The sequence below is a fragment of the Coloeus monedula genome (assembly GCF_965178545.1).
Source record: "Coloeus monedula genome assembly, chromosome: 3".
In the NCBI taxonomy this organism is placed as follows: Eukaryota; Metazoa; Chordata; class Aves; order Passeriformes; family Corvidae; genus Coloeus; species Coloeus monedula.
This window is the reverse complement of record NC_138783.1, coordinates 48,199,161-48,260,108: the sequence shown is the minus strand read 5'-3', so window position 1 is coordinate 48,260,108 and position 60,948 is coordinate 48,199,161. Positions and strand designations below refer to the sequence as shown.

At 45.2% G+C, this 60,948-nt stretch overlaps 2 protein-coding genes across 2 annotated transcripts; both read left to right on the top strand.

Moving 5' to 3' along the window:
- Nucleotides 1-288: 288 nt before the first annotated feature.
- FLT3 (fms related receptor tyrosine kinase 3) lies at nucleotides 289-40,852 on the top strand (the record flags this gene model as incomplete). The annotated part of the gene is made up of 24 exons (XM_082277877.1): nucleotides 289-343; nucleotides 11,857-11,981; nucleotides 13,506-13,708; nucleotides 14,481-14,596; nucleotides 16,824-16,941; nucleotides 19,476-19,612; nucleotides 20,209-20,348; nucleotides 20,425-20,578; nucleotides 24,058-24,223; nucleotides 28,147-28,253; nucleotides 29,173-29,284; nucleotides 30,878-31,056; nucleotides 32,319-32,431; nucleotides 32,531-32,663; nucleotides 32,753-32,857; nucleotides 34,471-34,581; nucleotides 35,801-35,954; nucleotides 36,300-36,430; nucleotides 36,813-36,937; nucleotides 37,307-37,429; nucleotides 38,070-38,181; nucleotides 38,264-38,363; nucleotides 39,706-39,811; nucleotides 40,718-40,852. 24 exons carry the CDS (start codon nucleotides 289-291, stop codon nucleotides 40,850-40,852), a joined length of 3,060 nt encoding a protein of 1,019 aa, XP_082134003.1.
- Nucleotides 40,853-51,012: 10,160 nt separating this feature from the next.
- On the top strand, nucleotides 51,013-54,198 carry CDX2 (caudal type homeobox 2; the record flags this gene model as incomplete). The annotated part of the gene is made up of 3 exons (XM_082278795.1): nucleotides 51,013-51,511; nucleotides 53,693-53,838; nucleotides 54,031-54,198. 3 exons carry the CDS (start codon nucleotides 51,013-51,015, stop codon nucleotides 54,196-54,198), a joined length of 813 nt encoding a protein of 270 aa, XP_082134921.1.
- Between the last annotated feature and the right edge of the window lie 6,750 nt (nucleotides 54,199-60,948).

Sequence of the window (60,948 nt, the reverse complement as noted above, 5' to 3'; positions counted from 1 at the left end):
GAGAAAATATATCTTTGTAAAAGCGTGAGCAACGGTCTCAAGACTGAGCAGCTGAAGCAGAGGCAGCTGCTCAGCTTGGTGGAGACATCCTCTGACAGAAGATGCTCCCCGACCCCCAGAGAGGCCCCTCTTCTCTGCGTCCCACAGCCGCTTCCTTGTGGCTCAGCTCTCGAACCCTCTCTTTTGAAGAAGTGGTTTCACTGTGGGCAGTGACATGCACCCTTAAGGCAACCACCTGCAGGCTCAGCTTCACTTGTGGGGCCAGGGGACTGCAGGGCACCACCAGCCATGACAGTGAGCTGGCCCCATGGCCGTCCCACTGGAATTCCATTTCAGCTAGCAGGTGAGGTCTTCTCATCACACTCCTCAGGCCCTTTCGTCTCCATTTCCCACTCTCTCACTGCATCCCTTCACATCTTTCCTTCCTTTCTCCTTTGATTTCTTTTTCTCTTGAATCTTTTATTTTCTCTCACCTTTTTTTCTCTCTTCTGGAGATGCTCTTCTTTCTCCCATCACCATCATTTCTCCCAGCCCAGCCTGGCCTTTGCTCTCACTGCATCTGACATGTTTCATGCTCAAGGCAAAAAGTATTTAAATTACTGATTTTTTTTTTCCTCTTTCTTCTGATGTAAATGTGTTTCCTGCTGTTAATGCTAACTTGACCTGAACACTTTAAATAATATATATGCAATTTCCCACATAAATAATCTATGCATCAGATACCTTGATAGAGTGAAATATAATGATGCATCTTTGTCTTACCAGGTTTTGTTGTTGTTGTTTAATGATCTAAATAGAAGAAGGCATAATATTAATATATAGAAAATACCTTTATTTACTGTTAGAGTGAAGAATTTTGGAATTTAAAGCTTGATTTCCTCTACTGAAAATCAACCCAACAATTAACTTTTATGAAAAAGGAAACAGCATTTGCTTCCATCTCAAATGCCTGAAACTGGTTTTCTCTAAAATTAATGACTTGTTCCTATAAAAAATAATCTTGCTGATTCAAAATCCAAGACTGAGTGCATGTTTTTCTCGTGATTGATATAGTTCTGATGCATACACGAGAAAGGTTTTTAACAACCTGTAGTCCACTTTCAGCTCCATATACAGAGATAATAACATTTACTTCAAAGAGCAATTGTAAGATATTATTCATTCATGGCTGAAAGTCTACGTGAGCTATTTGAAGAGGTGGAGTAAAAATGAAAATGAATATTTTATGATCTCCTACTTTGCATGACTGCTGATACTACCAAGCAAACCCTGTCAAAGAGGGATTTCTGTGTTTTCTTCTTGACTGAGCTTTGCTAGGCTGCACAACAAAATAAATAAAAATTATTAGCATCTGGAATGTGATGGTGCCCAAAGGCCCCTTCAGCACGGCTAGGAGACACAGTTCTGCAGAGAAAGCAAAAGGTGTGAGAGCCCCAAGATGTGGTTATCCTCTAGGAGTAGTGTTCTTTCTGTTAAGGTATTATTTAGTCAAGGCAAGGTGTACAGGGAGGCAGTGTTTCTTCTTGTAAGGCTGGCTATTATAGGGGAAAAAAATGCAAATGCTTTTGGACATACAAAACAGCTAGGATCTGAAGGATCAGAGACAGAGTTGTCCGCAAAAATCCTGAGAACTGTTAGTTCCATACATGTCTGTAGCAGATCACTCTGAAAAACTATTTTGATGTAAAAAATGTTAAGCATTTAATGAATGATATCTACTTTCTTAAAAATGCCTGTGTTTCCTCTAAGAATCTGTTGTCTAGAGATAAGACCAAGTAACAAATTGTGCTGACAACAGATGGTATCCCTATGATGAGCCAATGTCATCAGAAATGGCAACACTTAACCAGAAAAGGAAAGCTAAACTATAATAACACCTGGAGGAAAATCTCCGCAATATCTTTAGACTTAAGGCAGCGGGTCGGTCTTAAAATTACAGGCTCAGAACTGCAAAAGTTTCAAGAAAGAACAAACATCTTGCCTGTGTTATTGGCTGGAAATAAATGCTCCCCAGCAGCAAGAAAATCAATCCCAAGAACTCCAGAAAACAATATATACAATACAATATATATGTAAATACAGCTATATACATTAAAAGCACTGTTCCAGTTTCTCATTTTACATTCTTCTGGTCATCCCAAGCAAGAGTTGGTGGCTAAAGGGAATGTTATCTAGCATACAATTAGCCCTGCATTAGTGGATGAGGTGGGGACATGGATGGGGCCTGGGAACAGAGGCAGTAACAGTTTCATGTTTTACAAACTGGAAAATTTTTTTAAAAGAGACTTTCGATGACCTTTCATCAGAGGAAGTTTTCCATTGACAACCAGTCTTTCTCGCTTTTTTTTTATTGCACCCCTTCTTACTGAGAGATGTTCATGAAACCCAGTTTCAGGGCAGCTGAGAGAAATGAAGATGTGAGAAGCTGCCTAAGGTCTCCCTGTGGCTGGCAAATAAGAGGAAATTTTATATGAGCAAGGACTGCAAACTCAGATTCTGACCAGCTGCGGATTAGATTATGGTGTGTCTGACTGAACAAATATTATAGGGCAATACAGTTGAAAACTCCCTCACGGAACATAGAAGTGTCCATTACATTCCATGGCAGAGGAAAATGTGAGATGAGCCAGCACACTTCTTTTTAAGGACAACCCCAGAAATGTGTGGGACCCAGCCACCTGCACAATCTGTTTATCTCCCAGCAATACACTGATTTCTCTCCAACCAAACAGCTGACAAACATTCCAGAGCAAGTTCAGGCACTGAGCCCTGCCACTGGCAGGAAGGTGAAATCAATGGGCACCCCGGGGGGAATCAAGTTTGATCTTGTCTCTTTCCCAAAACATGCAAAAACTTGGGTGCAAGCTGGTTGTGAATGCTGGACAAGGCCAGTACATGGTCTGCTCACTCAGGGAAACTGTTGGGCCCAGCAGACCACATATTTATGGTAATCCATCACCATATATTTCATGGACCAGAAGATAAGGTATCATTCTGAAGATTCCTGAAGGTGAAAGGACTGTGCAGGAAAATGGTTATTTCCAATGGATGTAAATCTATGGGTGTTTTACTTCTTTTGAGGCTTGGAGCCATTTGCTTTTCCCCTTTTTTTCTTCAGAGAATTCCTCTGGTTACCCATATTACAAGCTGCTGAGAAGCAGGAAGATGCCTAAAGTACAGCCCGACTTCCAGGGCTGCCCCCACATCTCTGCCCAGTGGTGGGTGGGTGCTGCTGCTGTGGCTGCTCAGCAGAGGCAGGTTTGTCAGCAGAGCAGAGCTGTGGGCATCCTGTCCTGCTGCACCATCCGCTTCAGGAGCCCCTCCTACAATGACCCCCAAAGTAATGTAGCATGGAGCACCTCTTGTTCACAGGCTTCTGAAAATGTATCTTTCAAAATCCCTCTAATGTCATGAAACTCACATTTCAGCTGAGAAGCTGGTTTAGATCACTAGGTTGAGTTAGGTTTTCTGAAAATCTTCCTTTAAAATGGCTGAAAAAAATGAGCAGGGCAAACAGACAGAAAAGCTAGCTTATTGCCTGGATATTTAGCTCTGTTATTGTTGCAGAAGTAAGACAGTATTTACTCCTCTGTGGGTAGGTGAGATTTCTAATGTGTGAGATACGAGGGCTAGTGATTTATTGTTACAATATGCTCAATAAGGAATATATTGGATTTTACATTTGTGCAACTGTTTTGGGATTGCAATTATTTTTAACCCTAACCTCCTAATGACACAAATAAGAACAGCTAGTATTTATTTTGTTAATTTTTACTGTATTTAGTACCAAATAGCAACTATGATTTTTTTCAGATAGCTTAGATTTATTTTTGTCTTTTCTTATTTGCAGCAAAATTGTTCTATCCCACTCTCCCTCTTCCTGTCCATTCTTCCTCCATGTACAACTCCGGCCTTCTGTGTTCCCTCCTCATTCCCTCTTCCAGGAAAGTAAGGACAATATCATCTAGTCAGTTATAGAAACTTGTTTTCATTTAAAAGGGAAGTTTTACCATACGAGAATGACAAGAAGTATCAGTTCTTTATCTCCATCTTCTGTTTTAATTTCTGTTTCAGGCAGATCTTTTTCTTCTTCTTGATTATGTGTGAGGACTCTTATACCTTTACCTTTTATTTAACTTAAGTTAAAGTAGCCTTTGCCTGCAAGAAGTTAACGATTCCACTGATGTCAGTAGAAGTGCTAGAGTGTGTCAGACTGGAGTACTTTAACACAGAGCAGTTAAAAAAAAAATAAAAGAGTTAAAGAAAACTTACTTATGTCATTAGATGAGATGTATATTCTTACCTTACTTCAGGGTTGTCTATCCCCCTTCTTAGTAGCACAAGCATGTCATTCCCATGAGCAAACATCCTCTTGAGAACAGTCAAGAATAAGGACAGCCCAATGCCACTTTCTGATTCATGGGAGGCCTCTGTGGTGGCATCACATCAGTGCTTCTTTGCTCACAAAATTGTCCAGTTGTTCATTGAATCACAGCAGGGTTGAGGAACAGACCCCTGGAGGTCATTTGATCCAACCCCACTGCTCAAGCAGGGCCACCTAAAGCCAGCTGCTTAGGACCCTGTCCAGGTAGCATTTCAATACTTCTGAGGGTAGAGACCACCATTTCTCTGGGCAATGTGTGTCCATATTTTGTCACCCACATGGTGGAAAAGTCTGTGCCCATTGCCTCTGTGTCACTGGGCACAACCGAGAAGAGCCTGGATCCATCCTCTTTGCACCCTCCCTTCAGGTGTTTATATCTCTGAGCCTTCTCTTCCCTGGGTTGAACAGTCCCAGTTCTCTCAGCCTTTCCTCCTAAGAGAGATGTTCCTGTCCCATAATCATCTTTGTGGCCCTCCACTGCACTTTCTCCAGTATGTCCATGTCTCTCTTACACTGAGGAACCCACGGCTTGACAGAGGATTCCAGGTGTGTCCTTGACAGTGCTGAGCAGAGGCAAAAGGACCTCTGTCTGCTGGCAAAACACCTCCTAATGTAGCTCATTGTTCACCATACTAAGTGGAGTGGAAAGGTAATGTGGGAGCTGAGAAGAAGCTCCCTTGAGAGCACGGAAGATGTGGACAAGAAGCAGAAGAAGAACCAGCCACAATGTAGGCTCTTCCTCAGAGAGGTTGCCATGGTAGCTGAGGTTTACTGTGTTTTCAGCCACTTTTCAGCCACTTCCTAAAAAAGGTGTCCTCAGCAGTCCCAGTTATTCTTTGCAAACTGGATCACAAGTGACTGGAATGGCCCAAATATGGCTAAAGCAGCAGGGATTTCGGTGAGCTCCCTGTGAGCACCAGCCTGAGCAGTCAAACTCAAAGGTTGTTTAGCCACTGTGACAACAAGCTCTAGTTTAATATCTCTTCTGAAGAAACACTTTTGAGACCATTATAATAAGCAGGGGCACAACCTACATGAAGGTGTTCTTCTGAGAAAGAGGTTCTTATTGTATGAGTTATTCTTATGAAAAGAAAACCCAAACCTTTTTTCTATTTTTTTTTTCCAAAATCAGAGAATCAAGACCTCTAAGATCATCAAGTCCAAGCATTGATCCAGCACTGCCAAGTCCACCACTAAACCATGTCCCAAAGTGCCACATCTGCACATCTTTTGAATACCTCCAGGGATGATGACTCAACCACCTCCCTGGGCAGCCTGTTCCAATGAATGACCACTCTTTCCTGAAGAAATTTTTCCTGATATCCAATCTAAACTTCCTTTGATGGAATTTGAGTCCATTTCCTCTCATCCTCTGATTTGTTACCTGGGAGAAAGAGCTGATCCCCAAGCTCACCATACCTTCTTTAAGGTAGTTGTAGGCAGCAAGAAGGTCCACCATGAGCCTTCTTTCCTCCAGGCTAACCTCCTTTAACCATTCCTCATCAGACCTATGTTCCAGACCCTTCCCCAGCTTTTTAAAGTATTTTTAAGCTTTCTGTCTTTCAATAGAAAACCAGAAAATGTTTGCTGGAGGCGCCATGGGGAAAAAAAGTAAGAAAATAAAATCAGTAATCAGCGATTTAACTAATGCATGGAAAAATTTACAAGGAAATTTTGTGTCACGGTTCGTTCCCTAGGAGTATAAAAAAGCAGGGCATCTCCTCTGCAATCACGCCGGAGCCAGAACTGGGCGAGTTAGGGGTGGGCGCTGCGCCTGTATCCCGGTGGCAGTCCCGCAGGAGCACCGGGATGCGCGGGATGCGCGGGGCTGTGCGGGGCCGCAGCGCCCCCTGCCGCCCGCACGCCCCAGGGCCTCCCCGCCGCTGCTGCGTGTCCGAGGTCGCGGCTCCCGCACGGACACTGTCCCGGGACAAACAGCGCGGAGTGCCAGCGCCTAGGCGGGTGGCAGAAATTGGAGGGGAGCTGGGGGGGCGGGGGAAGGGGTGGTGCCAGATGCAGGTGGAAAAATAATCCGCGTGAAGGGCTGAAGGCCATGGCAAACGAGACTGGCAGGTGACAGTAACATTCCAGGAGGTTGTATAGTAGCAGTGTTGGCCCCCATTATTAGTTTTTGACTCGGTACACAGACCCGAAATGAGCACTTTCTGAAAGCACACGACCTCCCCTGCTCCACTCTTCTCGCTGCTGTCCTGCTCAGTGATTCAAGTCTAGAGATTCTTGTCCCCTCCCTCTAAACCTCCACATAGAGCTATCACACTCTATAGCTCTTCTTTCCGCCTCAAAACTCAATCATGCTTGAACAAGGCTGTGAATAATTAAATCAATTCCCATGACATTTATTGTAATTAGCTGGTAAGACCAGGTAAATGACTGCTCCTGACCCAGACATACCCCAGCCAGTGTCACAACAGCTGGTCACAATTAGCATGAGCTGCAGCAGTGGTATCTTGTCACCCACCTTGCTTGTTAAACCTTGTTCTAACATGGTTATTATTCCGAAACACGGAGCAACACCTCTGGCCACAGCACCATGTGAGAATGAACTCACAAGGTGCATATTTTTCTGAGCTGGGAGTTACTTAAGCTGAAAGGGTGAAGATGCTGAGGAAGGAAGCTGTGCAAAAAGATGGGGATGGACAAAAGTTTGATGGGAGAGAAATAAGATATGGTTAAAAGATAGGAATTAATTTAAGATCAGTTCTTTCTACCTGTCCTGCCTCCCTCTGATTATTACCATATTTATATTGAGTACAATTCTCACTTCACCACTTTGGAGGTGATTTGAGAAAAAGGCTGCCACATATAAAAGGAGGAGGTTTCAAGAGTTAATGAATGATTAATAAGCTAATCCATGCCACCACTTTGAAGATTTGTTTCTGACAATTCGTGACAGACATAACAACAGTTCTCCCCTCACCAGGAAGAAAATTTTGTAAAGTTGATCCAGAGTCACAGCCAGAGGAAATAGTCAGAAGCCAAATAAGACCCAAATCATGGTTTGCTTTATGTAAATCTTCTGAGCTGTAAAGTGGAGTGGGAGATTGTTCTATGTCTAGGAAAGGCCTGACTGCTATATAAAATATTAAGCACCCTGAGCTGAACACAAATACAAGATGCATCCCTTGGTATGAAGAGCAGGGTTTTCCTCTTCCACAGTTCTCCAGTTCCCAAACTATTGTCTTTCAGATTAACTCATACTTTCAGCATATTTTGGAGTGGTTTTCCCAGTTTTCCAAAGGCTATCTTTTGCACCCCTCATTTGAAAATAAAATTTTGGAAGCAGTTCCATTCATCTGATAGCTGAACTAGCTTAAACAGAGCTTCTTGGTTTGGTATCTCTCCAGCAGACTCAGGCCTTTCTTCTCAGCACCGTAACACGTAAGCTCCCTTTTTGCCTTTTACAGCCATTTCCCCAAGTATGTGCCTACACATCTTGATGAAAGCTTGGCTCTGTTTACGGCAACTAGACGTTTGTCTGGCTGCAGTGAGAACAAGACTTCTCCTACTGCCTTTATTTTTGTATAACCTATAAAAAGATAATGAAGATGGAAAGCAGGCATAAACAAACAGGCATAAATTGTTCAGAGGCAGTAATTTATTTTCATTGCAGCTTCACTCTAGTTCAGCAATAGGCAATATGATTATGCATGCTACATATTTGATATTCTTTACCCAGTGCTTTCAGTCTCTGCAGTTCTTAATTTGGGTTTTCAGGAGGATGACTGATGTGCAGACCATAACAGTCCCTGAACAGGCCAACTAGAAGCTTAAAGATCAAGACAGCGAATTAGAGAATTACCATTTTCCCAATATTTCTTTTCTTGATTTTACTTGTTCTGAAAGGCTCATTCATGCTCTGATTTTCTATTTTGTCCTACACAAGTCTTTTAAGACCTACACAAGTTTAGGCCACTCAATGTCATGTAAATACTTCTTACTATCGTGTTACTCATTTGTTTCTCACTGTAAAGCATCTGGAATTACGTCAGGTTCAAAATATCCTTCCTTACTGTAAAAACCTTTGTGGATTTCACAGGAATAAAGGTACACCACAGCAGTGGTAAGCTGTTGCAGTTTACAGGAAAATGAGTCACATTTCCTCTTACAAATGAGGGTGTCAGGGGGCTCACTACTTCCAGCATATAGTCCCTCATACCATCCTTTACAGATGCAGTTCCAGCACATCAGACACTTCGTTTGCATGTCTCACTCACAGTCTGGTTGCTACAGCTGTCTTTTAGCTGCAAATCTTCTCCCTGTTGGTATTTAAATACACCCTTCCCTTTTCTGCTGTGGCCTTAGGAATCCTTCTAACAAGGCAACATGAGCAAAAAAGTGGAGTAATGCCACATTGGGATACACTGACCTAGCTTGTACAATCAGAAGCTAAAATTATTCACAAATCAGAAATCTAAAGCAAGGGAATGCTCAGCAGGCCACATGAGTTGTGCTTTTGAGGTCATATTTTCAGGTGATTTCTGCTGGTGTATTATGTAGGTGAGTTTCCATCAGCTAAATCCCTAGCCGTGAGCCAGGTGAATGGTCTCTGCTTTGAAAAGGGTGAAAGCAAAATCAGTCAAGAAACCAACAGAAGTGGAGAAAGCTGAGCAGAGAAGGACTTAGTGAAAGGCTAGGGAGGGAGCTAGAATCCTGAGTTGCACTGATGGAAGGAATTCAGCATGCTTGGTGTAGATCCCTAACACATACCTGCCCTTCAGCTGCCTCTGGCACTCCATGTCTCAAGAAGTGCCATTATTACTATTTTTATTGTCAATGAATGGAGATACATGTCTCCACAAAGAAATCACATTCGCCTTTCTTAGGAATAACACTCAGGGTCTTACTCAGACATCTGCAAAAGCAGATCATTGCCTGTGCATGCTGTGGAGAGGTGGCAACCTAAATGAAGTGTATGTTGGGTGCCTGAATGAGAAAGACGCAGCCATAATCCACATTTGCCAAGGAGAAGAGGTTGTCAAAGTGTTGCCAGTTTAGAGCTCCGACAGCTCCAGAAGACACAAATGGCAAGGAGGAGATGGCAGCAACTCTTACTCATTTCTTCCTACTTCGAGTTTTGCTCCTTCATTGCCTGCAGAAAGAGACTCATCACTTTCATCCTTCAAGTACATTGTGATATATTTACCTTTTTTCCTTCTTTCAACTCTAGCTTTATGTACCACCATCTCAGAAGCTGAGCGGGTAAAAAAAGAAAACAAAGCAAAAAGCCAAGGTCTGAAGGCAGAAATATTTCAGGTTGCCAGGAGAAAGATGTTATTTTATGATTCACTGCTTATTTGTACTGTTGACAGCTGGCTTTAGGGTATTAGTGGAAATGAGACACATTTTACCCAGCCAGTTGTACGGTCTTACTTCTATTTGGTGTAGTGGTGGGTACATGGCTACTGTAGCTCCTTTAAGGCTAAAAGGTGACCTTTCAAGCTGTAGTCCCTGCAGAAAGGCTTATAGTAAGCATTCTGGAGAGATGATGCCTTTGAGGAATCAGAAGCTTTCCCACACAGCTCCTTATACATAAGGATAAAGGACTTCTGCTACTTGGGGCACCTGCAACTGTTCTGGGCAGTCTCATCCAATGCCTCACCACCCTCATAGTGAAGAATTTCTTCCTAATATTTAATGTAAACCTGCCCTCTTGCAGTTTAAACCATCCCCTCTTGTGCTATCACTACCTGCCTGCAAGATGCTAAAAGGCCTCCCTAGAGCCTTCTCTTTTCCCGGCTGCACAACCCAAACTCTCTCAGCCTGTGTCCATAGGAATGGTCCTTCTGACCTCTGATCATCTTTTTTGCCCTCCGCTGGACATGCTCCAATGACTCCATGTCCTTCTGTACCCCGGAGCTGAACACAGCACTCCAGGCGGGGTCTCACAAGAGCAGAGTAGAGAGTCAGAATCCCCTCCCTTGACCTGCTGCCCATGCTGCTTTTGATGCAGCCCAGATGAAGTTGGCTCTCTGTGCTGCAGGTGCACACTGCCAGCTCATGTTGAGCTTCTCATCCACCAACACTCCCGAGACCTTCTGCCCTGTGCTGCTTTCAATCCATGTTCCACTCAGCTTGGGTTTGTGCTTGGGATTGCCCTCACCTGGGTGCAGCACCCTGCACTTGGCCTTCTGAGCATCATGAGGTTCCCCCAGATTCACACCTCAGGCCAGCCCAGGTCCTTCTGGATGGCATCCCTTCTCTCCAGTGTGTTGACTGCAGCACACAGCTTGATGTCATCAGCAGACTTGCTGAGGGTGCACTTGATCCCACTGTCTGTGTCATTGATAAAGATGTTAAACCATATTGGTCCCAATTCTGACCCTTCAGAAATACCACTCATCACTGCTCTCCACTTGGACATTAGGCCATTGACTATCCAGCCAGTTCCTTATCCACCGATTGGTCTCTCTGTCAAATTCATGTCTCTCCAGTTTAGAGACAAGGATGTCGTGCAGGACAGTGTCCAGCTCTTTGTACGAGTCCAGGTAGATGATGTCAGTTGCTCTTCCCTCACACACCAATGCTGTAACCCCGTTGTAGAAGGCTGCCAGATTTGTCAGGTGCCATTTGCCCTTAGTGAAGTCATATTGTCTGTCACCAGTCACCTCCTTATTTTCCATGTGCCTTCTCATAGTTTCTGGGGGGATCTGCTCCATGATCTTGACAGGCACTGAGACTGCCTGGTCTGTAGTTCCTCAGGTCTTTTATTTTCCCCCTTTGAAAATGGGACTTATGTTTTCCCTTTTCCTATCGGTGGGAACTTCACAGGATTGACACAGCTTCTCCAACATGATGGAGGGGGCTTAGCCACTTCCTCTGCTAACTCTCTCAGGATTCCCAGATGCATCTCATCAGGTCCCATGGACTTGTTCACCTTCAGGTTCCTTAGAAGTTTTCAAACCTGATCTACAGCAGGCAGTTCTCCATTCTCTCATTCCTCGTCCTCGCCTTCTGTGGGAGGCATTGTGCATGACCATCCTCCACCTCACAGTGGGCAAACACTGACCTGTGCTGCAGGGTTTGGTGCTGCAGGGCCCTTTCCAACACAAGGATGCAGAAGGGAAGTGCAAAAGAGAGTCTGTGTTTGGTAATATGGTTTCTAAAGGAGACTCTAAAACACATAGAAGCTTTTGGTTTTAGACATTTTCTGCAGTATTATGAGACATACTTGTAAATCGTGATGTGCCTGTGATGCCTTAGGTTTTAACTTTAACTTTTAGGTGGCCTTTCAAGGCATCACCTATGCTTTTGAAAGGTTCTCCAAATAGAGCTTCCACTCAGTTTCAATACACAGAAGAGTTAGCAAATTTTTGTGGTGTATCTGCATATTTAGTGTGGAGGTTTTTTTAAGATGTAATCTTTCTACAGTTTTATTGTATTTTAACTAAAATTATTATCCCTGACTGGAGATCTAGACTTTATTGCATATGTTTTCTATTTCTGTTTTGCAGTTTTTGTTATGACAGCAGTTGCTTTCACTTCTACAATGACTCAAAATACATCTGAGATCACGTGTGGGTTTATCAGCCAGAAGGATGAAGGTTCAGAAGCACCAGAGACATCAGTATCTCCTAAGGTGATATAACAGAGAACAAGTTGCTTATAAAATGTTCCTGCCCATTCCAGAAATACCTTCCCAGGAACTTACAACGCCCTAAACCTTTAGAATGTGAGGACATAACAGTCAAAATAACCAGGGTTATGCCAAATATGGCTACAGAAGGTCAGAGGGATATATATCTCATAATTCATACTTTGAAACTGTGGATAGTTAAGTACCAGTTTTCTCTAAAACTGGCTTTTTAATTGACACCTTGATACTGTCTTTTATCAGCATGCCTGAATATTGCTGGATATTGCTGGCAATGTATCAGTGTAAAAATATATATGAAAGTACGTGCCCTTAAGAGGAGATTTCCAAGGCCATGGTGTGCGTGTGTGCCATAGCTGCTGGGACTGACAGGGAAGCTGCACCACCCTCTATTCCCACCACCAAAGCCCATAAACCTCTGCCAGGTCCAAACCTTGGCTTAGACACCAAAGCTGCACAATGAATTGCATACAATTTTATTTTCTTCTCTTCTGACTCAAAATGGCAGAAAGCCAGGTGGAGGTGACGTGTAACTGAATTATAAATCAGCTGAGACTTGTGGTTAAAATATTTCCGAAGGATTCTTCTTTCAAGGAAGTCTTATGAAATCTTTTTCATTCCTGAACAAATAAATCAGTAATTCAAATAACAAATGAAGGTGTAGCAGCCAAAGCTGTGCTGTCCTTGTATCTGACAAGGATATGTATCTGACAAGGCAAAATATGGCTGCTATTTCTAGGTACTTATCAGGTCAAGAGAAAGGAAAAAGGAGCAAGGCATGAGAAGAACCAACCAGCCAAGCAAAATGGGGATGCAATCAACTCTGTCCTTTCATAAATTTACACTGGATAAAATTCACCCAACAAAGCAATGGAGACATTTAGGGTTCCTCTTCAGAAGGAGCTACTTATGTGCCACCTTTTGCTGCAGCTAATCTTAGAGACCCATTAATCCATTGGTGGCTTTCAGAATGACTGTGGAAGATTCTGTTTGCAATTCTCCTTTAGCTGTACACAGGGGTGAGGAAATGAAAACTATGACGGCATCCAGCCTGAATGTTCTTTACCTAGTATAGCCCCCAAGGAGCTGAGGAGCAGTCTAGCCAGATGATGCAGTGACAAGCAGTGAGATGCTAAAATAAACCCAAGATTCTGACCCTGCCTTTGCATCCAAGTTGCAGACAGAAAGGTTTTATTATAGTTCTGTGTCTCCCTATGGTTCTAAGCAAAAGGAAACAAAATTAAGTGTAAAGAATAACCTGTATCACTAACTGAAGTTATCACGGCTCCGGCTATGATTGTTCTGTGGTGTCTGTCTAGAGAACAGAATTAACTAATTCAACAGGAACCCTATAGAGTTTCCTCATGCAGTAGAATTCAACATATTTATTAGTAAGTTCGATGGTAGAAATGAAAATAAGAGCATCCTTTAAAAATATTTGAATGCAAAAAACCACAAACAAAGCTAATTGCTAATAAATACCTAACAGTCTGTCCTACTGCATTGCAGGTTTCTAATATTTTGGAAGATCTTGGGTGTTACTTGAATTCTCAAGGAACAGAGAACATCTACCAAACAATTAAAAATGTGGAAGTCAACATATTTGAAGATATTGAATTAAGAATAACCATGAGCATTTCAAATATCATTTCATGTTTCTGGTTCTTTAAAAAGAGCGAAGCTTGTAAACTTTCTTTTGATGCAGAGAATAGGTAAGTTAAGGGATGTACTGGATCAAAGATCCTTTAAGAGATCTTTTCTTTTAGAATGCAAATTGAATGTTTTCTGTGACTGTGCCTGTGTTTGATTTCATGTTATGCATTATCTTTTTCAATCTCCTAATCCTTAACTCTTGTCACCCAGCAGCACCTTACTGATTGTCATTTAGATCAATGTACACATCTGAGTCTTAAAACCAAGAACATTTTAAAACAAGTTTGTTCTTTTAATTTGTATAGCATCATGCATGGGGGTCTCCAGGCGCTCTCTGACATTGATGAATTTGAACTTTGCCATGCTCACATGAGGAAAAATTGTGACTTTATAGTCAAAGAAACAGAGGCATAGAGAATTATGTGACTTTTAGGATCAAGAACAACAGCAACAGCATTCTAACTCTCACAGCCAAACCTGGACAGGAACCTGAGACTGGATAATTGCCTCCTCATGCAAAGCTTGTAGAATGAGACTGTAGGCAAAGCATTTGGCTGTGGAGCTCCTGAACTACCTCAAGCTCAGGAAGGCCATCCTTCCAACCCTCAGCATTAAGCATGTGGTACTGTGGCTGTAAGTCCCTATGTGCTGCTTGTGTAGGAAGACACATGATGAAAGCATTTCAGGCTGAAGAGCACTCTGTAAATCATGAATACCAGTGTCTTTGAAGGGATTTTGTAAGCACTAAAGAGCTAACATTTAATTGTGTGTGCTGCATATTACGTTCTTCATATTAGCATGAAAAATACTACTTTACTTTCTGTTTTATAGATATATTACATCTTTGGCTTTTTCCCAAATACAAGAAGGACAAGCTGGAAAATACACCCTCTTGGTGACAAGTAAAACTGGCAATTACACAGTAGTTGTGCCTGTTCTCATCCGAAGTAAGTATATCTACATGAAAGGGGTCATTCCATCATTAGGTTCAAGGGCAGAGGCTCAAGTTCAGCCAAAGCAATGAAGCTTTCATGTGCTGCACTTCAAGCATCTTCCTAGATTAGCATAGCACTTGGAGCTGTCTTTGGAGACTGAACCACAAACTGTGTGAGAGTCGGCTTTCTCTAGTCAATAAACCATGCAAATGAACAAATAAAGATGTAAATGTGCAGAAGCTCTCTTCTGCCCTGTGAGAATTTCCCCTCTGTGTCAAAAGGGACAGATTGAGGGTGGCTTTTTTTGTGCTTTCAAGGCTCATGGGCTAGATTTGTTTGCTTTCATTTTAACCTGGTTATTCTTCGTGTTGCTAGCTGGGTTGTAATCTGGACCAGACCAAGATGTCCCTTTTATATTCTGGTCACACTTTGACCCACTGCCACTTTTCCACCTATGCCTGCTTCTCTCGCTTCTCTCACAGCTTTTCCTTTTACGATTCTGTGGGTGGCAGGAGGCCCACTGAGGAAATGGGAAAGGAAAGGTCCTTCTTCTCAGTGCCAGCTTTTACTTGTTCATTGTCTTTTAAAGCAAAACCCATCAGTTCTGCAGCTGCTCAACACAAACGTGCCCAAGAAGCTGAGGTTTTAGCTGCTGTTAAATGCTCATGGCAGAGCACCTGCAAGGTGCAACTTTTTGAAAGGCTCCCAGTGGGAGCGGATTTGATAGAGTTTTCTCAAGGTTCACACAAGAGACATCTCTGATGCAAAGGCAAGAGCTGCAACAAAGTGCAAGCTTCTGTTTCTAACTAGGGGTGTCCAAAACCATCTCAAGAAACCCCAAAAAGACACATAGTGACATGATTTTTTAACAGAATAGAAAGACTATATTATTTTGTCTGGAAAGGGACAAATCTAAAGATAAAATTTAAAACAGCAAAAAGAAATTTCAAAGAACAGAAGGCAAAACGTCAATCCAAACAGCTAAAAGACTAGCAAACCCTTCAAGATACAGGTCTAGCAAGCACTATTACTCGCCTTGATTTTAATAAACTGTGACTGATCAACATTTGTTTTTCCCTCTTTATTTGTTTTTAAAGTATTTATTCTGTTTAACTTCTTTTTCTCTCTCTGGTGGCAGAAAAGTCACCTCCAATCTCTCCTTGTTTTATTTGAAAGCTTACTGCATGCCTCAATTATAATTTTAACAGCTCCATTGAGGGGACAAGGTATTAAACCTTTCATTAAGAATTGTCATTTCTGTATCAATTAGCCTTTAGAGGTAAAAAGTGTTATTACATGTGCAAGCAAGAATAGTTTGAAACAATGTCGGTAAAGGTCTTTTCCATATCAATTGCTTGGATTGCTTTCTTTTTGCTCCTGTGAATCTAATGTCATAATTACATCTCTCATAAAACCCTTCAGGCTAGATGTGAATCCTTCAACAGGGATCTGAATCTCTGTAGGTAAAAACAACCTCTTAGGCCCATCTTGTAAGAGATAAATGAGGAAAGAAATTACAAAGCCATGAGTATTACTTTCACCTTAGCGCATCACCTTGCCCGCAATGGAAGTATGACTGAGGAAAATGTCACTTTTCCACATGGAAGCTGCACTTTTATTGAAAGATTACTTAAAACTGGACTCAGGGCTTTTCGAGTCAAATCTTTAACAGTTTTAATACATTAAATTTTTTGTTCCTAGCCCAGTTCTGTGCCTGACAGGTTCAGGGTGCTGGGAATTGTCTAGGAATCATTTCCCTCTGGGTCACAGATGCAGGGTAGAGAAGTTTGATGGTTATCGGAAGTCATTATCACCCCTCGTGTCTCTACCATGTATCTGATCTGACTGAGCAAACCCCGTTTGGTGCACAGACTTTGTAGTCTCAACAGATACTCCACCAAAGGATGGGCTTAGGATGTGATTTCAAAATCACAGGTGCTCCTGCCCAGTGAAATGAATAGCAACCACAGCAAATTACCTTTCAGTATCAGTCTCAGGATTATCCCCCAGCGTATAGAGGCAGGGCTTTGGTACAGGCAAGCTGTGCATTTAGCAATCAAGGCTGAAAAACTCATGAGACCAACCCACAACATGCCTAGGGCTGAATCATTTTCTGTTCCCTCAGTGTTGAAACTCCTGAAACAAATCACAGGTCTGTAACTTTATGTACTACGAAATGAGCAAAACACTGTTTCAAAATTATTTCAACTTTCTTAAACATTTGCATGATTTTTATCAGAAAAACCAGCCAAACCCTACTTCAGGAAAAGGGAAAAATCAGATTCTATTGAGTGCATATCTGAGAGCTACCCCCAGCCCTCTGTGGAATGGATATTCTGCAAAACACCTGAAAAGAGGTATGTGTGTGTTTATATACATGTTGAATCTCTAGACTGAAAATTTGCCATCTTCTGAAGAAAAAGTGACAGGGTGAGAAGAAATTACCTCAAGATGTGCTGGAGGAGGTTTAGATTGTATATTAGGAAAAATTTCTACACTGAAAGGGTTGCTAAGCCCTGGAACAGGCTGCCCAAGGAAGCAATTGAGTCACCATCCCTGGAAGTGTTCAAAAAGCGTGTAGCGTGGTACTTGGAGACCTGGTTTAGTGGTGAACATGGCAGAGTTAGGTTGATGGTTGCACTCCATAATCTTACAGGTCTTCTCCAAACTTAATGATTCTATGACTCTACACTGCATACTGTGCCTACTGAGCTGGGGAGATAACTGAAGAGATTTTGATTCAGAATTTTTGGAGATGGGCTCTGCTGCTTGGCACACATGCTGGTTGAAAACTTATGTCCATGTGATCCACTTTTTGGAGTGCTGCAACATATTTTTCTTAGAAATTTTGACTGTTGTGCTCTTTTGGAAACTGCCAGCTCTTGGCTTTAGAAATGTTATTCCCGATTCATATTTTGATGTCACAAGAGCAAATCAAAGGCATCTTGTTTCCCTCTAGTTTTCCCCACTGTTTTTAAATTTTAATCTTACAATCATAGAATACTTTGGATTGGAAAGGACCTTTAAAGCTCATCTTTGAAGTCCAAGTGCACTGCAATATGCAGGTACATCTTCAAGGAGATCAGGTTCCTCAGAGCCTTGACCAAAATGACCTTGAATGTTTCCAAGCATGGGGCATTTGCCACCTATCTAGCAACCTGTGTCAGTGCTTCACCATCCTCATAATAAAAAAACTATTCCTTGTGTCTAGTCTAGATCTCCCCTCTTTAAGTTAAAAACCATTACCTCTTGTCCTATTTTAGTAGGCCCTGCTAAAAAGTTTTCCTGATGTCGCTGATAAACCTTTAATTACTGGAAGGCAGCTGCAAGGTCTTCCCAGAGCCTTCACTTCTCCAGGCTGACCAATCCCAACTCTCTTAGACTGTCTCCGTAGGAGTGGTGCTCCAGCCCTCCAGACTTCTTTGTGGCCTTCTCTGGACTCTATGCAATGTGTCCACATCTTTCTTATGCTGAAGGCTGCAGAACTGGGTGCAATCCTCTAGGTGGGATCTCCTGAGAGTGGAGTAGGGGGGCAGAATCACCTCCCTTCACCTGCTGGCCACACTTCTGTTGATGCAGCTCACAACATGATTGTTTTTTTGGGCTGCAAGTGCACATGGCTGAATCATGTCCAACTTTTCATCCACCAGTTCTCCCAAGTCCTTTTCAGCAGGGCTGCCCAAGGTCTCTTCACCCCCAGCCTGAAGGGATACCAGGGATTGCACTGACCCAGGAGCAGCACCTTGTGCTTGGCTTTGTTGAACTTCATGATGTTCCCATGGGCCCACCTCTTGAGATTTTCCAGGTCTCCCTGGATGTTGTCCCCTCCCTCACATGTGTCAAATTTACCACACAGCTTGGTGTCATCTCTAAACTTGCTAAGAGTACACCTGATCCCACCGTCTATGTCATTGATGAAGATATTAGTACTGGTCCCAGTACAGAGCCCTGAGGGACACCTCTTGTCACTGAGGGCCCACCGGACACCAAGACGTTGACCGCTACTCTGGATGTGACCATCCAACCAAAGTCTCATTCACCAAGCAGTGCACCCATCAAATCTGCGTGTCCAATTTAGAGAGAAGGATATTGGGAGGGGAGCATGTCAAAGCTTTACAGAAATCCAGACAGATGGCATCTGACACCATTCCCTTGTCCAGTGATATGTCACTCTGTCATAGAAGACCACTAGGTTGATCAGGCAGGATTGCCCTTGGCAAAGCCATGCTGACTGTTTCAAATCACCTCCCTGTGCCTTAGCAGAACTTCTAGCAGGCCCTGTTCTGTGACCTTCCCAGGCACAGAGGTGAGGCTGACAGATTGGCAGTTCCCAAGGTCTTCCTTTCTACCCTTTTAAAAAATGATGCAATATTTCCCTTTTTCTGGTCACTGGGAGCTTCACCTGGGGTATTATTAGAGCTGAGAAGACAAGGGATCATGACTTTGTGACCTAAATAATTTTTCCTATTCTATTAATATATAAGGTTTATTCTATTAACAGGGGCTATAATACCTTTCTCTGCAGCATGGCCGTTCAGGGTCTGGATCTCACAATGGCCATTGGATTTGCAGCACCTCCCACTGCCAGGAAATTAGAGATGTGGTGTGAAAGCTCAGCCTCTATGATTTCCCTCTTGTCTGAATTTTAATCACGTCATTACCTGTCTAAGAACCAGTTTGAACATATTCAGGTCATTTCAGCCCACATTTCTACCTAGGCTGTGACATTTTTATTTTCTTATCTTTACCTTTCCTAGTTCCTTTTTATTCAATATGTAAGATCCAGTTTTCCCACTATTGTTTGCATATTCTCATGGCTTGGACGTTTATCAGATTTATTTGCTTGAGGTTAACCAAATGAGTCAATGAATAATTATGCTTGTAATTGCAGTTGCCCTTATAAAAGGCACGAAGAAACTGGAGAAATAGATGGCATACAGATGGTGCAACATGAATTATTTCAAACTTACATATGGTGCTGTGCAGTTAATGTCCTGGGCAGAGAATGCACCAACCTTTTCACAATAGGTAACTTCCCTCTAAGGTTTACTTGCATGTGAGCTCAATCCTGCAGCTGAAGTTAGTTGCACTAACCATCTGAGCATGATTTCTGGTCTAAGCTACTTGTTTGTAATCACTGGAATAAAGCTAACAGTGAATAAGACTGCTTTGTCACATTTAAAACCTAATTCCAGTAGCTCTCTCTCGTCTCTGTAAAAAGCTTCTTGCCTTTCCACATTTGCTATACATGTATCGACTTTTTGTTCATGCTTTTAGGACTGTGTGCATGGAAAAGCTCTTCAAAGTGTTCTCAAACATACATATCTATATATAATTATTAATTAATATATGCACTCCAGTTTGTTTGCCTGTTTTTTTAAGTAAACCCAACCTGAGCTAAGCTCTGTGATGCATTCTGCCCTAGAGGTGTATTGTGAATCATGACGAAATTTGTTTTGAGACATCTAAATCTCTGAAGGTTACTAATTTCACAATTATGGTAATTATCATTACAATGTAAAAGTGAATATCTATACCACATTAGCAGAAAAAATGTTGATCTAACTGGGCATTTTTCCAGGCAAAGTGACAGTTATTTCAGTGTCTGTGTTTTGGTTTTGTAGATTTAAATGAAAAACAAGCAGCACCTTTACCTGAACTACTACTTAAGGTCGGGGAACCGTTGCTGATTAGATGCAGAGCTGTCCACCATAATTACAAATTCAGAATACAACTGTCTTTTGAAAACAGAGAAGTTGAGCAGGTAAAAAGACAGGGCGTGTTTTAAAATAGGTTGGGCACTATCTACTGATTAAATGTGAATCTCTGTTGAAATCCAGGATCGCTACTTTGAAGGATTGGAATATCAAACAAACTTCTCAGCAATTCGCATCCAGTATGTGTTCGCTTCAGCAGCAGGAAGAAATGACAGTGGACGTTATACCTGTTCTTCTACTGCTCATCCAGATCAAACTGCTTTGATCACAGTTTTAGGTAATTCTAACCCCTGGTGTTAATTTTGTCTCTCAGTTGTTTTGCTTTGTTTTCCATGTGTCAGTTCTTTACTTGCAGATATGCAGTGTATGTTTATAGTTCCCTTTCTAAAGAAAAAGTCTGTTTGCACTTACAGGCAGTCCAGGAGAGCCAAGAGATTAATCTGAACTGAGTCATTCTGGTACCTGAATACAATCAACCTTTTCTTTATATTGCTTTTCGAATAATTCCCTTTAAAAGACAGTGCTTTTAGAAGTTTAGAGATGTAGTCTATATGATTGTTTCAACGGAATCTCCTAGAAATACAGGCTGGGATTCATCTCAAATCACTGTTGGTGACTCTCAGCCAGTGTGCCACAGAGCCATAATTTTAAAAAGGAAATCTCATTCTACTTAAGCAGCACGGTGATTTAAAAGCCAGTGGTGTTGAATTTAGTTGAGAGCAGCTTCAACTGCAAACTTTGTGTCTCAGATGAAAATAATGTATAAACAGGCCAAAGTCTGGAAATAAGGCATAAAAAGGAAAGCTGTAGCTAGTACCACTCTGCTGGAGTAGGTACTGGGTGTAATTTAATGACTGGTGTGCCTGGAGTTGGAGCCTCTAGCCCTGACAACAAGGCTCTCTGAAGCAGTCACCACATGTTTTACATCAGATTTAGTTGCTCTCAGAGTTACAATATCTAGGCTAGGAATGGTAGGAAGTGAGAATACTTACCCCAGTCTCTTCAGAAATTACTTTCCCAGTGTGATATCCTCTTTTCAGCTTCTGCCTACCACTGAGCAGGAAGTTCTCTCATCATTTACAATAACTGAGTATGATACCTGCACATTTTTTCTGCACACATCTTCTTAGCAAACAGGAACACAGGGGTGAGAGTGTGCTGCAGAAGTAAGGCAAGATCCTCTTTTTTATCAGTAGAGGTGCATAGGTCAGAAATAGTGGCTTCTTGGATCTATAAAGTATCAGGTGCGAGCATGGGTGACAACCAGAGAGAATATTTGAGTCACTGTCCCTGGAAGGCTGTGTTTCTGAGCAGGGTATTTTTTTCACTGCAATACACCAACCTGTAATAATTGTTTGTGCCCTCCTTAATACCCCTGATCCAACAAAACTTCTAAGTGTTCATTGTCTCTGCTGATGAAAAAATCTGTTTACTTACATGGTGGATTAAAGTGGGTGATGTTGTCATACCAAGCTAACAGCTGTGCTTCTCTCTCAAAGATTCTACAAGAATATCCTGTGCTTCTGATCCATCCCAGCCTTTAGCCTAATGTGTTAATGACAATCACTGTGGGTGTGAATCTATGCTAACAATGCAGGTTCCATTTCAGCAGTGATACAGATACAGATTTCACTCAGTTGCCCATGTCTTAGGGTAGCAGCTTATGAACCAATCAGTGTGCCACCTTTAAACCACAGCTGTGTATGAGTCAATACCTATAGCTTCACTGGAATCATCATGGTGTAACTTAACCAAGATAAAACTGTCTCGGTTGGCACACACAGCATTGCTTCAGGAGCCTGGCTAGCATAGCTACATGGATGGGAGCTCTTTGAATCTCTAAAAATGTTTTGCAGCTAGGCAGCTTTGGTTTGCTCTTTGCTAATTGATACTTCATAAATTTATCCCATTTTTTGTGACTGTTCACGTCAGGAGGAGTGGTTGGGCCATTTCAAAGCACAGGAGAGATCATGCCAACAACTGCAGCTGCAAGGCTCCTTGTTTTAGCAGGTCTTATGTTCAGTTTCTACCAGGGTGAAATAAAGAATTTTTAGCACTACACAATCATACTTAAGGAATATGTAAGTTATTTTGCAGCACATTATATTTAAAGCAACAAATAAAGAAATATGAGAAACACAGAGGGTCATTCGGTCTTGAGAATTTCATCTCACCTCTGTGTCATTGCTAAGTGTAAATAGTCAAAAATACACTTAAGTCTGCCAAAAATTTATAAAGCAAGCAATAACGTGCCATCTTCTTTCTTCTCCAATAATGAAACTACTATTTTTTCTGAGATGTTTTCCAGAGAAATGGCATACACTGCTCCAGGGTCCTTATCCTTTTCCTGGAGAAAGCCTTTACTCTTAGTTGGTTGTGTTGTTAACAATAAACTCAGAGATGATATTCTGCCTGGAAGGATGAGGACCAAAAAAATGAAGGCTCCATGTATAAAATCAATAAGCCTTTAATATCAAAAAAATAGGAGAGCAGTCATGAAAGCAATGGTTTCTTGTTTTAAATACTGAAATGTTTGTGGTTTTTTTGGGAGTTTCCAGGTAGTAAGTAGGCTAAGACAGAGATAAAATATGCCAAGCAGAATATAGGGTTACAATCATAAGAAAAACACTCGAAAGGAAAAAACAGGTCCAGCAATATTTTTATGGTGCAGTTTTTCACCATGTGGCTGATTAAACACCACCACAAGTTTTCCAGAGGTTGTACAGTCCTTGGAGATACCCAAACCAAACTGGACATGACTCTGAGCAACCTCATCTAGCTGGACCTGCTCTGGGCAGGAGTTTGACTACGTATCTCTTCCAATGTATATGGTTCTGTGATCTTTACAGAGTTGATCCTAGAACTACTGGTATCTTTAGGTCAACCTCCCCCCACACGTTTGCTGTCCAGTCTCTTTGGGTAGGATTCATTCCAAGTCATGAGACGTCTAGCCCCAGCAATGACTTTGGTTCTTTCATCAGTCAGTGCCAACAAACAGTAGTTGCAGAAGCAGTTCAGTACATCGTTGTTATCTTCTGCTTTAGGATGGGATACACCTCAATATGCCTGCTTCATTCCACTGAGTTTATCAGAGATCCAAACAAGTAGCTCAGGTGGATCACAGAACTTTGGACATCTCCACTTGGTGAAACAAATCCCACCCTAGGAGGGCAAATACCAGCAACACACGGTTCATGGACCTCTTCAAGACATTTTTCTATGTTGCTGTCATCTTGCATGAAATACTTTTAAATTTAAATGGAGAAATAAAGAAGCAGCTGCAGGAATCATTGCAAAATCTTCAGCTTGTTTCAGGGAAGGAGAAAGAACTACTGTCACTATCTGATTATGATGGTTGTGCCACCTGGTTTTGTTCCTATAGAAGGAAAGCCAGGAATTGCAGCTGTTATCACCTGGAATACCCACCCAAACCAAACCAAATAAATAATGACATTATTGGCCCTGTGACTCTGTAGAGCAGATTGAAGAGAAATGTCAGGCCATTTTGGAAGTGCTCTGCTCTGACCAAATATGCAACTTCTTCAGGCTCAATTAATTTGTCTGCAACTGAGCACAGTGACAATATTTCAATATTATTTTGAAGCATTATCTTACTCTGATTAACAGGATATCTTTTCTGATATAACTTGTTTTTTGCTTGTGATAACCAAAATGAAAAACATACAGATGTCAAAATGCTTTCATTAAGCAGTCCAGCCTTTCTAATATGTCTTTTCTTTTATTTTTTTCCTCCAGAAAAGGGATTTATAAATATAACTGACTCTAAAGAGAATTTTGAAATTGGTGAGGAAGAGTTTTGCTTTGAAGTTAACTTTACAGCGTATCCTCCAGTTAGATGCATGTGGCTATTTTCCCAAAAAACATTTCCATGCAAACAAAGCTACAGTGCCGATGGACACAGGTATTTGAATATTTTGTAATATTTTAATATAATAATGTTTCCTCTTTATATCTCATTTGGAGGGTTTACTCTCCATGTTTTGTACTCTCTTTTTGTTTTGAAAATATGGATGGGCCACATGGTGAGACTGGGTTAACAAAGGGCTCTCAAAAATAATTTTAGCTTTCAACAACAGTTCACACAGATAACTTGTGGAATCACTTTATTATAGTTATGCATCTAGCAACCTTTAGTTTATATGCATTTTGCCATTCCCTTTCTCTCTAACATAATTTCTGAGTCACAGATCTGTTGCAGTTTTCACACTGGATCACAAGTTCTGCATGTTCCCATTTTGTCATCCTGTTGTTGATGATGTTCCCAGTGTCTTTCAAACAGCTCAAACCAGGTCCAGGGCCCTGTGGTTCCCAGGCCTCTGCTAGGTCTGCTGGGCTGTGCCTGTGTCACAGAAACATGCCGTTCTGCTCGTTACCCAGGTCATGGATTCTTCCGCTGCTGCAGCAAAACATGTTTTCAATAAACCTGTTAGTTATCTACCTTTTCTGTTATTTCCTACAATGGACTTCTGGCATGAATCCTGTTTAAGGCTAATGTTTTCTCCATTCCCTAGGCTTTCTAATTTCTTGATAACATTATCTAATTTCCTTCAGGGTTTCTTTCAGGGTAGTCCCATGGCTTTGAAGGTAACAGCTCTTACTCACCTCAGTGGAAGTAAAGCCAAGCTGCCCTTTTCGAGTTTTTACATTATAAGTGAGCAGAGCGTAGGCAGGAGCTAATGCAGCTGCTCTGATTTCTTCTCATATTCTTAAAACCTCTGTTATCACCTGCATAAAGCTGTGTCAAAGCTTTGATTACACTTCTTTATGCTTTCTTTCCATTGGTACCTTTGATTTTATCCATGAGCTTGTCAAGTTATCTTTGCAGTAGACTGGCCTTTTCATCTGCATCAGATGGTGTATTGGAGTCAGACCTCAGTGAAGTTCAGAGACAGCTCAGTTCAGGTTAGCAAATTGTCATCTCCTGGCAATGGCCACAGGAACTCTGTCCCTGCTGATAAAGTGAGGGCTCTCAGCAAACTTTGATAGCACTGGCTGGGTGTTGGTGACTAATCTGCAATGCCTAACATGGGCTTGGCAGAACTGTGCTTTGTGACAAGACTGATTTTGGAAATAAGGTCTCAGGGGACAGCCATGATGCTGTGCTCATCCTTGTCCAAGAGATACCTCCCTACAGCTGATAACACAGAGCTGAGTTGCTTTGCTTGTAGCAGCACTACTCAGTTTTGCTTGGATGATTGACAGTTGGTGTAAATTCAATCCAGATAAGAATTAGGTGCTGCAGACTGTGCCAACAATAATATTGAGAACTCTTGAAACAGATTAGGCAGCTGTCATTAGTAAGGTGCAAGGGCTGGCCTGGGATTTATGAGTCACTTCAGAGCCGTCACAGCGCAGAAGCAGCAGTTGCTGAGTGCTGATCACCACCTGCCGGATGGGGGAAAGGCTGGCTTGTGTCCCTGGAGCCGTGTGTCCGGGCTGGCTCGCCCATGGCCATGGCTACAGCCACCAAGCGTTGCTGGGGCGTGGCCCGGCGGCGGCTTCAAGCTGGTGACTCGGCCATTAGTCTGACTGTGCTGTTGGATAAATAGGATTTTTCTAATGTTTATTTTGGGTAGTTACTCTTTGCATTTATTTGTCATCCTATTTATTTTCATCCTCTTTATTTTCTGGAAAAATAAAATAGAGGGGAAAACCCTTATATTTGCTGATTATTTCATCTGACAAGTACATTCCTTTGTACAAACATCCCCCACAACTATCCAATTTCGGTTGAATACAAGCATGGGATAGACATGTCTCACCTGAGGAAAAAGAGTAGGGGTACATATTTCATTCAGTTTGAAGTGCCTAGAAGCAGCAAGGGGTAGGAAGGTCAGGAGATTCTGCCTGCAAGATGTAGCACTGCAGATTTCAAGGTGATTTTAAAGCAGAAAGGTTCTCAAAGCAACACAAAAGAGGTCATCACATATCTAAACATATTGCGAGTCTCACTTTGCATGTTCTAGTAAAATTCTCTGTAATCCTGACTCCCAGCACTTCTACTTTGTTCCTTTCATATCCTTTTTCATTTCCTGATTTTATTTTTTTTAATTTCTACCAGTTGCTTGTAAAATTATTCCTTCAGATTAAAGATCATGCTAAATTTTATTAATTAACTCTGTCCTTTTCTTTAGCTTTTCACTTCAAAACCCAGCAATTAATCTCTCCTGTCACTACACTTACGGTATATTTTCAGACATTCCTTCAGAATTTCCATTTTCTATTTGCTTTTGTGGGCTCTCTGTTAAAGCACACTGTTGATTTTCACTTCCGTCCTAAGAGCTAATGAGTTTTCATACGCACAATGTCCTCTGTTAAATTTATAATAGCTCACATCCCCTTATATTTTCAGATATTGAAGATACTGTTTTAAATTTTTTTTCTGATTATTTCATTAGGATATAATCCTTCCAACCTGGGATTTCAAAAGCAACTAATTATTTTTTGTTTGGCCCTTTTTTTTCTCCTGTCTTCAGTATCTATTTTGAGGCAGCTTAAAAGGGTTCTGACTTTAAAAAATACATGAGTTCGGAGACATCATTAAGAACATTTCAGATGAAGACATTCAAAAGTCAATAACGATATGAAAGTGTGGCTGTAGTCAAAAGGCAAAATTGCCAGTGGCTTCAAGGGGAGTTTTCCTGATTCAGAATTTTGAGGTGATACTTAGTTCCTTTGTATCTTGCTTAAGGAGAAATATCCTGATTTTAGTTCTCTAGACTGATCTCATTACTGCTTTCTCCTACTTTGCTTATTACTGATATGGGCTGTCTGGTTTTTGGTTTTTTCCTTCTCTTTTTAAACTTTCTGATGTTGCTGCTTGCCTTTATCACTAAAACAGATTTGGGCACCTACAACATGGTTACCATTGAGTTGTCAGCAAAAACATCTATTCCCAAAATGTCAGCAATTAAACCTAAGAGAGATTTTCTTGAGTTACTCTTCCAATGTTGGTGAACTGCATGATCTGCTATTCAAAGCTGACAACTGTCCTGACAACAATAACCTAGTTGAAAGCACAGAAATAGGATACCATCACTGTAAGATGATGTATTCCCTTCTCCTTGCCTCATCCCATGTCCCATAAACCAGAGACTCAACAGGACAGTTTTAAGATTCATGAGTGAATCTTTAAGTCTCTGCAGCTCTCTCTTGTTAGTTTCTGCCCAGAGATTTGTTAGCGACCCTCCTCACCATCTCCATTGTCACAAGCTGTCTCCCGCGTGGTTTGGGTCTTGGTTTTCTGCCATCAGCTCAAAGGCCATAGGCATTAGCAGAAGGCTGGTCTTCCTTCTGCAGAACTACCTTGATGGTTGGTGTTTGATCTCACTGACAATGAATGATGGTGATCTCATTCCTGAGTTTATGTGAGTTATTTCCATGTGGAGATGTTTGTCTTTTATGTTCCTCCCTGTCATTGTTGTTTTCTAACACAATTTATCTCATCAGCTAGAAACTCCCCTCAAAGTTCCTTAGAGAGTAGAAAGTTTGATCTTTGCTGGTCTTAGCATCTGTGCCTGGATGTGTTATATGCCTTGTCTTCCAGTGGATTGGTAACAAAATCACAGCTTGACAGCCTGCATACACTCCAGGAACTGCGAGAGAAAATATGCAGAATGGAATCAATACTGAAGAAAAAAATATCCTCTCACCAGGACAGTTAGATTCTGGGATTTATATTCTCTAAGCAAAAATAATTTCCTTTGTGTTCTTCATTAGAAGATGCAGAATTGTTTCAAATCTATATATGAGTCTTGACTGCATTTGAAATATTTTTCAAGTCAATATTTTGTCCTTTTCCCTTTTTTTGACTTTGTTCCACAGCATTTCATCGAAGTTCTGCAACCATCAGCACCAGTCCGGGATATATGTATTTTATGCTGAAAATGATGATACAGCTGTAACAAAAAAATTCACTCTGTATGTGAGAAGTAAGTGAGAAAAATATCACTGTGAAGATTTGGCAAAGTCTGGGATTTTGTCACTGGTATAAATGGAGCTATTATGTTTGGGTTTTTTTCATTGGTATTCCCTATTTCATTTACATAGATTTATTGTTAAAAATGGAGGATCACAAGGCACATGAGATATAGAGTGTGAGGAAACCCTTATCCCCATTAGGAATTAGCTTTCCATGACATATTCAACATAAAATCTTTTTCCTAGCAGTGTTTTTGAGTTAATGTAGTTAGTGTGGAGACCCTCTGGTGTGTAACTTGTTGTCTGCAGTGCCCCGTACACTCCTGCCTACAATTCACACACGTGCACAGTCTTGACCAATGCTCTCAGATATCTCAGTTCTGCCACATGACTGCAGCATCTCTCCCTTGGTCCAGGTCTGGGGGCTTAATTTGTGATATATTAATTTATATAGTGATCTGTGTGCATTTCATATAGGTTGGACACCCAGAACCGCAGCACCAGGGCAGACCTAGGGCCAGCTGCTTAGTCCAAGTCAGAAAAGCAGAAGTCAAGACTTCTAATTCTGGCTCTGCCATTGTTTTGGTCTGGCTGTGCCCATACAGAGAAGTGGCTGCTCCCCTTGCCTTGCCACACTGCCATCCACAAAACCGAGGAAGGAGGAGGACTTTGAGCTGCAGCCAGCTCTTACAGTGACATGTGGTTTTTTATTTTGAAAACAAAAGCAGACCATGCTCTCAGCAGATGTAGCATTGCCACATAGGTGTACAGGGTTCTGTTGCTTCGAGTGCTGACAGAAATTGTCTTGCAGAGTCATGGAACTGATTAGGTTGAAAAAGATCTTTAAGATCATAGAGCCCAAGCATTAACCCAGCACTCCCAAGTATACCACTAAGCCATGTCCTCAAACCTTGTGTTGTCTCATTGCAGGGAAGCCTGAGATAAGGATGGAGCTGTTGTTCAAGCAGATCTCCTGCATTGCTGAAAGTTACCCTGCCTCATCCTGGGTTTGGAGGAACTGTCATGAACTGAACTCGTCCAAGTAAATAACTTTCCTTCTTCTTACTCATTGCAAAGACTATCTGAGCTGTCCTTGATTAAATGAAGACAAGCCTGTAACAAACTAAATGTAAAATGCACAGTCAACTGTTTGTCCTACTCCAGGGGAACCAGATCACCAGAATTAGGGAAAGTTTTCCTTTTTTTTTTTTATTGACATCAAATGAAGTCTATAAAAATGTGTGTCTCAGTCTCTTTACACCAAAATAGACCCCACTGGGTTTATATCAACAGTTGGGTGGTTACAAAGTCCAATCTAAGTTTTTCTCTTAGCCTATCAAAGTTACAGGGATTCAGGGAATGCATTGGTTAATACAGGCTTGATTAATTGGTTAAGCTTTGGTTAAAAGACCTGCTATGGTGACCTGTTACCAAAGCCACTAAAGTCAGTGAGAGTGTGTTTCCAGTAAAGTTAGTGAGAGTGTTTCCAGTAAAGTTAGTAAGAGTGTCTCCATTTCCTCTATTTATTTAGGGCAATGAGTCAGGTTCTAAAATTTCAAAAAATGCTGAAACAGCTTTGACCTGATTTGTAAACTCTGCAGTTTTTATTTAGGGATGCCAAAAAACTAATAACCCCATGGTGCAGAAGAATACTAGGTCAAATTTTTCTTTGTAAGACTGTGGATAAACTCTTGAGTATTTTAGCTGGACATAAAAAAAAAAAAAAAAAAAAAAAAAAAAAAAAAAAAAAAAAAAAAAAAACCTAGACAATTTTCTTATCCATTCCTATGAAAAGGTTTCTGTACATCAATCTGTTTGTGCAGAAATGGAAGAGCAAATAAACCATCCAGCTCCTGTGTTTAAAATACTCCTTAAATCTGGAATAGAAAATGCTGTGACATGTCTGTTCTTAGGAATTTCCAAATGTAGAAGTTAGTGCTATGAGTAGAGATGAATAAATTTTATGTATTTTTTATGTGGAGAGTAAATTAGGCAGTAAGTTAACGAATGATAGAAAAGCTAAAAGTCAAAATTATCTATTTTGTGGACCTCCCTTCCCTTTAGTATAAAGTTCCCTCTTTCTGTATATCAGGTCTTAAACTAGTCATTAATACTCTCCATCTGGGCAGATGGAGGATCTCTGTCTTGAGTGAGAGCAACTTCATGGCTGAAATGACATACCTTCAGGGAAAGGAGTTAGAACTTTGGCTGTGGGTTCATATTGCACTTACAGTTTTAGCAGTGGCTCATTTGGAGCTGCTCAGTGGTTTGAATGTTTGAGGCAAATATGAAACCAGTGGGAATAGAAGAGGTACGGGGGCGGGTTGTGTCAGCTGTGAAATTGGTGGAGGTTCCAGAGTTCAGGGAGTGCAAATACCCTGCCAAGGCAGTGGTGGAGAGTGGGAGTGAGCCCAGTGTGGGAGGTAGCTTAGTCCCTGCTGACCCTGCCATGTCCATCACCAAAAAGGAGACTGGTGAGTGACCTGAAGTCTTACTCTATTGCTGACAAAACTCAAACCCCTTCCCTTCTTCTCTTCCAACACAGACATAAGACATGTTTTGAAACTTCCCACCTTCTCCCCTGGAAAATGTCACTGTGAGCTAAAAATCAAAACTGGTCTGCTTCCTTTTTCAGCTGCACAGAAGAAATCACAGAGGGGATTCAGAACTTCTTGCCAGAGAGGAGATCCCTGGGGTCATGGATTTCAAGCAGTACTTTAGATGTAAAGGAGACAACAACAACCTTCTCAGTGGAGTGCTGTGCAAACAATTCCGCTGGTTCAGCCTGTGAAAAGAGTTTCATTAACCTGTCAGGTACCACAAGCCGGTGTTTTAGCACAGGTTTTCACAGTTAAAGCTGGCATGGTAGAACCTACAATACTTTTAAATCTGGCTAAATGGCTAACCTTGCAGTGGTGCTGCAGTTAAAACACGAGCTCTGTATGTACACAGTATCAGAAATGGTGGTGAGTGGGAGACACAATTCTCTTCTCTAGGCCCAAAGCAGAGGCCTCCCTCATTAAGATAAGCAGAAACTTAAATAAATAGGAAGTGCATGATGGGGCTGTGGCAGTGTTGGGGGCTCATTTTTTGTTTTTCCTTAGTCATCCCTGCATGAATTCTGGAAGGACCATATTTGGGAAGAGCTAAAGGCGCTTTGGTAGCTGGTGGCATGTGCTCTCTCTTGCTACTTTCTGGTAGGACCCTGTGGTGCTTCCAGAAATGCCCATGGGGTCTCTCCTCACCCCATGGAGGTCATTGCGCACCCAAGCAAGATCATGGCTGAGCCAACAGACCCACTGAAGGGTCAATCCCTGTCTGGAAAGCAGGAGTACTGGGAAAAAGACCATCTTAAACTGCTGTAGGCAGGTGACAGAAGGTTAAGTCCTGGTTAGGAAGTCTCTCTTCTTGTCAAGGGTATGACAGATTATTTCCTTCTTGAACCAGAAAGTCAATATGATTATTTGCACTTTGTACTTGTAACACTGTATGTATTCCATAGAGCAAAATATTTCACTTAGAGGGAACATGCTGTGGCAGCAGGAATCATTTTCAAGCACCCAGGTATTTGCAGTACAGGGATTTCCTTTGTCATGCATGAACAAGCAGTTCGGTGCTTTTGACTACAGCTGACAGAAGCTGTGACCACTGTCAGGGTTTGAGGATTCATGTTGAAATTGCAATAGAAAGTAATCATAATACTTATGCTTTTAGAAACAACCAAAATATGAGGGTAGATCTCATGTTTGCACCCTCACCTACCAACCAATACCTTATTCCTGTTTATGCTCACAATGTTCAATCCAAGGATCACACCAAGACCCCCATGCACTTAGATTTATTAATGTAGCTCTTTTTTTTTTTTTTTTTGAAATGAAAACAGATGTCAGAATTACCCAGAACTGAATGCCTCCTGCCCATCGTGCTTTGCATATGGCTGCATCTCACTGCCCATGCAGAGGAGGCTCGGGTGTGAGAGGGCTGCAAACTGCCAGAACTGGCTGTGGGTTCTCCTTGCATTTTCAGCTGTACACACAAGCTCTGTTTCAGTGGGTAGTAATATGTGTCTTTTAAAGTTGCAGGAGCTGTTTCTTCCCCCCTGGACAATGCTGCGTTCTATGTCTCTGTTGGATTTTTTCTCCTCTTGATCCCTTTCGTGTTTGTATTCATTTTTCTTAAATACAAAAAGGTAAAAGCAAACATAAATACCTGACCATCCTTCTTCTGTTCCTTTCAGGTTGTTTCTCCTCTAACACTTATTTATTGTGTGTTTTTTTTTCTTCCAAAGCAATTCAAATATGAAAGCCAGTGGCGAATGATACAGATGATAGGGCCATCAGATAATGAATACATCTACATTGACTTCAGAGAATTCGAGTATGATGTAAAATGGGAATTTCCCAGGGAAAATCTGGAATTTGGTGAGCAATCCATAAGGTAAATCCCAATACTGGAGCAGTAGTCTGTGCTGTACCAGCAGCAAATAATATTGGAATTTTCTGTCTTGTAGGACAGGTCCTTGGTTCTGGGGCCTTCGGGAAAGTGGTGAATGCAACAGCTTATGGAATTAACAATGCAGGAGATTCAGTCCAGGTCGCAGTCAAAATGCTAAAAGGTATGATAAACTCTGGTGACTTCCACAAGAAGTGATGTATTCTAGTACCTCCAAAGCAGAAGAGGCATTGGAAATTCCCCTTATATACAAACTTCCTGCAGTTACCCCTCACAAATGCTTGGCTTCAAAGTCATTTCAGAGTGCTTTCAAAACCCTGTTTCAGTTTGGAAAGGTATTGCTGAAGTGCCTTCATCCCACAGCACTTTGTATTTTGTCCTACACACTACAGAAGGTCTGCATGGTGTGGGGAAGCATGGAGCCTCTAAAGAGGAGAAATGCAAATCCCCAGTGCAGGTTAGCCTACTGGATGTATTGGTGACTATGACCTTTGGTGTAAGGTCCTTTTTTCTTGTAAAGCTGTCCAGCTGTGGCATGCCCTTTGCCTGCTGTGTCTGAGCTAGCTTGTTTCCAAAACTTCCAGCAAAATTTCCTGTGGTCTTTTTTCTTGATGATGACACAAAACAATTTCTTTCCATCCGTCCTTATGAATAAGGCTACTAAACCTTGAACACTCCTTTCTGCTATGGTCTGGCCTGTGTCCAAGATGTCTTGATTCCTCATATAAGCAGTGTCCAGGAGCAAGCCTCACTGGCAGCAAGGAGAGGAGGGCTGCCTCACTGTGTCCCAGCTAACCACAGCCCTGTCCACAGAGTGTTGGAGTAGTTTACACTGAAAAAGACCTCTAGGGTCACTGAGTCCAGCTGTGAACCATCACTGTCACGTCCACCACTAAACCATGTCTTTCAGTGACACATCTACGTGTCTTTTAAATACATTTGGGGATGGTGACTCAGCCACTTCCCTGGGCAGCCTGTTCCAGTGCTTGACAACCCTTTCAGTGAAGACATTTTTCTGGATATCCAACTTAATCCTCCCCTGGCACAAACTGAAGTTGTTTCCTCTCATCCTTTGACTTGTTACTTGGGAAAAGAGATCTGTATCCACCTCACCTGCCTTTCGATACATATCAGAACGAGCTTCACACTGATACCAGCACCCTGCCCACCTGTGTGCCCACACAGCCCCTTCCTGCCAGCACTGCTGTTCAGGTTTTCACCCCTCACTTGCACATATGCATCAGTTTTATGCTTCCTTGGTCCACTCCTTTGTGGTAGCTCAACTTGATCGTTTTGGTTCACGTGCCCAATTCACTGAAACCATGAGCACTAAATGCTTGCTGAAAAACAAGACTAAAGCTATTACTGAAACACAGGGTGGCCATCTCAGCTATTGGGTTGCAACTGGTTGTATGCCATATGGCTGCCATTTTTTTCTCTTAACACTTCTCTGCAACAGGCTTAACTGCCATTTTTTCTGTGCTTGGGAACACTTTAATATATTGCTGTCATCCCTTGCCAGCCCAAGAATGAAAAATGTTGACATTTAATGACTGCTTTCCCAGGCTTTCAAATGATCCACACTCACTCAAAAAATTCGTTTCCACCTTTGACTGAATCATTTTATACTTTGGAAAGGTTTTTTTAGGATGTTCCCAAATGTACTGTCAGGCCAATGAATTTGAAATGAAGATTTGCATGTGACAAAGCATCACAACCATTTAAATTTTCATTTCTTTGCTGGAGATTTCCAAATCTATGTTACTGCTTTTACAGAAAAACCTGATGCTTCAGAAAAAGATGCTCTAATGTCTGAGCTGAAAATGATGACTCACATTGGAAGCCATGAAAATATTGTGAACCTACTAGGAGCTTGTACTGTGTCAGGTAACTTGAAATTGTGGAAAGGTACCAATTAAAACCTCCAGAATAATGAGGACCAATTTCACTGTTCTGTGTTGGCCCAAAATAAGATGAAGATGAACTGAAAGCAAATTTAAGGGCATGCATGTGTACAGAAAAGGGTCCTTTCTGACTGTACTGGCAGGAAGCGATACAACAGTCCTTCTATAGAAGAGGATTTCCTGTTACAGGGGTGATGGCACTGATATGAGCCGGTTTATTAAGTGAAAAGGAAAAACTTATCTGGTGTCAGGGACTTTTGTATATGCATGATTATGTTCACTTAGGAAAATGTAATTTTATTTTTTTTATTCATGTGGCTCACCGAACAGTGAAGTTGTAGAATGAATGGATAAAAATAGCTAAAATTTAGACAGGAAACAAAAGAAACTGAAAACTCACAGGGGCAGGAGGGACACAGAAAAAAAGAAATGAGACAAGTAAAGAGTAGAATATTTACAAAATACAGCTTTTTCCAGCCTGCCCTACCTTGCTTGACAGTGAGCTTCTGACAGAAATGTCCACAGATTCATAGTTGGCCTTTCTGGGCCAGAAGTGGTGGTGCCAGCGTGAGGCTTTGCAGGGTGATGTGTGACCACTCTGAGCTCCTGCTGGCTGGTCATGGCTCTTATCCAAGCCTGCCTGAGTCAGGAATTGGATGTATTTTCCCTTTCTTGAGAAAGTGGCCTGACCAGTGCTCTACTCAGATACCTCCCCTTGCAAGGTGTATATCCCTCATATAGGTCCTCTCAGCAATTACTCTTGGGTTTTAGGTGGTCTTCTTGGGGAGAAAAAAAAAGGATATTTCCAGAGCATAAAGGAAGCACAGATAAACAGAAGGATGTAGGTCAAAGGATACAAATTCACACCATCCAGATAATTAACAGGGGCATCTTTATAGCCTATGCTGTCCTCCCCATTGCCGTTGGAATGGGGAAGGATTCCTCTGTTTCTATAGGGATTTTCAGTGCAGTTTGAGAGATGCACCACAAGGAAGAAGCTATACAGACTTTCCAAGGGACATTATAGTCAGTAAAAAAATTCTCATTACCTGCCCATGGGTACAGCTTATTTACCTGGGAATGGAAGATGCTTGGGATGTCTTAATACAGATTAATCCTGAGGGAAAATGAAGCAGAATTAGGGCTTTAACGGAGACAGTGCTATAAATAGCAGCAAGCATTTACATTTCCAACTATTTCAGGACCAATCTACTTGATATTTGAATACTGTTGCTATGGTGACCTTCTGAACTACTTAAGGAGCAAGAGAGAAAAGTTTCACTGGACACTGACAGATATTTTTAAACAACAAAACTTCAGCTTTTACTACAATATCCATCAGGACCAAAACTCTAGGTAAAGCATTTAGTAACAGTTTGATACTTTTAAAAACTGCTGCTGCTTTTAAAGCTGCATTCTCATCTGTGCTGCACACTGGTGAAATTATTGAATTCTTGAGAATATGCCTTCACATACTTTAATAAGCAATGCCTTGGGAGGAACTGAGATTTGATTCTCCTTATGGAGACTGCAGCAGACAAACAATCTCTTGTTTCTCTTTCCAATTTTGAGAAGAATCATGTCTGTGTTCAGATTTTTAGTAGTAGTAGCTGTTCATGTTTTTCACTGCAAAAGAGTCTATGTGTAGAAGATTATGTGATACACTGTGTGAAACCTTTGAAAATGTGTTGCCTGCTCCAGGGTTGGGACTCACCTGAAGTATGGTGTGAACACAACTCTAAGCACAGAGGATGAATTTGAAATCATGCAAAGAAGTCAAAATGTAAATGTGACACCTGGAGCAAATGGAACTGTGGTGTTTTCTGAGGAAGGTAAGAGATTGATTGATTATATCTTCAATAATTCTGTTATTATTGTATTTATTGTATTATTGATCTAACTAGACTAGATTCTGTGACAAAAGAGGCCTCTTTCTATCATATGTCTCTCTTCAATCCTGGTAGGAATTTTTCTTAAGAAGGATTTAACTACACTTAAGGCCAGAGGCTTATGTTTCTGCTGGTGCTATACATAGTATATGAATATGAAAACACTCTCCTTTATTTTGTGTCTGAGTGAAGGATAAAATAGATGGATGCTCTTTGTGATGTTGCTCTTGGTGGGAGCATGTCAAAATTCTTACAACACTCAGTGGAGTTAATCAGAGAGTGAGGAAGTCCATGGAAAACTCATACATTTGATTATTTTTTACAGATAAAATTAAAGATGCAAGAACACAGGTGGATGAAGAAGAGGATTTTAATGTGCTCACTTTTGAAGACCTTCTGTGCTTCTCTTATCAAGTTGCCAAAGGAATGGAATTTCTTGAGTCCAAATCGGTATGGTGAAGGGTAGCAAATTTTTCAGATAGAAAAGATGCTAAAAATAGGTCGGTTTATAAAAAGCAGGTTGAAGAACAGAGCCACTCGCTGGCAAGCTTGAACTATACCTCCAGGCTTGCACTACCTACCTGGCTTAACAGCAAAGACTGAGTTGCAGTTTTAGGCAACACCCTGAGTAAGAAGCAACTGCACAGCACACTTGTGCCTGCTCTGGCCCTGTCTCCTTGCCACCAGCAACCAGGGAGTGTCCAGCTTGGCCATTCACCAAATTATTTAAGTGGAAGGAGATGCCAGCTTGGAGAGCAGGGAATTGTCCACCTCTGATACCAAATGCTGCAGAGTGTTAACCCTTCCTTTCCTTCTAAGTGCATTCACAGAGACCTCGCTGCCCGAAACATACTGGTGACCCATGGAAGAGTGGTGAAAATATGTGACTTTGGCCTTGCCAGAGATGTAATGAATGACTCCGACTACATTGTCAGGGGCAATGTAAGTTCATGAGTGCTCTCTGGTTTTCATACCATTGTAAGAATTACAAGGAACTAAGAAAAAAAAGTTTTAAATTTTTTAATTCCTTGTTAGCTTTGTGCGTATCTGTACAGGCAATGCAGAAATATCACTTTTTTCTGCCCTTGGCAAATGCAAATTCTTAGCTTGTAATTAAACTAATCAAGCTGGCAGTGTAAATGAGGTGGTACCCATGCTCTTTCTAAAGCACACTGAAATCCATAGATGGAAGCACTGGGAGTTGTTTGCTGTTGTGGGCAGTAACAGTGTAGGACAACAGCATATGTGTGGGGGTGTGCCAGATTCTCTGGCTTTGTGAAGAAGTACAGTGTGGACATCTCCATCTGGGCCTCTCTATGCTGGAAGCCAGAGGAAGGAAGATGGCTCTTCCAGGACTGAGCTCATCTCTCCCTTCAATAGTGATCTGAAATGGATGAGACAAATTGGTTCTTTAGAAGTGTCTATTTCTCCCTGTAATGGGAATGTCCAAGGACTGGTGACAGAGACACAGCTTTTCACACAGCAAACATGAATCGGTCATGCTGGCAGTGAGAAGCACAGTGAGTCACCTAGAAAGCCTTTGTCACAGCATGACCTGGCCTCCTTCCCTCTGTCTGCACAGGCTCGATTGCCAGTCAAGTGGATGGCTCCCGAAAGCATATTCGAGAGGACATACACCATGAAGAGTGATGTCTGGTCTTATGGAATACTGCTATGGGAAATATTCTCTTTGGGTATGTTTGCAATGGGACAAAAGAGCGGTGTTTCATTTTGGCAGCTTCTGAATTAACATATATTCTCCAACAATTTCCACAGGTGTAAATCCTTACCCTGGTATTCAGGTTGACACAAATTTCTACAAATTAATACAAAGTGGATTTAAAATGGACCAACCATATTATGCTACAAAAGATGTGTAAGTGTATTTCCAAGTGATGCACAGCATGAGAATTTATACTTACTAGATCACTGTTTGAATGAGCTTTTATTTATTGTACACTGTATCTTACCCAAAATTAGTTGCAAAACGTGAGATCTTCATCTAAATCAAACAAATACTGCCTGATCCTGCATGTTTTGTTGTAAAATAGAAGTGATTAACACAAAAGTTTATGTGTGTATGTATATTTTTTTAATTGTGCCTTCTTTCCCTAGGAAACTTCTTGTTCTCAGACCACAGATTTTTTTTGCCCTTTTTTTTCTTTTGCTTTTTCTCTTTTTCCTTTTCTTTATGTTTGTTTGTTTGGTTTTTTTTCCTAAAAGCTATGTTTTCCATATTGACTAAATTTTTGGTGGTTTTTTCCAAAACTTTATTTCTTAATTGAGCTTTACCAGGTTTGTTTCAGTTCCAGGCGGCTAGGGTTCCTCTTAGATAAAAACCCTTCTAAGGAAGAGTTGGGGGGAAGCTAATTCTGTGCTCTCAGCATGTTATTTTCAGCCTGTGCCTCTGTGCCTGGGGGGACTCTGGGTAGAGATAGGCCCCAGGGAACAAGAGAAGAGAAGGTGACAGACAACTGTGAGATCTGGAACACGGAGGAAAGGGAAGGACTTTGGGCTGGCTGAGCTCTTCTGGCAGGCATTTCATAGACGTTCTAAGGACACAGCACCTTGCTATGACACTGCACTGCTCTTATAATCTCCACACGAGGACTGTAATGGCATTAAAGGTACAGGTAAATCTGACAGATTGACTCGTGAAAGATTGATGGGAGGGTTTTAAATACCAGGGAGCCTATTGTCCCAGTAACTTTGCAAGGGACTTTAGCAGTCAGACACTGCACTGGGGCCTGATGAAGCTGCAATATCTCTAAGGTGGTGTTTAAATTCCAGAAAGATTTTTGTGATGTTAAATTACATAAAAAGACTTGCTGTGAAAAGTGTACTTAGGACTACATAGTCCACAAGGAGCAGGTTTAGCCTCAAAGACAGACAGGATTGTCTTCCTAACATTTTCTGTGTGGAAGCTGGAAAACAAACTCATCATGCCATTACGTGGCAGCCAAGGTGAAATCCTGCCCCTGATACTATGAGGAGGATTTTAGTAAGGACTCTCTGATAAAGCCACTGTAAAGATAATTTCACCCTTTATCCTTACCTTTCTGCTTCTTTTCCTTTGCTGCAACACTGTTATTCTGGCCTCTTTCTATAAAATCATTCTGATCCCCATGATTCCCATCCAAGTCCTTCAACTCCTTGTAGTCACTTACAGAGAATCCAAGAGCTAACATGTTTTCTGTGCCATGTCTTTGCTTCTTCAGCTATTGCATGATGCAGTCCTGTTGGGCTCTTGACTCCAGAAAAAGACCCTCTTTTTCCAACCTGGTTTCCTCTCTGGCCTGTCAGCTGGCTGAGGCAGAAGGAGCAGTAAGTAAATACAGTAAGATGAACATGTGAACAATGTTTGTGTTTGGGTTTTTGTGGGGTTTATATGTAGTTCCACAGATCATGATGAGCTGAGGAATAGCCTTCTGCTTTCTACTGAAGTACACAACTGTGTTATGGATGCATTGCCCATGGATCCATGTAAGAGCTTGGGGCATGTTTTTCTGCCATCAGGAAGAATCCTGACCTTCCTGATGAGGTTTTTCTTCCTCCCAATGCCTGCATAGGGACTCTGGAAAGCTGAAGTCTCTCAGCCTGCACTGTGGGAGTGGGCTTCCCTTGTACAGCAGCCAGTGCAGTCAGGTTTGGTGATGCTGATAGCTGCCATGGGAGGGGAGCTGAGCATGGACCAGGGGCCAGGGGGTCTCATGAGGGATCACCATGCCATGTCCTCACAGACATGCTGTATGTCATTCTCAAAGGCCAAAATAATAAAGATGATCTGAGGAAGTCCTGTTCTGTCCATATCAGGTATTTATCTCCTCTCCAGGGAGGATAAACAATTCCATTCCAAACTACCAATTCCTACCTGGGTATCCACTCTGGACTAGACACACTATTTCCCAGTGCAGTGTCCTTGAGAATATCTTGGGATCTAAGGAGCTATGAATGGCTCTTGCCTTTGCAGCATTGTGCCTCTCTGAAGGCTGTTGGCCGGGCAGAAGCTGTGAAGTGTAGAGGCAAACTAATAAGCAGCTTCATAGCACTGTACCTAGGGAAAAACCCTTCCTTTAGAGTCCAGTGCTGTTCCTCAAACCAGCTCTTTTTAACATGGATAAGGAGGTGGTCTGTACCCGACAAGTGCCTGCTTCATGGGGAGAAGAGCAGTTTTCCAAGCACAATAAATAATAACAGAAGATATCTTTTATTTCCACTTCCCAATTCTAGGTTTACCATAATATGAAGAAAAATGTTGCTACACACCATTCCAGCATCAAAACTAAATCACGTGTAAGCAGGGATGAGGAATCTTTGCTGCCCACAATTGTGCTCCAGCATGAAGACTCTCAGGTTGAAAAATAATCTGGTTGTGGATTTGGTCTCAGTATTGTCATAAACCCTGTGTAGGATAAGTGTTCTATATCAGCTCTAAGAAGAGAAATTGTTACCAACTGCTGCACTGTTTGCATTTCTTGTGGGCCAGTCCGTATTAATGTGACTTTGAGAAGAAGGTGTCATTCATTTGTTTGAATTCAGCAGATCTATAGCAAGACAAATTTTATGGCTGCCTCTCTACGACTGAATATCTCTTCTCCTGGTGCTGTGTAAATAGTGCCTGATCAGCTTATTGAATTCATACTGTTCTTGCCACATTGCAACCAAACATGAGAAAATACTTCTTTTTGTTTTATCAATGTTTACAAGCATTGACTATGCAGCTAAGGAGAGCTGGTGTGATTTCCACAAGTGCTATTCACATCTTCATCTCCAGGTGTCAATGAGCACTAGGAAAAAAGACCCATTGGGGTCACCAGTTTTAGATGTCCAAGTGTTAAAGTTCTATCAGTCTTGTTTTACAAGGAGCTCTTAATTTGATTGTGTGTAACTGTCTTACCCTGGACATCTCGATGGCTGTGGAGTAGCTGTTGGATGTCCAGTTCAAGTGAGTTCATTTTATCAAGATTTAGTTACTCAGGTGGCCTCTACTCAGCCAGGCTACATTCTGCAACTTCTGATGAGACATAGGCACTCACAGTGAGTGATTCCTTTCTACCTAAAATAAGCATCTAGAACAACCAGGAGGAGTGATATTTGCAGATAACCTTCTACCTCCCTGGTCTGGAAAATCCGGCTGGCAGTCTCCAGCTGGAAGTCTCAGTTCAGCTGAGTTACGGCTAATTCCATTCATGGAGCTTTGTGTGTTACAATAGCAAATTAAAAAAAAAAAAAAAGAAAAAAGAAAATATTAATTTTGAAGAAATTATCTTCTGTAGCAATTTAGGTGTGTATTATCATCACTCCAAATCCACAGAATTTGGCCTGGGTGTATGAACTCTGCTGCACTAAAATTAAAGTATGTCTCTTTAACTTTCTCATAGACACCCAGGACAATACCCAGAGGCTTGATGTGTTTTCAGTATAGTTAAAAAGACAGCTATTTTCATTATGAGGTTTAGGAATTTCTAAATGCAACTTTCATCATGACTAATAGGATATATTTGTCTGCATCACAGTGGATGAAGACGAGAATATATTGGTTAATAGGGTTTTTTTTCTCTTTTTCATTTTACAAGGTGCTAACTTCAGTTAGGATTTTTCAGAGGCATGTGTTATAAATTAATAACTGTTTGGATAGAATGTGCTATCACAGAAATTGAGCTGCTCTTAACTAACACTGTCTGAAAATAATGTTGTAATACAATAATTATGATTTGTATATTTTTGTTAATGTTGTTAATAATTACTGATGAATCCTTAATATTTTAATCAGATTCAAACTGCTGAAGAGCAATTTGGAGTTATTTAGACAAAAATAAATTTCAACATTGCATTCTCTGGAAAATGCATATTATTTTTACATACCCATAACAGTTTGAAAATGTTCATATGCCAGATGTCACTGTTCAGCACTGTTAGCACACAGCCTGCAGTGGCTGGACAGTGGGAATTGAGTGTCTTGTGCAGACAGGAGTTTTCAGCCTTCAGAGTTAGAGGAACCTAATGCTGAACTGGTCACTTCCAAGCCTGGCTGGCCTTAGAAACTAAGCAGACGTGAACTTGGCTCAAAGAGGAGCAGCTGGGAATCCCATGTACTTAAAAACATGCCAGGGAGTTGTGTCACATGTTTTTCCACAAGATTTAAAAAAAACTGGACATAGATCAACCGGCCCCATCATCACTGCTGAGCTGAGACTTGGGAATACGAAGGCAAATAGAGAATCTTGGAGTAAGTACAGTTTCTCATGATTCACACATGAAAAGCAGCTCAGGCAACACAGCACTCTGTGACAAAGAGCAACCAGGAGAAAAACCCCCGTGTAAGGGCTGAACATAGAAGAGAGAGATGGAACAAAGCTACAGGAGGTATTGAGTGAAACATAATTTCTTTTAGGACATTTCCTTTCCTGGATGCTTCCAACACAGCTTAGCAAAGTGGTGGTCCATTCCTGAGGCTTACGCAGAGCCAGACAGTGCTGTTTAGGGAGCAGTTTCATGGTTCTTGAAGGGAGATGCCCACATTTCTCTCATTAGGATCCAGACCCCTAATCTGTGCCTACAGAAGCACGTTGTCAGGAGAAAGTGATGCTTTCCCCCTATAGTGAATGGAGAGAGTTAAGCTTGTTTGAAGACGTCCAGCAGAGATGCCTTTAGTCTAAGGTGGATGCCTTAAGTCAGGCACAGACTGACAAAGATTCAGCAATCATTAATCCCGGAAGAAGAGCAATAGAAGGGATTGAGGTCAATTAAAAGCGCTGAAGGGCAAAGGACACCGAGCTCTCCCTCGTAACAGTAACAGAAATAAGAAGAAACATAATTTGACAACCCAAGCTGAAAGACAGGATGGCGCTGCGGAATCTGCCCGAATTTTCTTTCCCCCCTATCTGCAAGAGCACACCTCGGAGCCGGCGGCCGTGTCCCGAGGGGCTCCGCCCGCGGGATGCCCGGGCACGGGCGGCCCCGTTCCGCCGCCGCAGCCGGCGCTAGGTGGAGCTCCGCGACCGCGGCTGCCGGGCGGGCACGGCCGAGCGGCGCTGGGCAGGGCACAAGGAGCAGGGCTGGCGCTCCGCAGGGGGATTTGGGCCAGCAGCAGTGTCTGAGCCACAGGAGAGCAGGACTGGGGACGTGAGTGTCGGTCAAAAGGATTGCACAGCCAAAACCTCGTAGCACTGATGGGACAAGCCCAGTACCAGCACAAACCACTCAGCCCCCTCAGAGCGTTTTCCCAAACAACCATGTCCATGTGTGACAGGCAGCAGGGACCAAAACTATAAGACACCCTTCTCTGTCCCGATCAAGAGAAACTGGAAGTGCTTCTCCAACACGTCATGCTTTTGGGTTTGGGATACCTGGGATGGGCTCTGTGGGGTCCCTCTGAGAGAAGCTGGGACTAACCATGTGTTAAACCAGAAGAGAAGCACAGAAGTGACCCTGTCATGCATGCTAGCAGTGGCTTTCAGTCCACATGTTCATGGAGGGAACTGTGAAAGGCAATGAAGAAATCTAAGGTAAAAGTTGCTCCAGAGCTATTTGCAGATGGTTATTTTTTAAGAGGCAAAACTTCTGCTGGAAATTATTTCAGAGGCAAAAAATCAAAGCAGACTGAAGATAAGTGGATCCCATGGAGCTGGATACACCATATCTCAGCCCCTTCTCTCAGACACTGAATTAGATCGAGTGGCTCAGGGCTCAGGCTTCCCACTCTGCCGCCTTCATCAGTGGCTAATTAATTAGACCATGCAAAGGAAAACAGCTTTTAAAAAAGGACACAAAAAGACCCACCGAGAAGGTCTCAAATGGCTTCAGAAAGAGCTGGAAGGCTTCAGAAAGAGCTGGAACCCGAGCCCAGCTCCTTCTCACCCTCAGCGAGCACCCCAGCATTATGGAATGGCCTGGAAGGAGTCCCTTCCAGGCAAGTTGTCTGACACCTGGATTCATGCTTCCTGAAATGCTTCATAATGATGAGATAAATAGTGCAGCTGCTCAGGGCAGAGATCCTGCCTTATAGGTGGCTGACAGATTGAAAATTGGGTGTTTAATTATGTGCTGGAAAACTGATAGAGTTACACTCCTAGAAAAAGTGTAGGTGCCCTGGGGCACAATTTGGTTCAGATCTCAGCTAAGAAGGAATTTTGAAGACTTGTTTGTGGAGAGAGGTAGGAAATTGGTGATACTTCTGTGGTCACCTCCACAGAGGCACATAAAGTCTGGGGTGAGATCCAGTTCATTTAAACACTGCTTAGCTGGGATGAAAACAGACAGGAGATCCTGACAGTGACCCACTCTTGCTGCCATGTAGTGCCTACACCTGTTCATGATCCTTTGCACCACAGCCAGGCTTTGACACTTAGTTTTGGCTGCCCAGAGAAGCCTCCTTCCAGCAGCACTAGGGTTTCTCTCCCTTCGTGCTGTATGCTGTGTGTAAGTCACCATCTTCCAGCTGAAGAAAACCCAGAAGTTACTTCTAATGACAGTCCTCCAGTCCCACCAGTGCCATGACAGCCCTGTCTTCAGAGGAGGGTTGGAGGTTTCAGATCCTAAAAAGAAAGAGATGCCTAGCTCTAGTTTCCCACATATTTCTCTTGGAGAAGCAATTACGTGATGTGTACTGGGTTCTCCTTTTGAAAGCCTCCTGTGTATAGGGTTGCCCTGGGTGAGGAGGGCTGTGAAGCTAAACTGACACAGGGCTGGGCTGGTCCCTGGGAGCTGAGTCACAGAGGAGACCCCAGGGGAGGAGAGTGTGGGCCACATCTGGGAAGCTGGCTCTGGGTCTGCCTGGCCCTACCTTCTGCTCCTTTTGGGGCTTCTTTTCAGACCAGAAACAAAGTGTGGTGAGACTCCTTTTAGCTCTCAAGTACTAGAATAAAACAGCTGGGAGCAAATGTGGGATGATGGAGAGCAGTCAGGTACCAATTCCTCCTTGGAGCCAGAAGGACGAAGGGTTTGGGTTGGAGAGTACAGGTTTGTCTGTGGAGAAAGATGAGTCTTCTTCTGCCTTCCTACAGCCCCATCATAAAGCAAGATCCCATGTGGGAGCCTTGGCCTGCTCCCTGCCAGGCCAAAGAACCGCTTGGCACTTGCCTGCTTTGGACTCCTGTATTTCCTAGCATGAAATATGATCCACAAAGCACCATGGCCCTGTAGGGATGCGTACAGTTATGATCTGGCAAACAAGAAACCATCTACATGGGTCAGCAACACCCTGTGCCTCCTCTCACTGAAGGGGTTTGTAGGATTGGGCTTGCCACAGAACTCAGTGCTGAAGGAGATAGTGGTATGGGGCAGCCACCCCAAAGCAAGTTGCCAAGGAAGGGCCTGGAGCAGAGAGAATGAGGGGGAAAAATCGGCAAGACTTGCAGGTTGTCGAGCTGGGGACAATGCACCCAAGGGGCGTGCATCACCTCCCTGCTAAGGTTTCAAAGCTGGGAGATGTAGAAAACTAATCAGTGAGGAAAGCAGTGAGGGCATCAGCTCAAATTCGGTGTTTTGCTTGGCACGGGAGCCGGCACTGGTGTTAGTGGCTCCATCCCACCAGCTGGGCCAGGGCTTGCGGTTTCCCGGGGAGTGGCGTGGCTCTGAAGGAGGGCTGGGAGACCGCGGAGCAACCTGTGCCTCGGTGTCCCGGGCCGGCCGTGCCTCGCCGCGAAGCCGAGAGCGTAAGGCTGGGCAGCACCGCGCTCCCGCTGCATCCCGAGCCGAGCGCTGCCGGGTCCGGGGAAGATAACAGCGGCCCTGCGTGCTGCGGGGAGCGTCCGTGGGTGGGAGGGGAGTGTCCTTGGGGGGCAGGGGCGATAACAGCCGTGCCCTGGACTCCCCTTCCGTGACAGGGACGGCCCTCGCCCGGCCCGCGCTGTCGGGGCCGTCCTGCGGATGCGCGCTGCCGGGTGACTCACGGCTCCCGTGATCAGGCCCCGGCCGTCCCAGGCGGGACGTGCCAGCAGGGGCCGGGCACAAGCGCTCTGCAGGCAGCCTGGGCGCCCTGGTGCGGCAATCTTTCTCTGCGGCATTTAAGAAAGATAATAAAGTAAGGTAAAATCAAGTAAAGAAAAGTAATAAACTAAACTAAAATAGAATCCAACCAAGGCTCTTTCCTTGACCATCAGAGGTGTGCCAGCCACTGGACCTGAGAGACTAGGGACACCCTCACAAGCCTCTGGCTGCAGAAGCCTCTGGTGTATCATACGACTTCTTTTCTTCTTCTCTGTTTACGTTCCTGTTTCCTGAAGGGGAACAGGGCCGTGTGAACTCAGGCCTGGCAGCACCTGTGCAAAGGGGCAGGGCCGGCTGGGGTCGCAGGGCCGGCCCGTGGCGGTGCTGGTGCGGGCGACTGCGCCCCGGCCGGGCACAAGGTGCCCCCTTCCCTCCCAGTCTGCTTTCTTCCCAGCAACGCGAATCCGCTCGGGAGCGAGCGTTCAGCATCTAACCCCCTCCTAGAGGCATGTGCTTAAACAAGACGAGTATCAACCCCAGGATAAAAGTATTGGGTTATTCTGCAAGGTAATCTACATCAAAGCCTCGGGGGCTGCCGGCTTGAAAAGATCCAAGATGTTTTCTAAGTCCTTATCATGTCTGTGCTTAGGGGGAGTCATAAATTCCACAGGTCGGACTAACTAACACACGATTCCTCCTTCCCTTCTCTCTCCATGGCCGTCAAAGGGCTTTCAAGCGGGCTTTTTTTTTTCTTTACCTTGCAAACAACGCTCCCGGTTCCGTGTCGTTAAGGTGGAAGGACACGGGAAGATCCCTCCCCCATTCCACCCCAAGATTCTCCTAAATCACAAAAAAATCAATTATTTCAACCACAAAACTAGTAGAAATAAAGACGGTGAATCCGCATCCCCGGCCGGCTCCCTCCGAGTGGGAACAGTTTGTGGAGGAGGGATCGCGGGTGCTGCGCGGCGCTCGGCCCTTCCCGAGGCTTATGGGGACGTCGCTGACCTGGGACGGGGGTCCTCGAGCTGTGCTGCTCGAGCCATTATCCCCCAGTCCGCGCCAGCCCCGTGACCCGCGGCGACGATGAGCGCTGGCTCCGAAACGAGGTGATGGGAGCACCGCCTGCCCGGAGTCCGAGGGCCCGGCAGCGAGCATAGCGCCCTGCCCCCGGCACTTTCCCGCAGTCGTACCGCTGCCCTGACTCCCCCCGGAATAATGTCGGTAATTGTTTTCTCAGATCAAGCAGCAAGGCTGAGGCTGAAGGAGGAAAGCGGGGAGCCCGGCGTCTGCCCAGGAGGCAGCCCTGGGTGAAACAGCCCTGCGGGGGAAATATCGGGGTCAGCATGGAGATGTGGGGGAAGATATTTCCCCGCCAACGGTGTCCCCCATCCGGCACTTGTCAGCTTGAGAGGCGTTGGGTCGCAGTTCCCTGCTCAGGATCTAACAAAATAGGGAAAAAACGGAGGAAGCAAAGAGGGAGAGATCGGGCCTTCGCCCACGCTCCAGTGTCGGAGTCTGGTCCCATGGTCCCCACTCTTCTCCTGGCTCTGCTGCTCTGGGCCGGAGCTAAAGAGAAAACCCGAGACGAAAGCAGAGAGGGAGTGGGCAGAACGGAGAGGAAAAAAGGGGTGAAACCCGGCCGAGAGATATATCCTCTCACCCCAACCTCCTTGAGAAGCCCCGATAGCTGGGTAGGGCCGGAGGGGGGACGAATCCTGTGCCACTCACAACGAAAACGAGCCCGAAGAGCCGCAAAGCTATCTAGGAGTGCGCGGATCGGGATCCCGCTTATTTTGAGACAAGAGTTTCCCGGGGCAGCGTGTCCCCATCCCCAGCAGCTGCCACGGGTCGCGTTCGAGGAGCAGCTGCGCGGCGGCAGAGGATGCTCCGAAGCATTTATCCACGGGGGAAGAGGGACTCGTCCCCATCTCGCCGCCGACCCCGGTTAGGGTATGGCTGGTGGGGCCCGGTCTCCCCAAGTCCTCCCCGTACTCGGAAGGCAGCTGGGATCACTATCAGAACGGCAAAGTAGCAGCGCAGCGCTCTGGCTGCCATTCCCGGTAGTTGCGGTGCTTCCTCGGAGCCTTATCCTGATCCTTCACCGAAGACCCAGGATTCTCATCCGACCCCGTGGCCGACGGCCCCCAGCCCGGCCAGGTCGAGCTGGCGTCGGGTCTCACCCCAAAAAGCTGTCACCTGCCTGCCACTGATTCACTGATGCAGCCTTAGACACTGAACCGGGCTGTTTCGGGGTTGATCAGGGTTGTAGTGCGTTTTATTACAATATCTCCAGAGTTTTGTCGTTTTAATGGCCCCTTTCTCCATTTATGGCATCATCAAACTCACATCTGCATAGATCGGCTCTGTCGGTGCTTATCGGGAGAGGCGATTACATTGAAGGGACAGAGCATTTCCTTTCCAGAGTTACATTTCAGTCTCCCGCTGAGACAGCGGTGAGAGCTCCAAGCCCCGCTCCCTCTCTCGTTACCCAACCGTCGGGGCGGGGGGAAAGTGTCATGGTGGGAACAGGCAACAGAGAGAGAAATTCCCTCCAGAGAAAGCGTCTGGCAGGCATCTCTGCATCCCTGCTGTTGTTGTGCTGCTGTTATCGCAGGGTCGCAACAGCGGCCGCCTGCGACAGCCTGCCAACAAGTGACGGTGTGGGCGCAGGCATGTGTGCCGGGTGGGGATACCCCGTTCCTCGCATCCGGAGCATTCACAGCGGCTCCGGGGGGGCCGTCTGTGGCCTCTTCCCCAGGAGAAATGCTCCATCCTTTCCTACCTGAGCGTCCTGGTCTCCCAGGGCCACTGACACTGGAACCCTTCGGACATTTTGAGAGAAGTCACTGAATTACCCCCACTGGCTTTAAAGCACGGCTCGGCGTCAGCCCCACGCTCAGCACCAAAGGAACGATAGAATAGAGGGAAAGAGAGGGAGATTTTCAGAGAGTGGGTTCGGGATATCTGCCTTTGCAGAGCTGAAATGCGCCCTCAGCTGCAAGACGCCCCGTCTCAGTGACACTCCTCAGTGTGCAGAACAGCCACCCACGTGGAAGGAAAAATACCCCTGGGACACGACCACGTGGATCTCCGTATGTAATACCCGGGACAAGGGTGTCCGGGACAGCGCGGGGCCCGTTGGGGGACCCCCGGTAGTACCGAGCCGCAGCCGCCCCAAGGGACCGGAGAGCCGGTGAGAATGGCTGAGACGGTGCTGCGCTGCTCCGGCGGAACGTGCTGGGAAAACGGGGGGACGTTCCCTTCCTCATCCATTTTTTCTCGGCGGGTGAAAGGTTTCCTCGCTGTGTCATGGGAAAAGATGCGAATATGCAAACGTCGTTTCGCATTGTCCCCGCTCAGGGTGAAAAGTTAAAGCATAAAAGCGGCTGGGGGAAGCTGAGAGGGGGTCGCCTCTTCAAAGGGGACTGGCTGGGCCGGGGGAGCCGGCTGCCGCTTGCCTGGGAGCCGCCCTTCCAAGGCCAGCATTTCCAGAGGGTTTCCAAGGAGTCGGGGAGGGAAGAAGTGAGTGTGCCCGGAGGGACAAGCCGTCGGGTTCCTCGCGGGCTCGGCCGCGCTGCAGCTAGGGAATCGCCCAGTGAGGTGGCAGGCTTTGGGAGGAGGTTGATGGTTCCCCCCTTGAAGAAAACCATCCCCTGCCTCGGTCCCAACCCCCCCCCCCCCGCGCGGCGGGATGATCCGGCCTTGCTCCAGGTGGATCTGAGGACAGAGGGTGTTTCAGACGAAGGCACCCCCAGTCCTCGTCCTTTCCCGGACCTGCTGGGCCCGCCCAGCCTCGAATCTCTGCAGGCACACGCGGAGGAAGGAGACAGCGCCCTTGGAGGGGGGGATTTCTCCTCTTACCTCGCCTTCATCGCCCATGACCGAGTGGGAGCGGGAGCGGGTGGAAAGCGTTTTAGAAAAAGCAGTAGGCCGTCGCGATGGGGTTTGTTGCTTAAAACAACCACAACAAAATAGCTTTGTGGATTTTTAATCAAAACTCCCTCCTCTCCCGCCCCTTCCCCACCCCCCCACCCCCCCACCTCCCAGCCCCAAAGCACAGAGAAGAGATGGCTAAAGTGCTGCCTAGAGATCGGCCGTGATACACGGCTCCCATATTCCCACCCTCGCCCTTAGATCTCCCTCTCTGTCTTTTGCAAGTCTCTTGATTTCATCCTTTGAACCTGTGATTGGAGGTTAAAGTGCACCAGGTTGCAATGGAAGGAGGAAGCTCTTAAACAATAAAGGCTTGAATATTTAGCTGTGATCAGGTCGCTGCCCTCTCCTTATCTTTTTAAATGCAAATCGTCTTTTAGGGGTAGTAGCTATATACCCAGCGCCTCTCCACGTCACCTGCCTTTGGTGTGTCTGGGCCATTACTAATAGAGCCTTGTAAACAATCGTTAATCATGTAAGGACTGCCGGCCATTGGATTCGGACCGGGAGCGCGGAGGAGCGCGGAGCGCAGCGCGGGGCCGCGGCCCCTCCGCCTGCCCCCTCCCCGCCCCGGGCAGCCCGGCCCCAGGCAGCAGCAGGCGCGCCGCGGCGAGAGCCCCGAGCAGCATGTGGAGAGCCGCCGCCGGGGCCCCGCCAGCATGTACGTGAGCTACCTCTTGGAGAAGGACGGGCCCATGTACCCCGGCCCGGTGCGGCACTCGGGGGGGCTTAACCTGGCGGCGCAGAACTTCGTTGGTGCCCCGCAGTACGCGGATTACAGCGGGTACCATGTGAACCTCGACGGCGCCCAGTCCCCCGGGCCGGCCTGGCCCGCGCCTTACGCCGCCCCGCTCCGCGACGACTGGGGCACCTATGGCCAAGGGGCGCCGCCGGCCGCCGGCGCCGTCCACGGCCTCAACGGGGGCTCCCCCGCCGCCCCCATGGCCTACAGCCCCGCCGACTACCACCACCACCACCACCCGCACGCCCACCACCACGCCGGCCCCGCGCCCCACTGCTCCGCCGGGGTCATGCAGCCCCTCAGCGCCGCCAGCGCCGCCGCCAGCGCCGCCCCCGAGCCGCTCTCCCCCGGTGGGCAGCGCCGCGGCCTCTGCGAGTGGATGAGGAAGCCGGCGCAGCCCCCGCTCAGCAGCCAGGGTAAGTGCGGGACGAGGCCGGGAGGGCTGTCCCTCCGACGACTCCCCTGGGGCGCAGCCCGCTCCCCGTACCCCGGGCAGCCCGGCAAAGCCTTTTCTCGGGGAGAACTCCCCGAAACAAACCCGCCCGAGGGTCGGTCCTCGGGAGAACAGGACTGCCGGGCTTTGCCGGCAGCCAGTCCGCGCTGCTGGGCGCCGGGCCGGCAGCGATAGGAGCGGCGTTCCGCCGGTGAGCAGCCGCTGCCGGCCCCGGGGGCTCAGTGCCCGGGGGTGCGCTCCTGCGGACCAGGGTGGAATGGCCCGGAGCCTGAGGAAACGCTCGCTCTTCCTCCCACTGCTCCGCTCTCCTGCTTATAGCCACTTAGAAGATTTTTATAACCAATTATAGTCATATAAATCATCGGCCGGTGTCGCTCCGCATTTGTTTCTGAGTCACTGGGCGCCTGCCCTTTATTAAGGTCTCCGTGCGGCCAGGCCTCCCGAGCGACAGCGGTGGCCACTTGCCCGCCCGATCCCTGCGGGCCGGGCCGTGCCCCCGGCCGGGCCGTGCCGGGCCGTGCGAGGGCGTGCCCTCCCGGGTCAGGCCGTAGCCGGCGCCGCGCTCCCTTGTGATGTTAATACCCCCGCAGACCCCCTCTTTTATTCCCACGGTGCATCTGCCAGGGGACATGCGTGTCCCGCGCTTTGATATACACCTTCCACGAGTGCTATCTATCCTATCCTATCCTATTTTCCTTTTTTTTTTCCTTTTTTTTTTTTTTTGCACTTAAAAAAAAGTTTTAAAATATTTATATATAGTGGCCGGGGAAAAAAAAAAAAAGGATGACAACGTTCGCAGTGAATAATGATATGACATTCCCCTCTCATCCCCTGCCTTGCGTGACCGACGGCAGGGCCGGCGGGGGTTCCCCGGGCGGCGCGGAGCGGGAGCCCCGGCTACGCCTGTGGCTGCCGCGCCCCGGGAGAAAAGCCTCGGTGCCCCGGTGCCGACCGCTGGTTCAGCCGCGTCCCGGGTGCCGGTGGCGGTGCAGCTCTTACAGGCCCACCGCGCTCCCACAGCAGCCCGTGGTATTCCCACAGTTTGGGCTTGTGCGGTGGTGGCCGGTCCCTTGTCTCCATTCAAATTCTGCCTTTGGAGCCAGTGTTTATGTTAATGTGCAGAGCTGGGGGGATGAAAGCGCCTGCCGCCATTTGTTCAGTAGTGGTAATTCAAACAGAATGTGGCTGTCATTAAGGCTTTGAGAAGGGTTTTTCTTTGATAAGATCTCCTTGTCCTGCATTGTTTGGGATTGTGTTCCCTATTCACTGGCTCTGGGGAGTTTTCTCTGATCAGGCTTGTATCTTTACAGGGTGCTTTTGTTGTGGTTTGCAGAGAGTTTACCTGAACAAAGTCAGCCTGCTAGCCATTAAGCACCTTGGGGGCAGAGACTCCCCGCCTCGGCTCCCTGGAGAACGGGAGGGCCGGGGACACAACCAGTTAAACAAGAAACCCTCGGGAAAAAGGAGGTCACCGACTGCGGCGATGCACTCTCCCCGGCTGCTCGCTGGGATTCGCCTACCGATTCCATTGCGTTTTCGGTGTTTGTTTTGGGTTTTTTTTGTTCGTTTGTTTGTTGGCTTGGGTTGGGTTGGCGTTTTTTTAACTCTGAAGTTGCCCGTCACACTTCCAGGCTTTCCAAGAAATCCCCTTAGCTTCCATGCCGGAACAGAAAATGGGAGCTGGGCCGGTACACGAGTGGTTCCCCGCGGTCGCTCCCGATTCTCCACCCTTAGATCGCTGTTTCTCATTTAGAAACGAAATCACCGTGCCCTGAACGGGCCTTTTCTCTCTTTCCCTTTTCCTGTTTCTCTATAAGCAGTTTATTGTCGCTCGGGAAGGCAAAACAAAACCAAAAGGCCAACAAAGTGCGCAGTAAAGTTGTCTCCGTGCAAGGCAGGGGTGTGCGGTGGGGCCAGGGCTGGCAACCGGGGCTGGGAGCCTGCGCCCATGTCTCCAAGGAGCTGCGGGACGTCTCCTCTCCTCTGCTGCGCTCAGCAGGGCCCAGGGCAGGGGGAAGCGAGTAGCCAGCTCGGGAGGGGGGGATAGGACTGCTCCTGATCGCTCTGCCCCGCAGAGAGGATGGCTGCGGTCAACTCTGCCCTTTGGCTTTGACTTTCTCAACCCTGGCTTTGTGCTCCGCAGTTAAAACCAGGACGAAAGACAAGTACCGCGTCGTGTACACCGACCACCAGCGGCTGGAGCTGGAGAAGGAGTTTCACTACAGCCGCTACATCACCATCAGGAGAAAAGCGGAGCTGGCCTCCAACCTGGGGCTGTCGGAGAGGCAGGTCTGTCCCAAGAGTGGCGCTCCCTACGCTCACCACGTGTGGCCGGGCTGCGCGGGGGCAGGGATGCGCGGGACGGGGCTGCGCGGGGGCGGATCGCGCGGGGCTCGGATGCGCTCTCGGTGAGAGCCGCTGAGAGGGGGATACATCCCCGGCGAACCGCTCCCCCTCACTCCCCTGTCCACCCCCCGGCAGGTGAAAATCTGGTTCCAGAATAGGCGTGCGAAGGAGAGGAAGATCAACAAGAAGAAGCTGCAGCAGGCGCAGCCCGGCGGCGCGGAGCCCCTCAGCCCCAGCGCCTCATTGCAGGGTCCCGCGGCGGGGGCGGCCGCCGCCGGGCTAGGCCCCGGTGCCCCGCAGTGACAGCGGCCGGGGACAGCGGCGCAGGGCTGCTGGAGGACGCAGCGGATCGGGCCGGGCCGGGGGGCACGGTGGGAGCGGCCCCCCGATGCACTACACCGCCCCGCGGGGCCGGCCGTGTGTACAGGTGTACAGTGTATGTGTCTCGTCGTCCGAGGGAAGCGTGTCCATCGCTTTATTAATATTATTATTATTATGTTCGGGTGCTTTTTTTACCCTGGAATTTGTTAGATAAAGTGGGGGCACTGCCCGCCAGTCAACCCCCGGTGTATCTCAGGGATCGGTCCAAAAGACCTTAGAATTGTTGGGCTAATGATGAATTTTAGCAGGAAAAAAAAAATTAAAGCACATTTTTTTTTATTTTATATTTTATTTTATTTTCTTCTTGCAACCATGAATATGCAATATGTTCATTCTGCCCTAAGGGTCAGAGCAGACAAGATAAGGGACTGTTTAAACGTTCAGAAGTGAATTGCTTAACGTTAGACACTTGTAAAAGAGCCCATAAATCCAGTGCAGATAGTCATTCATCCAGATTTATTAGCTGCAGTGCAGAAAAATTGAAAGAATTTCATCCCTTCTGAAAAAGGTGTCCTGTCATGCTGGAGTGAGGAGCCTTGTTTGCATGTGCAATGTCCCCTTGGTTAAACTGTGCTGTTTCTCACATCCTTATAATTTCTGTCCTTACAATTTCTGTCTTGTTGGCTGGGGGGGGGGGGGGGGGGCGGGCCAGGGGGGGAGGAAGTGTTTCATTTGATATTCCAAAATTCCCTTGATTTTATCAGCTTTATGTAAGCTTCATCACAGCTCCATCAGAAGCAGAAATCCTCGGAGGAGCTCTGTGCTGTATCAGAGCCTACTTCGCACAGGCTGTGGCCCATTTCCACATGCTGGCTAGATGGAGGACACCAGTGTGGAGATGCCAAACGACTCACTTAGAGATGAAAACGAGAAAAGTCCAGCTGATTTGGCCAAATCGCCCTGGCTGTTTGCCATATGTATTTCTTACTTAGGGATGGGAGAAGCCCAGCTGTGAAGTGAGGCCAAGTTGGAGCAGTCACGCTGCAGCCAGTGCCCTTGGCTGGATGTGCAGCCAGCTCATGTGGGCCTGCACCCTGGCAGGGATGGGAGCACTGTCCAGCCCCAAACACTTTACGTGGATTATTGATTTCCCCAGGATTTAGGCCCATGCTGTTCAGTTTTTCTCATCAAATTTATTTAAGTTATTCCACTTGCGTTCTTTGGGGCACTTTGGTTTTTTCCTTGTTGAAGCTTTTCTTATCTTTTTGTTAAAAGCCAAAGCCAAATGCCAGCAGCGTCTACAGAACTACATGGGGAGGATGGTTTAGTCAGGGCCTGACCCTACTGGCAAGGCAGCTCTCTCTGCCTGAGGGAACTTGGGGAAATGGAAAGCACCAGCCCCAAAGTCTCTGCACTGCATTTTTTCTGCATGCAGCTCTGTGCCTTGCCAGGCTAGGGGCTGGCCATCCGACAGCAGACATGTGGCCATGCAGACCTGATCCAGGGCTCCTATTCCTGGGAGAAGAGCTTGGTGGGAGGCAGCAGCTCTGGTGCAAGGAACCTGCTTGATTTTCTGCTGCTTATGTGGTCTCTGAAGTGGGTCTGGCCAGGAGGCATGGGTGCAGCACCAAAGCAGCTATGCTCATTGCGCATGGGCTTGACACACAGCACATCCTGCTGGGTCCAATGTTCATGGTTCACTCCTGATCCGTGGGGCGCAGGAGCCTGATTCATCCTTCTGCGACTCTAAAAGGTCCTTGTATTGTTCTGGAGGAGCTGCTGGGGACAACGAAATCTGAGCAGCACCCAAAGCGAGGGTTTTGGCTCTGCAGCAGCAGCCCTAAACCCACGCAGAGCGGTTGCACCAGGGCTCTCTGAGCTAGCAGGGCTTTGCAGGCACCAGGACCCGCTCCTCCCTCTGCGCTGTCCCCGGGCGCGAGGGCTCTCGGGCGGCAGCAGCCAGGGCGCAGCAGCCCCGGGCGGGGCCGCCCCTTCGAGGATGTCCTCTGGAGCCCGGGGCCACCCCCGCAGCATTGATCCCAGCCCGGCTGCTGCCGGAGCTGCTGCGCGTTGCTGCGATACGCCTGTCAATAAACCCTGTTTGGATTGTGGAGCAGAGCGCAAGGTTTGTTTGTTTAGTGGTTAGAGGTTCAAAAGTCGGCATTGTCCCACTGCAAATGAGCACAAGTTTTTTCTCCCTAAGGAAAAGCTGGCTCTGCTGAGTGGGAGGGAGAGATATCGGTGGGCCCTTTTATTTGCTTCCAGGAATAATTAATGGCAGAGAGAAAAAAGATGACCACGGAGTTATGAAAGACCATCAATAAGTAAATTAATCACAAAGGATCTGGGGGTGTAAGAGGTGCTGCTTGCTGTGGTTTTGTTGGCATTGACCCATGCCCATGGGGCTGGGGTGACACAGAACTGGCAGAATCCAGGACTCCTTACTGCAGTGGTGGCACACAGTTGCCCCTGGCACCAGCCCAGTCATGGCAACATTTGGGACAGTCCCTGTAATCTTTCAGTAGTGTGCTTCGTGGGTTAGGGTTTTTTAATGCTGGAAGTGTGAAAATTTCTTTCTTGCATGTAGGACTTTTGAGAAAGAGAGCTGCCCTCATTGAGGTGAGCTGCTCGATGTCCACAGAAGTTTTTCTCCTAAAAGTTCATTAGAGACATACAAACAACCCCGACACCTTTTAAACATCCCCATTCCAGATCTCTTGCTCTCTCCGTTAGCAAGCATTCATTTTCTGAGCTCTCCTCAAATCCTTGACTCTGGCAATGCAGAACTCAGATTTCTGAGTGTAAGAAGCAAGCAACCAAGCAAATCATACCCACTCCAATTTCAATTATGTCCCATCTCCCGTCCCCAAGCAAGCAAACCACCAACCTTCTGTCTTCCTTTATATTCCTGATGCACCATAAAGGAGTGTGAAAAGGTACAAATTGGGTAGCCTGTTTATTTAAGTGGGTATTTACAGGCACCTGCATCAGTCCATAGCTGAACCATGACATTGAACTAGGTCTGTTTGTCAGAGGTGACCCCCCTGATCAACCCATGGGTGTTTTCAATTCTCACAGAGCTCCATGCTGTCCTGCAGCAGAAAGCAAAGACAGATTGATGGGGCCCAACAGGTCAGAGCTGCTGCACCTTGCTCACCTCACGTGGGCTGGAGCAGAAGTCCATGAAAAAAAATCCAGGAAGTCAGAAGGTTTGGCCCCAGATTTGCAGGATGGAAGTCCCCTGCTCTCCCTCTCTTGTCAGATTTTCCTGCTTCTATCACTGTACAATAACAAACCAATTAGGATTCCTTCTCTTGGATTAACTCTTAGGCAAATACCAGTTTCTCAAGAAAGCTCTTTGAGTTTGGGGCAAGGGACGACAGTATGTGTCATAACCCATCATGGGAAGAACAGTAAGGTCCTTAGAAGACTTGAATGGCATCTAGAGCAAATGCCTGCTTCCTCCTATCTGAAGTATCTTTTAGGAGCACTTCATGTGTCCTCAGTCTGATGGCTGAGCACTCTGGATCTGCAGGATGAATACAGTAAGCTTTTTTAAAAAAGAGTAAAAATAAAAATCTTACATTAAGAGTAAGCAACAACTTCCGATATATTCTCCATCCAGCTTTTCGCCCACACAAGTGACCTCTGTGAGACAGGCTGTTTCCATCTGTGGATGAAGCAGTGGCTAGAAGCGCATATCACAGCCGTCTAACAGAGGGCAGAGCCCATCCTTCAGAAACTGAAGGGGGTTTGCTATGGCTGACTGAAATCATGGCTCCAGAGGACTTGTGAGGCCATAGGTTTCTCTTTGCTACTCCATCAGCAGCTGGTGTGGAAGAGGAAATCATGAAGCGTACAATTCTGTTGACACAGCTCTGCTGTGTCATAGCCAAAATTCATGACCAATTACTTTCCCTTGGTCCCACACAAGTAATGGAGTTGTGTGCTGAAGTTTAGAGCAGATAGAGCTGAAAGCAAACCTTGAACTGATGCCAGAGAAGCAGCACTGGAGGCCTTCCAGGAAGCAAACAGCTTGTAAATGGTAACAAAAGTCAGCAGGACACAAGTCCATGGAGAGCAGTCCAGCTGCACAGGTAGCTCAGCGAGAGGACAAGGCCACCTTGGAGTGAGAGGTCATGAGATGCGTGGCCTGATCCAGCAGAGTACAGGTGCCAAGGAGGTGCATGCTAGGAACCTCCCTAGCAAAACAGCTCTGGTTACTGTCAGAAAGCCATGGCAGAGAAGTGTCAGGAACCTCTGGGGACAGATGGGAACAAACTCTCCCAGAAGCCTTAGCAGCCTTCTGGGCTTTGCTCCAGAACAGCTCTTTGATGGAGCAGGATGTTCCCGCTGTCCTTGCTGATGAGGAAGGGCTGTTTCCTTCTCACCTGCATGTTCTGCCATGCTGCGACTCAGGTGAACACAGTTTCTTCTATTTAATGTCACAGCTTCTGCAATGCCCCCAGTTCCATTCTCAGTTTTTGACACTTTCAGATGTCAAACTTATCCTCCTTGAAAGAGGGCAACAGAGAACTACTTGCAAAGAAAAAGGAAAAATTCGAGCTATTCACAAAAACAAACAGTTTGTTGCCAGGGGACTGGAATTAGAGACCTGGGAATCCCTTTCAAGCCCTGCATTTTTAATTGAGGTATCATCTGTTTTGAGATGACACCCACTGGATCCCCTTGCTTCAAAGTAGGTGCAGGAAAACATAGGATGAAAACTCATGGATAATTCTCATTACATGTTCACACGGATGTCTAGATACCAATCTGTGGCATTCATTATGCTCCAGTCCAGTTAACCATTGGCAAGTATCAGGAATAATTTTCTCTTTGCTTCTAATTTCCTCTAATTAAAATACTAACTAAGCTAACATAAAATCGAATGTAATCTGTATAATAGATAACCTATTTAATGTAATATCTAACCTATTGGTCCAGGTATATGTTTTGATCCAATTTTTCAAATTAAGGGAAGTTCATCAATACCTTTCTTAAGTGTGCTCCATAGAATCATATCATAGTGTGGGTTGGAAAGCACCTTTAAAACTCATCTAGATCCTATTGCCCTGCAATGAGCAGGGACATCTTCAAATGGATCACATTGCTCAGAGCCCCATCCAACCTGACCTTGAATGTTTCCAGGGATGGAGCATCCACCCCTCTCTGAGCAATCCACGCCCTTTATGCCCGCTCCGAGAAACAAGTTCCAGTGTTTCATCACTCTCATTGTAAAAATTTCTTCCTTATATCTGGTATAAATGTAGCCTCCTTTAGTTTAAATCTCTAACAGCTCGTTTCCAACCTGCTGATCCCTAGCACTTGAGCTGGACTGAAGAAAATTAGAAAGATGCCAAATGTAACATCTACCCCTCAGTGCCCGCACGGCCAGCTGCAACAGGCAGGGTTGGGGGAACAAAAACACTGCTTTTAGTGCCATTCCAAAGAAGAGAACAAGCCAAACAGAACACATGGAACTTCCCTGCTTTAGCATTCTTTTTCCGTTAGTCACCCAGGTATTTTTGGGCAGCTGTCGCAAGTTTGTGCAGTTTTGTTTTTGAGTCAGATCCTGTTCCCCTGACATGTCTTGCTGCCTTCCACAGAGTCACAGCCCGTCCTACAGATAACTTGCATAGACCCAAAGACCTTTGCGAGAGAAAAGCTGCCTTATCTCCTGCATTCTTTGGAAAGGGATGTTCCTCACTGTCCTGTGCCTTCCTCTGCTGGCAGACAAGATAAGCTTTCAGCCCTGGAAACCGAGATTGCTTGTGGTCTAATTTTTCCATGCCATGGTATGACCATGCAAACAGAAAGATCACATAGGGCTACAAGACTTGCTTGGTCTCTTGCCTCCCTGAGTGACAACAGCTAGGGCTTTCAACAAAGGCTTGCTTGTAATCAAGTCCTTGGAGAACATCCTGATGCAGAACTCAAACAGAAACCAGGTGCATGGTTCAGGGCACTCCACCATCAGGTGGGTCTCAGGATTTTTAAGATCACAATTCTGCTTTTAGGCACCTCGAGTGCAGTATGGGCAAGACATGGACACCAAGCAGCCTTCTGAGCCCCCAAAGGCATTTAAACTCCTAAAGCAAGCAAGAGTCAAGAGACATAAGTATCCAAGATTTTTCTTCCTTCTTCCAGAGTTTGAAAATGAGCCAATTACTCTCATGGAGATTGTTGGAAGCGATATAAAGAGCTGTGCAACAGTTAACTATGGAGGTGCCTTTAAAGATGACTCAAGCTTTTGATTATGTTTCAGGGAAATTCCAGTACTCTCTTGATCCAGGGATTTTTTTGTTATTTGTAAAATTTCAGGTGAGATGGAATTTACATCGGTGAGAATCACTTCCTATCCATAACACCAAAGAGTTTTTATTCCAGCTTAAAACAAAAATGTGCTATTTTAAGAATACTCAGATCACTCAACTTTCATACATTTTAAGTGCATAAGTGTACGTAGTTTTTCTGGCAATTATGCTTATTTTTTTAGATCTTCTTTCATCTCCACCAAGGCCCTTATATACATATACAGAGGTGAAGGGAGAGCTAAACACGGAGATCTGAAAATGGGGCTCTGAAAACCTTGCACAACTACTCCCAGGAATGTAGTGACTCAGAAGAAAAAGCGACTTTCTCTTATCAGGAGCGTGTTTCTTCCTCGAGGACTTCAATCTAGAAACATGATCCTTTTTCTGTTCCCAGTAACGACGTCCTGCTCTTCCA